Source organism: Electrona antarctica, assembly GCF_951216825.1.
Source record: "Electrona antarctica genome assembly, chromosome: 1".
Lineage (NCBI taxonomy): Eukaryota > Metazoa > Chordata > Actinopteri > Myctophiformes > Myctophidae > Electrona > Electrona antarctica.
In genome coordinates this window covers 7,014,881-7,085,818 of record NC_136806.1, presented here as the reverse complement: position 1 = coordinate 7,085,818, position 70,938 = coordinate 7,014,881, and the positions used below count along the sequence as shown (strand labels likewise).

Sequence of the window (70,938 nt, the reverse complement as noted above, 5' to 3'; positions counted from 1 at the left end):
TCAGGAGTAGGGATGTCATGATTAGAACATGCAAGTTGATGATAAATTGTCATAGAAATGATTGTGATTCAGAATTTAATTGTGTTTTTGGCATTGAACATTGGAATATATGAATACATTTTTATTAATGAATCGTACCTGGCTCTCCCACGTGGAAAGCGGTTCAAACCCCAGTCTTTGCCAAGTAGAGTGTACTGTATATCAATACAATGTCTACTTACCTATGCCGTTTATAAAGTTGTGACACTATAGCTCACAATCACAAAGTCATTCCTTGTACAGGAAAAAGCCTGGGAACGGGTGCTTCTGCCACCAGGATGGCCGAGTGGTTAAGGCGTTGCATTTAAGCTGCAATGGACGTAAGTCCTCGTGGGTTCAAACCCCACTCCTGGTATGATGTCTTTGTGTTTGTAAAGTGTATATCAATACAATATATACTTACCTATATCCAAGGTTTCACCCAGCTATGCCATTTGTTTGAAAGCAGTATGTTCTATATACAGTGGTTAAGGCATTGCACTCAAGATGCAATGGACAGATGTCCTCGTAGGTTCCAATCCCACTACTGTTATCAACATCTCACACTGCAGTCTCCCATAGCCAGACTCTCCACAGCTCCGTCTGCTCTCCACGGAGTGTAAGCGGAGCTGTGATCACCTTATTATTGGCCCTTCTCCAGGGCAGCAACTGCAGATCCCCAAAAATGTACAATAGCTTTCAGTCATACACCTGATTCGAGGCTTTCTGTTTAGATAGGAAAAAGCCTGGGAACAGGTGCTTCTGCCACCAGGATGGCCGAGTGGTTAAGGCGTTGCATTTAAGCTGCAATGGACGTAAGTCCTCGTGGGTTCAAACCCCACTCCTGGTATGAAGTCTTTGTGTTTGTAAAGTGTATATCAATACAATATACAATATATACTTACCTATTTCCAAGGTTTCACCCAGCAATGCCATTTGTTTGAAAGCAGTATGTTCTATATACAGTGGTTAAGGCGTTGCACTCAAGATGCAATGGACAGATGTCTTCGTGGGTTCAAATCCCACTCCGGGTATCAACATCTCACACTGCAGTCTCCCATAGCCAGACTCTCCACAGCTCCGTCTGCTCTCCACAGAGCCTAAGCGGAGCTGTGATCACCTTTTTCTTGGCCCTTCTCCAGGGCAGTAACTGCGGCTCCCAAGAAATGTACACTAGCTGTCAGTCATACACCTTATTCGAGGCTTTCTCCTTTCTATAGGAAAAAGCCTGGGAACAGGTTCATCTCCCACCAGGATGGCCGAGTGGTTAAGGCGTTGCATTTAAGCTGCAATGGACGGAAGTCCTCGTGGGTTCAAACCCCACTCCTGGTATGATGTCTTTGTGTTTGTAAAGTGTATATCAATACAATATACAATATATACTTACCTATTTCCAAGGTTTCACCCAGCAATGCCATTTGTTTGAAAGCAGTATGTTCTATATACAGTGGTTAAGGCGTTGCATTTAAGCTGCAATGGACGTAAGTCCTCGTGGGTTCAAACCCCACTCCTGGTATCAACGTCTCCCATAGCCAGACTCACCACAGCTCTGTCTGCTCTCCACGGAGCGTAAGCGGAGCTGTGATCACCTTATTCTTGGCCCTTCTCCAGGGCAGCAACTGCAGATCCCCATAGCCAGACTCACCACAGCTCTGTCTGCTCTCCACGGAGCGTAAGCGGAGCTGTCATCACCTTATTATTGGCCCTTCTCCAGGGCAGCAACTGCAGATCCCCAAAAATGTACAATAGCTTTCAGTCATACACCTGATTCGAGGCTTTCTGTTTAGATAGGAAAAAGCCTGGGAACAGGTGCTTCCGCCACCAGGATGGCCGAGTGGTTAAGGCGTTGCATTTAAGCTGCAATGGACGTAAGTCCTCGTGGGTTCAAACCCCACTCCTGGTATCAACATCTCACACTGCAGTCTCCCATAGCCAGACTCTCCACAGCTCTGTCTGCTCTTTACGGAGCATAAGCGGAGCTGTGATCACCTTATTCTTGGCCCTTCTCCAAGGCAGCAACTGCAGATCCCCAAAAATGTACAATAGCTTTCAGTCATACACCTGATTCGAGGCTTTCTGTTTAGATACGAAAAAGCCTGGGAACAGGTGCTTCTGCCACCAGGATGGCCGAGTGGTTAAGGCGTTGCATTTAAGCTGCAATGGACATAAGTCCTCGTGGGTTCAAACCCCACTCCTGGTATAAAGTCTTTGTGTTTGTAAAGTGTATATCAATACAATATATACTTACCTATTTCCAAGGTTTCACCCAGCAATGCCATTTGTTTGAAAGCAGTATGTTCTATATACAGTGGTTAAGGCGTTGCACTCAAGATGCGATGGACAGATGTCTTCGTGGGTTCAAATCCCACTCCGGCTATCAACATCTCACACTGCAGTCTCCCATAGCCAGACTCTCCACAGCTCCGTCTGCTCTCCACGGAGCGTAAGCGGAGCTGTGATCACCTTATTCTTGGCCCTTCTCCGAGGCAGCAACTGCAGCTCCAAACAAATGTACACTAGCTTTCACAGACATACACCTTATTCAAGGCTTTCTGTTTGGATAGGAAAAAGCCTGGGAACAGGTGCTTCTGCCACCTGGATGGCGGAGTGGTTAAGGCGTTGCATTTAAGCTGCAATGGACGTAAGTCCTCGTGGGTTCAAACCCCACTCCTGGTATGTTGTATTTGTGTTTGTAAAGTGTATATCAATACAATATACAATATATACTTACCTATTTCCAAGGTTTCACCCAGCAATGCTATTTGTTTGAAAGCAGTATGTTCTATATACAGTGGTTAAGGCGTTGCACTCAAGATGCGATGGACAGATGTCTTCGTGGGTTCAAATCCCACTCCGGGTATCAACATCTCACACTGCAGTCTCCCATAGCCAGACTCTCACCAGCCCTGTCTGCTCTCCACGGAGCGTAAGCGGAGCTGTGATCACCTTATTATTGGCCCTTCTCCAGGGCAGCAACTGCAGATCCCCAAAAATGTACAATAGCTTTCAGTCATACACCTGATTCGAGGCTTTCTGTTTCGATAGGAAAAAGCCTGGAAACAGGTGCTTCTGCCACCAGGATGGCCGAGTGGTTAAGGCGTTGCATTTAAGCTGCAATGGACGTAAGTCCTCGTGTGTTCAAACCCCACTCCTGGTATCAACATCTCACACTGCAGTCTCCCATAGCCAGACTCACCACAGCTCTGTCTGCTCTCCACGGAGCGTAAGCGGAGCTGTGATCACCTTATTCTTGGCCCTTCTCCAGGGCAGCAACTGCAGATCCCCAAAAATGTACAATAGCTTTCAGTCATACACCTGATTCGAGGCTTTCGGTTTAGATACGAAAAAGCCTGGGAACAGGTGCTTCTGCCACCAGGATGGCCGAGTGGTTAAGGCGTTGCATTTAAGCTGCAATGGACGTAAGTCCTCGTGGGTTCAAACCCCACTCCTGGTATCAACATCTCACACTGCAGTCTCCCATAGCCAGACTCTCCACAGCTCTGTCTGCTCTCCACAGAGCCTAAGCGGAGCTGTGATCACCTTTTTCTTGGCCCTTCTCCAGGGCAGTAACTGCGGCTCCCAAGAAATGTACACTAGCTGTCAGTCATACACCTTATTCGAGGCTTTCTCCTTTGTATAGGAAAAAGCCTGGGAACAGGTTCATCTCCCACCAGGATGGCCGAGTGGTTAAGGCGTTGCATTTAAGCTGCAATGGACGTAAGTCCTCGTGGGTTCAAACCCCACTCCTGGTATGATGTCTTTGTGTTTTTAAAGTGTATATCAATACAATATACAATATATACTTACCTATTTCCAAGGTTTCACCCAGCAATGCCATTTGTTTGAAAGCAGTATGTTCTATATACAGTGGTTAAGGCGTTGCACTCAAGATGCGATGGACACATGTCTTCGTGGGTTCAGATCCCACTCCTGGTATCAACATCTCACACTGCAGTCTCCCATAGCCAGACTCTCCACAGCCCTGTCTGCTCTCCACGGAGCGTAAGCGGAGCTGTGATCACCTTATTATTGGCCCTTCTCCAGGGCAGCAACTGCAGATCCCCAAAAATGTACAATAGCTTTCACAGTCATACACCTGATTCGAGGCTTTCTGTTTAGATACGAAAAAGCCTGGGAACAGGTTCTTCTGCCACCAGGATGGCCGAGTGGTTAAGGCGTTGCATTTAAGCTGCAATGGACGTAAGTCCTCGTGGGTTCAAACCCCACTCCTGGTATCAACATCTCACACTGCAGTCTCCCATAGCCAGACTCTCCACAGCTCTGTCTGCTCTCCACGGAGCGTAAGCGGAGCTGTGATCACCTTATTCTTGGCCCCTCTCCAGGGCAGCAACTGCAGATCCCCAAAAATGTACAATAGCTTTCAGTCATACACCTGATTCGAGGCTTTCTGTTTAGATACAAAAAAGCCTGGGAACAGGTGCTTCTGCCACCAGGATGGCCGAGTGGTTAAGGCGTTGCATTTAAGCTGCAATGGACGTGAATCCTCGTGGGTTCAAACCCCACTCCTGGTATCATGTCTTTGTGTTTGTAAAGTGTATATCAATACAATATACAATATATATTTACCTATTTCCAAGGTTTCACCCAGCTATGCCATTTGTTTGAAAGCAGTATGTTCTATATACAGTGGTTAAGGCGTTGCACTCAAGATGCGATGGACAGATGTCCTCGTGGGTTAAAATCCCACTCCTGGTATCAACATCTCACACTGCAGTCTCCCATAGCCAGACTCACCACAGCTCTGTCTGCTCTCCACGGAGCGTAAGCGGAGCTGTGATCACCTTATTATTGGCCCTTCTCCAGGGCAGCAACTGCAGATCCCCAAAAATGTACAATAGCTTTCAGTCATACACCTGATTCGAGGCTTTCTGTTTAGATAGGAAAAAGCCTGGGAACAGGTGCTTCTGCCACCAGGATGGCCGAGTGGTTAAGGCGTTGCATTTAAGCTGCAATGGACGTAAGTCCTCGTGGGTTCAAACCCCACTCCTGGTATGAAGTCTTTGTGTTTGTAAAGTGTATATCAATACAATATACAATATATACTTACCTATTTCCAAGGTTTCACCCAGCAATGCCATTTGTTTGAAAGCAGTATGTTCTATATACAGTGGTTAAGGCGTTGCACTCAAGATGCAATGGACAGATGTCTTCGTGGGTTCAAATCCCACTCCGGGTATCAACATCTCACACTGCAGTCTCCCATAGCCAGACTCTCCACAGCCCTGTCTGCTCTCCACGGAGCGTAAGCGGAGCTGTGATCACCTTATTATTGGCCCTTCTCCAGGGCAGCAACTGCAGATCCCCAAAAATGTACAATAGCTTTCAGTCATACACCTGATTCGAGGCTTTCTGTTTCGATAGGAAAAAGCCTGGAAACAGGTACTTCTGCCACCAGGATGGCCGAGTGGTTAAGGCGTTGCATTTAAGCTGCAATGGACGTAAGTCCTCGTGGGTTCAAACCCCACTCCTGGTATCAACATCTCACGCTGCAGTCTCCCATAGCCAGACTCTCCACAGCTCCGTCTGCTCTTCACAGAGCCTAAGCGGAGCTGTGATCACCTTTTTCTTGGCCCTTCTCCAGGGCAGTAACTGCGGCTCCCAAGAAATGTACACTAGCTGTCAGTCATACACCTTATTCGAGGCTTTCTCCTTTCTATAGGAAAAAGCCTGGGAACAGGTTCATCTCCCACCAGGATGGCCGAGTGGTTAAGGCGTTGCATTTAAGCTGCAATGGACGTAAGTCCTCGTGGGTTCAAACCCCACTCCTGGTATGATGTCTTTGTGTTTGTAAAGTGTATATCAATACAATATACAATATATACTTACCTATTTCCAAGGTTTCACCCAGCAATGCCATTTGTTTGAAAGCAGTATGTTCTATATACAGTGGTTAAGGCGTTGCATTTAAGCTGCAATGGACGTAAGTCCTCGTGGGTTCAAACCCCACTCCTGGTATCAACGTCTCCCATAGCCAGACTCACCACAGCTCTGTCTGCTCTCCACGGAGCGTAAGCGGAGCTGTGATCACCTTATTCTTGGCCCTTCTCCAGGGCAGCAACTGCAGATCCCCATAGCCAGACTCACCACAGCTCTGTCTGCTCTCCACGGAGCGTAAGCGGAGCTGTCATCACCTTATTATTGGCCCTTCTCCAGGGCAGCAACTGCAGATCCCCAAAAATGTACAATAGCTTTCAGTCATACACCTGATTCGAGGCTTTCTGTTTAGATAGGAAAAAGCCTGGGAACAGGTGCTTCCGCCACCAGGATGGCCGAGTGGTTAAGGCGTTGCATTTAAGCTGCAATGGACGTAAGTCCTCGTGGGTTCAAACCCCACTCCTGGTATCAACATCTCACACTGCAGTCTCCCATAGCCAGACTCTCCACAACTCTGTCTGCTCTTTACGGAGCATAAGCGGAGCTGTGATCACCTTATTCTTGGCCCTTCTCCAAGGCAGCAACTGCAGATCCCCAAAAATGTACAATAGCTTTCAGTCATACACCTGATTCGAGGCTTTCTGTTTAGATACGAAAAAGCCTGGGAACAGGTGCTTCTGCCACCAGGATGGCCGAGTGGTTAAGGCGTTGCATTTAAGCTGCAATGGACATAAGTCCTCGTGGGTTCAAACCCCACTCCTGGTATGAAGTCTTTGTGTTTGTAAAGTGTATATCAATACAATATATACTTACCTATTTCCAAGGTTTCACCCAGCAATGCCATTTGTTTGAAAGCAGTATGTTCTATATACAGTGGTTAAGGCGTTGCACTCAAGATGCGATGGACAGATGTCTTCGTGGGTTCAAATCCCACTCCGGCTATCAACATCTCACACTGCAGTCTCCCATAGCCAGACTCTCCACAGCTCCGTCTGCTCTCCACGGAGCGTAAGCGGAGCTGTGATCACCTTATTCTTGGCCCTTCTCCGAGGCAGCAACTGCAGCTCCAAACAAATGTACACTAGCTTTCACAGACATACACCTTATTCAAGGCTTTCTGTTTGGATAGGAAAAAGCCTGGGAACAGGTGCTTCTGCCACCTGGATGGCGGAGTGGTTAAGGCGTTGCATTTAAGCTGCAATGGACGTAAGTCCTCGTGGGTTCAAACCCCACTCCTGTTATGTTGTCTTTGTGTTTGTAAAGTGTATATCAATACAATATATACTTACCTATTTCCAAGGTTTCACCCAGCAATGCCATTTGTTTGAAAGCAGTATGTTCTATATACAGTGGTTAAGGCGTTGCACTCAAGATGCGATGGACAGATGTCTTCGTGGGTTCAAATCCCACTCCGGGTATCAACATCTCACACTGCAGTCTCCCATAGCCAGACACTCCACAGCCCTGTCTGCTCTCCACGGAGCGTAAGCGGAGCTGTGATCACCTTATTATTGGCCCTTCTCCAGGGCAGCAACTGCAGATCCCCAAAAATGTACAATAGCTTTCAGTCATACACCTGATTCGAGGCTTTCTGTTTCGATAGGAAAAAGCCTGGAAACAGGTGCTTCTGCCACCAGGATGGCCGAGTGGTTAAGGCGTTGCATTTAAGCTGCAATGGACGTAAGTCCTCGTGGGTTCAAACCCCACTCCTGGTATGAAGTCTTTGTGTTTGTGAAGTGTATATCAATACAATATACAATATATACTTACCTATTTCCAAGGTTTCACCCAGCAATGCCATTTGTTTGAAAGCAGTATGTTCTATATACAGTGGTTAAGGCGTTGCACTCAAGATGCGATGGACAGATGTCTTCGTGGGTTCAAATCCCACTCCGGCTATCAACATCTCACACTGCAGTCTCCCATAGCCAGACTCTCCACAGCTCCGTCTGCTCTCCACGGAGCGTAAGCGGAGCTGTGATCACCTTATTCTTGGCCCTTCTCCGAGGCAGCAACTGCAGCTCCAAACAAATGTACACTAGCTTTCACAGACATACACCTTATTCAAGGCTTTCTGTTTGGATAGGAAAAAGCCTGGGAACAGGTGCTTCTGCCACCTGGATGGCGGAGTGGTTAAGGCGTTGCATTTAAGCTGCAATGGACGTAAGTCCTCGTGGGTTCAAACCCCACTCCTGGTATGTTGTCTTTGTGTTTGTAAAGTGTATATCAATACAATATACAATATATACTTACCTATTTCCAAGGTTTCACCCAGCAATGCCATTTGTTTGAAAGCAGTATGTTCTATATACAGTGGTTAAGGCGTTGCACTCAAGATGCGATGGACAGATGTCTTCGTGGGTTCAAATCCCACTCCGGGTATCAACATCTCACACTGCAGTCTCCCATAGCCAGACTCTCCACAGCTCTGTCTGCTCTCCACGGAGCGTAAGCGGAGCTGTGATCACCTTATTCTTGGCCCTTCTCCAAGGCAGCAACTGCAGATCCCCAAAAATGTACAATAGCTTTCAGTCATACACCTGATTCGAGGCTTTCTGTTTAGATACGAAAAAGCCTGGGAACAGGTGGTTCTGCCACCAGGATGGCCGAGTGGTTAAGGCGTTGCATTTAAGCTGCAATGGACATAAGTCCTCGTGGGTTCAAACCCCACTCCTGGTATGAAGTCTTTGTGTTTGTAAAGTGTATATCAATACAATATACAATATATACTTACCTATTTCCAAGGTTTCACCCAGCAATGCCATTTGTTTGAAAGCAGTATGTTCTATATACAGTGGTTAAGGCGTTGCACTCAAGATGCGATGGACAGATGTCTTCGTGGGTTCAAATCCCACTCCGGGTATCAACATCTCACACTGCAGTCTCCCATAGCCAGACTCTCCACAGCCCTGTCTGCTCTCCACGGAGCGTAAGCGGAGCTGTGATCACCTTATTATTGGCCCTTCTCCAGGGCAGCAACTGCAGATCCCCAAAAATGTACAATAGCTTTCAGTCATACACCTGATTCGAGGCTTTCTGTTTGGATAGGAAAAAGACTGGGAACAGGTGCTTCTGCCACCAGGATGGCCGAGTGGTTAAGGCGTTGCATTTAAGCTGCAATGGACGTAAGTCCTCGTGGGTTCAAACCCCACTCCTGGTATCAACATCTCACACTGCAGTCTCCCATAGCCAGACTCTCCACAGCTCCGTCTGCTCTCCACAGAGCCTAAGCGGAGCTGTGATCACCTTTTTCTTGGCCCTTCTCCAGGGCAGTAACTGCGGCTCCCAAGAAATGTACACTAGCTGTCAGTCATACACCTTATTCGAGGCTTTCTCCTTTGTATAGGAAAAAGCCTGGGAACAGGTTCATCACCCACCAGGATGGCCGAGTGGTTAAGGCGTTGCATTTAAGCTGCAATGGACGTAAGTCCTCGTGGGTTCAAACCCCACTCCTGGTATGATGTCTTTGTGTTTGTAAAGTGTATATCAATACAATATACAATATATACTTACCTATTTCCAAGGTTTCACCCAGCAATGCCATTTGTTTGAAAGCAGTATGTTCTATATACAGTGGTTAAGGCGTTGCACTCAAGATGCGATGGACAGATGTCTTCGTGGGTTCAGATCCCACTCCGGGTATCAACATCTCACACTGCAGTCTCCCATAGCCAGACTCTCCACAGCCCTGTCTCCTCTCCACGGAGCGTAAGCGGAGCTGTGATCACCTTATTATTGGCCCTTCTCCAGGGCAGCAACTGCAGATCCCCAAAAATGTACAATAGCTTTCACAGTCATACACCTGATTCGAGGCTTTCTGTTTAGATAGGAAAAAGCCTGGGAACAGGTGCTTCTGCCACAAGCATGGCCGAGTGGTTAAGGCATTGCATTAAAGCTGCAATGGACGTAAGTCCTCGTGGGTTCAAACCCCACTCCTGCTATCAACATCTCACACTGCAGTCTCCCATAGCCAGACTCTCCACAGCCCTGTCTGCTCTCCACGGAGCGTAAGCGGAGCTGTGATCACCTTATTCTTGGCCCTTCTCCAAGGCAGCAACTGCAGATCCCCAAAAATGTACAATAGGTTTCAGTCATACACCTGATTCGAGGCTTTCTGTTTAGATACGAAAAAGCCTGGGAACAGGTGCTTCTGCCACCAGGATGGCCGAGTGGTTAAGGCGTTGCATTTAAGCTGCAATGGACATAAGTCCTCGTGGGTTTAAACCCCACTCCTGGTATGAAGTCTTTGTGTTTGTAGTGTATATCAATACAATATACAATATATACTTACCTATTTCCAAGGTTTCACCCAGCAATGCCATTTGTTTGAAAGCAGTATGTTCTATATACAGTGGTTAAGGCGTTGCACTCAAGATGCGATGGACAAATGTCTTTGTGGGTTCAAATCCCACTCCGGGTATCAACATCTCACACTGCAGTCTCCCATAGCCAGACTCTCCACAGCCCTGTCTGCTCTCCACGGAGCGTAAGCGGAGCTGTGATCACCTTATTATTGGCCCTTCTCCAGGGCAGCAACTGCAGATCCCCAAAAATGTACAATAGCTTTCAGTCACACCTGATTCGAGGCTTTCTGTTTGGATAGGAAAAAGCCTGGGAACAGGTGCTTCTGCCACCAGGATGGCCGAGTGTTTAAGGCGTTGCATTTAAGCTGCAATGGACGTAAGTCCTCGTGGGTTCAAACCCCACTCCTGGTATCAACATCTCACACTGCAGTCTCCCATAGCCAGACTCACCACAGCTCTGTCTGCTCTCCACGGAGCGTAAGCGGAGCTGTGATCACCTTATTCTTGGCCCTTCTCCAGGGCAGCAACTGCAGATCCCCAAAAATGTACAATAGCTTTCAGTCATACACCTGATTCGAGGCTTTCTGTTTAGATACGAAAAAGCCTGGGAACAGGTGCTTCTGCCACCAGGATGGCCGAGTGGTTAAGGCGTTGCATTTAATCTGCAATGGACGTAAGTCCTCGTGGGTTCAAACCCCACTCCTGGTATCAACATCTCACACTGCAGTCTCCCATAGCCAGACTCTCCACAGCTCTGTCTGCTCTCCACGGAGCGTAAGCGGAGCTGTGATCACCTTATTCTTGCCCCTTCTCTAGGGCAGCAACTGCAGATCCCCAAAAATGTACAATAGCTTTCAGTCATACACCTGATTCGAGGCTTTCTGTTTCGATACGAAAAAGCCTGGGAACAGGTGCTTCTGCCACCAGGATGGCCGAGTGGTTAAGGCGTTGCATTTAAGCTGTAATGGACGTAAGTCCTCGTGGGTTCAAACCCCACTCCTGCTATCAACATCTCACACTGCAGTCTCCCATAGCCAGACTCTCCACAGCTCTGTCTGCTCTCCACGGAGCGTAAGCGGAGCTGTGATCACCTTATTCTTGGCCCTTCTCCAAGGCAGCAACTGCAGATCCCCAAAAATGTACAATAGCTTTCAGTCATACGCCTGATTCGAGGCTTTCTGTTTAGATACGAAAAAGCCTGGGAACAGGTGGTTCTGCCACCAGGATGGCCGAGTGGTTAAGGCGTTGCATTTAAGCTGCAATGGACATAAGTCCTCGTGGGTTCAAACCCCACTCCTGGTATGAAGTCTTTGTGTTTGTAAAGTGTATATCAATACAATATACAATATATACTTACCTATTTCCAAGGTTTCACCCAGCAATACCATATGTTTGAAAGCAGTATGTTCTATATACAGTGGTTAAGGCGTTGCACTCAAGATGCGATGGACAGATGTCTTCGTGGGTTCAAATCCCACTCCGGGTATCAACATCTCACACTGCAGTCTCCCATAGCCAGACTCTCCACAGCCCTGTCTGCTCTCCACGGAGCGTAAGCGGAGCTGTGATCACCTTATTATTGGCCCTTCTCCAGGGCAGCAACTGCAGATCCCCAAAAATGTACAATAGCTTTCAGTCATACACCTGATTCGAGGCTTTCTGTTTGGATAGGAAAAAGACTGGGAACAGGTGCTTCTGCCACCAGGATGGCCGAGTGGTTAAGGCGTTGCATTTAAGCTGCAATGGACGTAAGTCCTCGTGGGTTCAAACCCCACTCCTGGTATCAACATCTCACACTGCAGTCTCCCATAGCCAGACTCTCCACAGCTCCGTCTGCTCTCCACAGAGCCTAAGCGGAGCTGTGATCACCTTTTTCTTGGCCCTTCTCCAGGGCAGTAACTGCGGCTCCCAAGAAATGTACACTAGCTGTCAGTCATACACCTTATTCGAGGCTTTCTCCTTTTTATAGGAAAAAGCCTGGGAACAGGTTCATCTCCCACCAGGATGGCCGAGTGGTTAATGCGTTGCATTTAAGCTGCAATGGACGTAAGTCCTCGTGGGTTCAAACCCCACTCCTGGTATAAAGTCTTTGTGTTAGTAGAGTGTATATAAATCTAATAATACTTACATATTTCCAAGGTTTCACCCAGCTATACCATTTGTTTGAAAGCACTATGTTCTATATACAGTGGTTAAGGCGTTGCACTCAAGATGCGATGGACAGATGTCCACGTGGGTTCAAACCCCACTCCTGTTATCAACATCTCACACTGCAGTCTCCCATAGCCAGACTCTCCACAGCTCCGTCTGCTCTCCACGGAGCGTAAGTGGAGCTGTGATCACCTTATCCTTGGCCCTTCTCCAAGGCAGCAACTGCAGCTCCCAACAAATGTACACTAGCTTTCAGTCATACACCTTATTCGAGGCTTTCTGTTTGGATTGGAAAAAGCCTGGGAACAGGTGCTTCTGCCACCAGGATGGCCGAGTGGTGAAGGCATTGCATTTAAGCTGCAATGGACGTAATTCCTCGTGGGTTCAAACCCCACTCCTGGTATCAAAATATCACACTGCAGTCTCCCATAGCCAGACTCTCCACAGCTCCGTCTGCTCTCCGCAGAGCTGTGATCACCTTTTTCTTGGCCCTTCTCCAGGGCAGCAACTGCGGATCCCAAGAAATGTACACTAGCTGTCAGTCATACACCTTATTCGAGGATTTCTCATTTCTTTACGAAAAAGCCTGGGAACAGGTGCTTCTGCCACCAGGATGGCCGAGTGGTTAAGGCGTTGCATTTAAGCTGCAATGGACGTAAGTCCTCGTGGGTTCAAACCCCACTCCTGGTATCAACATCTCACACTGCAGGCTCCCGTAGCCAGACTCTCCACAGCTCCGTCCACTCTCCACAGAGCCCAAGCGGAGCTGTGATCACCTTTTTCTTGGCCCTTCTCCAGGGCAGCAACTGCGGATCCCAAGAAATGTACACTAGCTGTCAGTCATACACCTTATTTGAGGCTTTCTCCTTTTTATAGGAAAAAGCCTGGGAACAGGTTCATCTCCCACCAGGATGGCCGAGTGGTTAATGCGTTGCATTTAAGCTGCAATGGACGTAAGTCCTCGTGGGTTCAAACCCCACTCCTGGTATAAAGTCTTTGTGTTTGTAGAGTGTATATAAATACAATAATACTTACATATTTCCAAGGTTTCACCCAGCTATACCATTTGTTTGAAAGCAGTATGTTCTATATACAGTGGTTAAGGCGTTGCACTCAAGATGCGATGGACAGATGTCCTCGTGGGTTCAAACCCCACTCCTGTTATCAACATCTCACACTGCAGTCTCCCATAGCCAGACTCTCCACAGCTCCGTCTGCTCTCCACGGAGCGTAAGTGGAGCTGTGATCACCTTATTCTTGGCCCTTCTCCAAGGCAGCAACTGCAGCTCCCAAGAAATGTACACTAGCTTTCAGTCATACACCTTATTCGAGGCTTTCTCCTTTGTATAGGAAAAAGCCTGGGAACAGGTTCATCCTTCACCAGGATGGCCGAGTGGTTAAGGCGTTGCATTTAAGCTGCAATGGACGTAAGTCATCGTGGGTTCAAACCCCACTCCTGGTATGATGTGTTTGTAAACTGTATATCAATACAATATACAATATATACTTACCTATTTCCAAGGTTTCACCCAGCAATGCCATTTGTTTGAAAGCAGTATGTTCTGTATACAGTGGTTAAGGCGTTGCACTCAAGATGCGATGGACATATGTGCTCGTTGGTTCAAATCCCACTCCGGGTATCAACATCTCACACTGCAGTCTCCCATAGCCAGACTCTCTACAACCCTGTCTCCTCTACACGGAGCGTAAGCGGAGCTGTGATCACCTTATTCTTGGCCCTTCTCCAAGGCAGCAACTGCAGCTCCCAACAAATGTACACTAGCTTTCACAAAGTCATACACCTTATTCGAGGCTTTCTGTTTGGATAGGAAAAAGCCTGGGAACAAGTGCTTCTGCCACCAGGATGGCCGAGTGGTTAAGGCCTTGCATTTAAGCTGCAATGGACGTAAGTCCTCATGGGTTCAAACCCCACTCCTGGTATCAACATCTCACACTGCAGTCTCCCATAGCCAGACTCTCCACAGCTCCGTCCACTCTCCACAGAGCCCAAGCGCAGCTGTGATCAACTTTTTCTTGGCCCTTCTCCAGGGCAGCAACTGCGGATCCCAAGAAATGTACACTAGCTGTCAGTCATACACCTTATTTGAGGCTTTCTCCTTTTTATAGGAAAAAGCCTGGGAACAGGTTCATCTACAACCAGGATGGCAGAGTGGTTAAGGCGTTGCATTTAAGCTGCAATGGACGTAAGTCCTCGTCCGTTCAAACCCCACTGCAGTCTCCCATAGCCAGACTCTCCACAGCTCCGTCTGCTCTCCACGGAGCGTAAGCGGAGCTGTGATCACCTTATTATTGGCCCTTCTCCAGGGCAGCAACTGCAGCTCCCAACAAATGTACACTAGCTTTCACAGTCATACACCTGATTCGAGGCTTTCTGTTTAGATAGGAAAAACCCTGGGAACAGGTGCTTCTGCCACCAGAATGGCCGAGTGGTTAAGGCGTTGCATTTAAGCTGCAATGGACGTAAGTCCTCGTGGGTTCAAACCCCACTCCTGGTATCAACATCTCACACTTCAGTCTCCCATAGCCAGACTCTCCACAGCTCCGTCCACTCTCCACAGAGCCCAAGCAGAGCTGTGATCACCTTTTTCTTGGCCCTTCTCCAGGGCAGCAACTGCGGATCCCAAGAAATGTACACTAGCTGTCAGTCATACACCTTATTTGAGGCTTTCTCCTTTTTATAGGAAAAAGCCTGGGAACAGGTTCATCTCCCACCAGGATGGCCGAGTGGTTAATGCGTTGCATTTAAGCTGCAATGGACGTAAGTCCTCGTGTGTTCAAACCCCACTCCTGGTATAAAGTCTTTGTGTTTGTAGAGTGTATATAAATACAATAATACTTACATATTTCCAAGGTTTCACCCAGCTATACCATTTGTTTGAAAGCAGTATGTTCTATATACAGTGGTTAAGGCGTTGCACTCAAGATGCGATGGACAGATGTCCTCGTGGGTTCAAACCCCACTCCTGTTATCAACATCTCACACTGCAGTCTCCCATAGCCAGACACTCCACAGCTCCGTCTGCTCTCCACGGAGCGTAAGTGGAGCTGTGATGACCTTATTCTTGGCCCTTCTCCAAGGCAGCAACTGCAGCTCCCAAGAAATGTACACTAGCTTTCAGTCATACACCTTATTCGAGGCTTTCTCCTTTGTAGGCTATAGGAAAAATCACATCCGGGTGTGAGGCTAAATAATACCTTACCTTATATAATACCTTAGACATTACGTCAGACCACAGCTGATCATGCTATATAAAACCTTACACCACTCAGTTCACACGGGTGTGATTTTTCCTGAAAGTTTTCCTGAAAAAATGACCATGGTTGCTACGGTCATCCAGTTCACCCGGGTGTGATTTGAACATAGCAACCATGCTCATTTTTTTCTGCACACAAAAGCCAGTTGTAGGAGTGGTTTACACCACTCAAAAAGCCTGGGAACAGGTTCATCTCCCACCAGGATGGCCGAGTGGTTAAGGCGTTGCATTTAAGCTGCAATGGACGTAAGTCATCGTGGGTTCAAACCCCACTCCTGGTATGATGACTTTGTGTTTGTAAACTGTATATCAATACAATATACAATATATACTTACCTATTTCCAAGGTTTCACCCAGCAATGCCATTTGTTTGAAAGCAGTATGTTCTGTATACAGTGGTTAAGGCGTTGCACTCAAGATGCGATGGACATATGTGCTCGTTGGTTCAAATCCCACTCCGGGTATCAACATCTCACACTGCAGTCTCCCATAGCCAGACTCTCTACAACCCTGTCTCCTCTACACGGAGCGTAAGCGGAGCTGTGATCACCTTATTCTTGGCCCTTCTCCAAGGCAGCAACTGCAGCTCCCAACAAATGTACACTAGCTTTCACAAAGTCATACACCTTATTCGAGGCTTTCTGTTTGGATAGGAAAAAGCCTGGGAACAAGTGCTTCTGCCACCAGGATGGCCGAATGGTTAAGGCCTTGCATTTAAGCTGCAATGGACGTAAGTCCTCATGGGTTCAAACCCCACCCCTGGTATCAACATCTCACACTGCAGTCTCCCATAGCCAGACTCTCCACAGCTCCGTCTGCTCTCCACGGAGCGTAATCGGAGCTGTGATCACCTTATTCTTGGCCCTTCTCCAGGGCAGCAACTGCAGCTCCCAACAAATGTACACTAGCTTTCAGTCATACCTTATTCGAGGCTTTCTGTTTGGATAGGAAAAAGCCTGGGAACAGGTGCTTCTGCCACCAGGATGGCCAAGTGGTTAAGGCGTTGCATTTAAGCTGCAATGGACGTAAGTCCTCGTGGGTTCAAACCCCACTCCTGGTATCAACATCTCACACTGCAGTCTCCCATGGCCAGACTCTCCACAGCTCCGTCCACTCTCCACAGAGCCCAAGCGCAGCTGTGATCAACTTTTTCTTGGCCCTTCTCCAGGGCAGCAACTGCGGATCCCAAGAAATGTACACTAGCTGTCAGTCATACACCTTATTTGAGGCTTTCTCCTTTTTATAGGAAAAAGCCTGGGAACAGGTTCATCTACAACCAGGATGGCAGAGTGGTTAAGGCGTTGCATTTAAGCTGCAATGGACGTAAGTCCTCGTCCGTTCAAACCCCACTCCTGTTATCAACATCTCACACTGCAGTCTCCCATAGCCAGACTCTCCACAGCTCCGTCTGCTCTCCACGGAGCGTAAGCGGAGCTGTGATCACCTTTTTCTTGGCCCTTCTCCAAGGCAGCAACTGCAGCTCCCAACAAATGTACACTAGCTTTCAGTCACACCTTATTCGAGGCTTTCTGTTTCTATAGGAAAAAGCCTGGGAACAGGTGGTTCTGCCACCAGGATGGCGCAGTGGTTAAGGCATTGCATTTAAGCTGCGATGGACGTAAGTCCTCGTGGGTTCAAACCCCACTCCTGGTATAAAGTATTTGTGTTTGTAGAGTGTATATAAATACAATATATTCTTACCTATTTCCAAGGTTTCACCCTGCTATGCCGTTTGTTTGAAAGCAGTATGTTCTATATACAGTGGTTAAGGCATTGCACTCAAGATGCAATGGACAGATGTCCTCGTGGGTTCAAATCCCACTCCTGGTATCAACATCTCACACTGCAGTCTCCCATAGCCAGACTCTCCACAGCTCCGTCTGCTCTACGCAGAGCGTTGTGATCACCATATTCTTGGCCCTTTTCCAAGGCAGCAACTGCAGCTCCCAACAAATGTAAACTAGCTTTCAGTCACACCTTATTCGAGGCTTTCTGTTTGGATAGGAAAAAGCCTGGGAACAGTTACTCCTGGTATGAAGTCTTTGTGTTTGTAGAGTGTATATCAATAAAATACAATATAAAGTCTTTGTGTTTGTAGAGTGAATATCAGTACAATAACTACTTACCTATTTCCAAGACCTATGCCATTTGTTTGAAAGCAGTATGTTCTACAGTATATACAGTGTAGTTTTGTTTTTCAGCTAAGGGAGGATAGCAATTGTATTTGGTTTTTCATTCAGGTGTACGTAAGAGTGATTGTTCAGTCCTCCACCTGTTCCTGAAGAGAATAAAATAAAAGATCGATAAAGTAAACTGTTTGGACGGCTCAGTTCCCCCTAGGCCGGGGCGTAACAATACGGGAAAAAGCCTGGGAACAGGTGCACCTTATGTCTTGAATGAAACTGATAGCCGCACACTCGTAGCTGCCAATGTCACACGTTTATTGAGGACACAGAGGAGAGGACCAACATTTCGGACAAGTATGCTGCATTCTTCAGGGCAGGGGCACGTCAAATACTGTGCAAATACGTAGATAATGTGTTAGTTTATTAATGATTGATCTCTCTTCCCTTCCCCATTCTTCTTCTTCCCTTTGTCTTTTTTATGGAAATAACAAAAACAATGGACCTTTTCTTACACCTGTAAACACGGGTGGCTTCGGCGGGTGGCTGGCATCTCCCTTAGAGATAGGGTGAGAAGTTCAGTCACACGAGAGAGTCTCGGATTAGAGTCGCTGCTTCTTCGCCTGGAGGAGCCAGCTTAGGTGGTTCGGGCATCTGGTTATAGGATGCCTCTCGGGCGTCTTCCTAGGGAGGTCCTCGAGGCACGTCCCACTGGGAGGAGACCCCGGGGCAGACCAAGGCACAGTTGGAGGAAACACATCGACTCACTGGCCTTGGAACGTCTCAGAATCCCCCAGGAGGAAGTCACCAATGTTGCTCTGGAGAGGGTCTGGAGTCTGGAGCACTCTGGTGGAGCTGTTGCCTCCGCGGCCCGACTACGGATAAGCAGTTGACGATGGATGGATGGATGTAAACCCGTGATGTGACAATAATGTTGATTCTGAGTGTAGAATTGCAACAACGATAGAAGCTCTAAATAAAGTGCACTTTGGTATTTACTGGGATGTACACCGCAGATGGATCAGCAATACGGTGTGTGGGATTTATTTCTTTCCCATCTATCTGGTTTGTCAACACAAGGTTGCTTGTAGTAGAATAAGTGGTGAAGGCCAGAGGAAGTCAAAACAACAGTGCATAAATCAGTGACAGAGCATGAACGTGCCGTACGGCCGTCTGTTTTCCCAACGCCCCATAGTGTCACCTTTTGTGTCGAGCATCTGGTGGAGGGGGGGGTTGATTTGCGTACAGTACTGTACAGTCACGTCTTCCTTGGAGAATAACAATAGGCTCATTTCACAATGTCCCGTGCGTGTGTGTTTCAGTAGTCGGAATGAACACACCATTGAGAAAGTTTAAGGGATTTATTGAACATAAATGAATGAATGGAATGGTGGGGGCATAGGTTCCGGGGGGGTCGCCGACCCTGGAGTGTTTGGGGAGGAAGTTGTGGGGTGATCGTCCTAGCCTGGCTAATAAGCCAGACTCAAATCACACTGTCGTGTGGTATTTGAGTCTGGAGATGCTGTGTATGGATCTTGTTTCCCGGGGGGGGCGGGTTCAAACATTTTCTCTTTGACGCAATTGTTCAGAGCTACTGTCAGTCAAAGGTCTCAAGCATTGAACGTCACTGTACCAAAGCCCGCCCATATTGCATACCGTGTGCCGATTGGCCACACCAGTTCTCTGGTGTAGGAAATGGGCGTACAATTGAGCCTCTCCAGACCGTAATCCGCCAGCAGGCAATTTTTTTTTTGTGCCAACGGTCGATTCGGTCTGGTTTATTACTATAGCCAGGCTATGATCGTCCTGCGGCACGCATATAGACTCATCCTCCTGCAGGAACCTGTCGGAGGAAGAGGGGAAAGCGAGAGGGAGAGAGCGAGGGAGAAAAGGGAATGGAGCGGGGGGAGTAGGGGATGCGGCTGAGGTGGTGACAGGGATAGAGGAGGGATACGAAAAGCATAGAGGATCCTGGGTGGTTTTGGGCGGGTACAAATAGGGTCAGGTAGATTTAGCGTGGAGGGCAGGGTCACGGTGTGTTCCTCCGCCTCCTGAACATCTGTTGTTCCAACTCCATTTAATTTGTTTACTATATCATCGTTAATGCAGCAAGGGGGGCTGGAAAGATATTAGTTTGCCCATCCTATACCTGGCTCCTATAGAGCGTCGCAGTCCCGCCCCCTACCATGGACCAGGAAATGAATCCCAATGCATTTTCCTCATAGACATTTCAGAAAGTATTTATTTAAAGACGTTTAAGCCGCGGACAAAGCCAACTCGAGTCGTGACAAATCATGACAACAAACACAATTTTTTGGGCCGAACAAATAATTAGAAAGAAGAAAAAAACGGAAGGTTACAACACTTTTTTTGTTGTTTTTCTTCTTTGTAATTATTTGTTTGGTCCAAAATATTGTTTGTGTTGTCATGAGTTGTCACGACTCGAGTTGGCTTTGTCCTCTGCTTTCAGAGTGGAGCGAGAATGAACGTGTCTGCCCTAATCAGCAGCCATGGAGGAGGCACCGGGTGCTGGGACTGGATTGGAGCTGCGGACGTCCACAAGTGATCCTCCCAACTGATGATGATGATGATGATGATGATGGGGTAAATCTTTGGGCCTGGGTAGGTCTCGCTGCATTGCCCTCTCTATAGGGGAACATTCCCTATACGACAATAAGAACATGGCGACATCATGTGTGATGTAATAAATATGCACTGTGAAGTTGGCCGAAATAGTAGGCCTATTTCTGTGCACATTTTGTTTTCTATAATGATAATGTTGTTCACTCAAATGGTGGAATAGCGACACCGTGTGGTCAGAGAAAGTTAACATTTTTATGTGGCTGGGTCTGTCTCTTCATTCTGCTTTGGGTTTGAAGAGAGACAAGTTTTGTTGTATTTGGATTATCTGGAGACCTACTGTGATGCCCCACACAGTCTGCTATGAGTGGTGAGTGAGTGCCTGCCTACCTGCGACTATGTCGACCCGCCCCCCTCCCCAGTTTATTTATGCATCAGTGGTTCTCAAACTTTGTAATTTCAAGGACCAGCATCAAATGGACCCGTAAGGGTAGTCTGTTTCGACCGATACGCAAGCTGTGGGAATCGGAGTTGGTATCGGGCAGAGAGAAAGGGTATCTGTGCATCTCTAGCTAACACAAATGTCTTCTTCAATATGCATGGCCAGCCATGAAAGCAGCATTATAGCAAATGTAAAAAACTAGAAATTGTCTTTCTTAATCCAGGCATTCCATCTTGATACATGAATCTAACATTGTTGGCAGGAGGGGGGTGTTTGGTTGCAGTGAAATGTTGTGACTATACTTGTACTATATATACGTGCGCGCGCGTGCATAGAAACACATTAGACAGAGCTGAATGAATGATCTGTGAAAGACACCAACAGGCTTGTTGTAGGGATGTCCCGATCACGTTTTTTTTGCTCCCGATCCGATTCCGATCATTTTGATTTTGAGACATACCGATCTTTCCCGATCCAATCTTTATATTTTTATATAACACATATGCCATATCACGATAGCAAATATCCTAATGTGTGTCACTCTAGTGTAGTCTGTTGTGTTTCAATTATTGAAAGGCAAAATGTGACTATACTTTTATTAGAATGACTGTCAGTGGGTTTCTTCTTGAAAGCATGGAATCATAGCAAAAATAATGATGTATTGGTTAATTAGAGTGAATACAGTTCTACAGCTTATAGAATTAAAACTCTTAAAGAGTATCTCTCTCATTCAGAGAGAGTACTACAGACACCTATGCCATCATACATAGTGGGGGTTGCATTTCCTTTGTTTTCATAATAGGTGTCTTTCACACCAACGAGCACCTGTTTACAGTTCACAACCGCACGTACCACGGCAGCACTTCTCTTCCTTCTATTCAACATTGGAATTATCTTAATTTGTATTAGAAACTAATAGACTTAAAGGTATATTCAGTGATTTGACTTAATTCAAATATCACTTATTTTTTCTTTTTTTCTGGATAATCCTCCCTACTATAGAGTGTGCTGACCATATAAGGAAATCCTCCCTGTCCCCAGTGAGCCCCTGGGGTCAAAAAACCCTAGTTTCAGTTTTGGTGGCGGGTGGCAAAACCTTCATCCAATCAGGATGAGAGGGGCCTTCCTCCAATCATGATCGAGTGGGGGGGGGGCCTTGGTGCACGTGCTGTTGGTTTGTTGTACTTCCCCCACTGTAGAGCGTGTACATGTGCACATCTTGTTACCGGGGCGGACCGTTTTTTTTCTAAATCACCCAAATCACTGAATGCTCCTTTAATGCAATACATTTCAAAACCTTGAGGTTGTATTTACCATCTTCTAGTCTCTGCAACTGTGATGTTTGTCTTTTGTTGACAGGCACCTCCAACAGAAGTAATTATTACAGGACGTGCATATCATCTTGTTGCAGCCGTCTATTTTATGTATATTTACCCTACAGTGTGGGCATGGTTTACAGTTCCCATCTAACCAGTCTGCGCTGAAGCACTCTTCTAGCATTTTCTGGAGGACCCTCTTCCCAAAGCGCTTCTTCATTAATTTCTTTCCCTCCTCACCTTTTGACAGATACTCATCCTTCATTTTACGCCACCGATCTGTGGTCGCCGAACTGCACATGGCCATGGAGTGGTACGCCAGCCTGCAGAGGACACAGAAAGTGTTGCAACAAGCGGAACAGACGCACAAATTACTTTCTGCCTCCATCCAGACCGCGGTGGCACAGGACTTTCGGGGGCAGTACACGACATCTTCCATTTGGTCCAGAGCGGACTGCAGCAGCAAGCGGTCGTATTGTGCAAAAAGCTTCTCGTCCACCAGCTGTTTAACCTGCAAAGGTGTAACAGCAGAGGGACATTTTGGCGTGGGACAGCCCAGGCTCTGTACGTTACCTTCCCGTATCTGGATTTGGAAATACTCGGTCATACAGGCCTTGCAGTAGACGTGCTGACACGCCTTGAAGCACAGGCAGTGAGAGCCCAGCTTCTCCGTGAAGCAGATGGTGCAGCAGAACAGTTTTCTGTGAAACGCTTTCCGCCGCTGTGCCTCGTCAAAGTCCAGCAGCTGAGGTTGGATGTTGCCGCGTGGGTTCGCGGTCTGCACGGCCCGTGGGTCCAGCTGAAGCGAGAGTAGTCGCTCTTCCTTTTCAGAAGACGTTCTGGAGCCCTGCACGGACACGTTGATAATCTCCAGAGGGGACTGGATGCCCAGGAAGTCCAGTGCCTCCTCCTTCAGAAATGTGAACCAGGTGAAGAGGACCACAGAGCCCCGGCTTTCCTCCCACAGCTCATCCAGGTGTCTGTACAGGGAGTTCAGCTGAGCTTTGCTCAGCCATTTGCTGGTGCCGAGTGTGAAACGTGGTGAGGAGGAAGATGGGTACTCTGGAGGAAGCTGGAAGTTCAGGATAAGTGGTAGGAAGGAAACATTGTACTCAGACTCTGTTCCTTTGACAACGATTTTGAAATCTGGAGGCAGTTCCAAGCAAATGTGCATCTCTCCTCCCTGGGCCGAACCGTCCCTGTGGAACTCATCATCATCATAGATACTTGCTAGAGCAAGCAGTTCGTGCTGTTGGGACTCTAGGTCCTCAGACATTGACATTCATCGCACCGCCTAACTGGCTGAAGACAGCCAAAGTGATGTGACGAATATGAATAGCTTCTCAGCTAATCACAATGTGACATTGTCGTAACTACCTGACATCATCTACTGATGTCACTTTATAATGTTTATTATTTTTATTTTTTGATGGGCAAAGCTGGATATAGGAGGGGCTAGCCCTCCTATATCCAGAAAAAGGTAAGGTATACCTAATTCTACAAATGTAATTCTATATATCGTGTCTTTTTTGTTGGTCTCGGTTTATAGGCTATATATAGTATATTCTTAGCAGTGGCATAAGGGAGGGGTAGAGGGATACGGTACAGGTCCCGGCAGGGAGAGGTCTTTCTTCTCTGTTCTGGTGATACGGTACAGGTCCCGGCAGGGAGAGGTCTTTCTTCTCTGTTCTGGTGATACGGTACAGGTCCCGGCAGGGAGAGGTCTTTCTTCTCTGTTCTGGTGATACGGTATAGAGCGTCGCAGTCCCGCCCCCTACCATGGACCAGGAAATGAATCCCAATGCATTTTTCCCATAGACATTTCACAAAGTATTTATTTAAAGACGGTTACGCCGCGGACAAAGCCAACTCGAGTCGTGACAACTCATGACAACACAAACAATATTTTGGACCAAACAAATAATTACAAAGAAGAAAAACAACAAAAAAAGTGTTGTAACCTGCCGTTTTTTTCTTCTTTCTAATTATGTGTTCGGCCCAAAAAATTGTGTTTGTTGTCATGATTTGTCACAACTCGAGTTGGCTTTGTCCGCGGCGTAAACGTCTTTAAATAAATACTTTTTGAAATGTCTATGAGGAAAATGAACGGAGAATCATTTCCTGGTCCATGGTAGGGGGCGGGACTGCGACGCTCTATAGGTCCTGGCCAAGGGGCCAGTGAGGCTATTCAACGTTGAAGGTCTGGGTCCTAGTGGTAGGAGGAGGGACTACAGGCGGACCCGTGGATTCATGACCGGGAAACCCCGTGCAGCTGGGCTTTAACATTGAGCGCTCGGTTGCATACGTCACCCCGGACCTCAAAGTTGAGGTCCGGAGGAGGGACTTCCGGCAGTCTTCCGGGTGCTTCAAAACGCCACTGAGCAACTTCCACTGACATGAATAGCGGAGGGGGTGGAGCTTCGCGCCAGATCAGTCTCTATCCTTTTATATACTCTATGGTCCTGGCAGGGAGAGGCCAGGCCAGGTGAGAGATAGTTTTCTCCCTGCAGGGACCAGCAGGCCGTGGAGGAGCAGCCATTATAGTCTGCTCAGGGCAGGCCATTCTCTTCTTCTTCTTAGTTCAAAGCTCTCCATTCAGATTGAGGAACAACACTTTTACAACATGACTCCATTCCTTTTTAGAGCAGCTCGGCTACTCTCTCTCTCTCTCTCTCTCTCTCTCTCTCTCTCTCTCTCTCTCTCTCTCGCTCTTCTTTTTCGGATCTAGTTGTCTGTCTGTGTGGTTTTTTTAAACGTTTAATATTGTTCAGATTTTAGCTATCTACGATTTAATTTGCTAAGTTGATAGCATCGTGATTCATAGCTATCCCTACTGAAAGGGTCACAACTGCACAAAGAGCATGTCTTTACTCAAACTGTCTAAATAATATAACTCAAGTGTCTTTTATACTTTTATTGTCGTTTAACAAACATACATTTAAACACATGAACTAGTTATTTAGGGTTGGTTTTAGGGTTAGTACCCAGTTTAGGTTAGACGTTTAGTTAGTTAGTTAGATAGGTTAGTTAGGTAAATAACCTGCATAAATGAGACAGAAATATACATAGCATTCGTCAATTACAGGCAGGTTACAACACATGGATAACACATTATTCATTGATTATTAATAGTTTGCATTATGTATCAATAATTACCACTGGTCTATGTGAGCTGTGTTGTTCATCGTACGTTGGCACGAGGTGTGGACTCTTGTCGATGTTACTAGAATCTGACTGCTAGAGTCGCCGAAGTGGCTTATTAAAACCTCTGTCTCTGACAGGGCCGCCCTCTGGGCGGTTCTTACTAGCTTACATTCAATTGGCTGCTGAGCTCCTTCCTGTGGTTGGTTTAAGACCAGGAAGTATTACAACTGACATGTGCTTTGGCCGGCTAGTAGAACTGGTTTACAGTGGCTCTGGTTACACAACTGCTGTTGCTGATTTCAGCTATTCACCGGCAGTGGGCAACATTACTACCCCCGCAGGGTGTCGGAATTCACACTCTTATCTCGTTCCTCCAGCAACTGCCAGGGGTCTGACAGGGGTCCTGTTGGGCAGTTTTGAGCTTAGGTGCATGTTACTGTTATTCCACAACATATTTATTAAACATTAACACATCCCAATATCCTGGATATTTCCACACCCCCCGCAAGAACCTATTCATAAACTTATTGAAGAGGTTCTTCAAACAATCATTCCGTTTATAAAGGGTTTGGTTTTCGACACATTGATTATCTGCCGAGGGGGGGGGGGGGGGGGGGTTTGATAAACACAAAACTATGATTAGCTTAACATGCCTTTGAACTGACTGGTTAAGGAATTATAATATTGTTCTTTGTTTTATCTTTTCAGAATTAGTTACTCATTTTAAGGTTCCTGTTTGTTTCCTTGCTTGTAATTCTGTTTAATTTTATTCCACTTTGTTCGAACAAATACATTGACTTGTGATATCTTCGTGGATCACTATTTAATTTGTTACATTATCTAACATCCCATACTGTTAAATAAAGTCAACCTGTTAAGATTATTACTTTTTAGAAGCAGGTTTTCCTGCCATTCATTACCCCTCATAAACATGCTTGGTTCTGTTCTGAGCAGATTGGAGATAAGTTTTCACAAGGGTTCTGGTTAACTTTTACTGTCTTTTTCGTAAAAGCCCTTGGATTTTGTGAGTTTAGTAACTAATGTGTAATTTAGCATGGCACTTTTATTTGGTCACCTTAAGGTTTTTTAGGCAATTATTTCAAACTGGCCTGTAACTTAACAAAGTCATCACATTTCAAATGTTACAATTACAATTCACACCTTCCACCCAGGCTTTTCCCTTGCTGGAAAGGAAGAGTTAACATTATTTTATACCACACATTAATTTACCATTTTACCCTAGTTATGAGTTACTTTTTACTTTCTGGTTTGTACTCGTCAAACGGGGAATGTTATGTATTCTGTAATGTTAACTTGTAATACAATTCACAATCACACAACTGTTTAAAACACAACACAGATTTTCCCATTGTCTCTTACTGACATTTTGCAATGGGTCCCACTGGAGGCCCCCCTCCCTGTGTTAGGGGGGGGGGATGTGTGTGTGTGTGTGTGTGTGTGTGTGTGTGTGTGTGTGTGTGTGTGTGTTTGCATCCGGACTTCCTGCCTTGCGTTTGGAGGGGGGGGTTTGCTCTGTGTGTGCGCGCTCCCCCAATCCTTGTGGTGGCCAACTCCCCTTCGTTGGGGGGCATGTGTGTGTGTGGTGTGTGTGTGTGTGTGTGTGCGCGCGTGCTCCCCCAATTGTCAACATTCTTCCTGGCGGCCATCTTTTTTGGGCCTGCTGGTGTTGGGGGGGGATTGGTGCGCGCGCATCCGTCATTCATTCATGACGTAATTGGCATTGACTGCATTTTTTCATTTTAACTTTCCCTCTGCCATCGGCAGGTTTTATTGTGACCTTACCGATGGCTGCAGGGCTTGTGATGGAGAGCGCTGCTTTGCAAAGCTTTCCCCAGCTTCCACGTGGTTTGGCTGTGGGCGGTCCCCCCAGCTCACCACCTTTACCCTCGCCGGACGGGAGGGGATTTGTTGTGGTGGCCGCTGTTGTGGGGTGGACTACTGCAGTGGTTGCTGGCGTGGGTAGACATAGCAGGGCCAGCATGGCAGATTCCGCCCTGGTGAAACTCAAGGGCTTATGCCTTGACAGGGTGGATTCTGTGGGGTCTGGTGTCAGGCCGCTGCTTGCACTGGTGGAGGACGGTTTCGTCTCACCTAGGTCTGCCGCTCTGATGTCATCTCGCCCTTCTGAGGCGAGGGATTGCTGTGGCGTGCGCCACTGCTCCGTGGCGGTCGGCGTCCTGTTGTCTCCCGCGACGGACACTGGGCCTGTCGCTTGCACGGCTGTTGAGGGCGCCCGGCCGATGTCCACTGTGTGGTCACCGCAGGCTTCCTGCTCCTCCGGTGCTGGTTCTGCTGACTTGGCGTCAGGTGCCGGCTCCGCTGGGCCTCGTGGCACCGTGTTGGGACGCACCTTGCTGTCGCAGGCCTCCGGTGCTGCGTTGGGAGGAGCCTGGTTGTCCTCCGCTGACGTAGTGGCGAGCCCCCCTGGGGCTCGCGAGGTGACGTCTGCTGTTGGGGTGAGAGGGCGGCCCGGTTCCTGCCGCCCCCCTGCCGTTCCTTCCCCAATCGAGGTGACGTCATCTGTTGGGGTGAGAGGGCGGCCAGGTTCCTGCCGCCCCCCTGCCGTTTCCTCCCCCGCTCGTCCGGAGGTGATGTCTCTCTGCTCCTCTGCTGGGACCTGGATCCTTTGTGTTAGTGAACCTATTTTTATTAGCCCTATCTGGCCTATTTCTGGTGCGGCCTGCAGTTTGAGCCTTTTCGTTGCTAGAACAAGCATTTTATAGTCAGAAAGCATTTGGATCGAACTTTTCGGACTTATGAAGGATTTATTGCCTTGTAATATTGAATTCAAAACATTGAGAGATTCCCCTAACTCTAATAATGCCATTGGCCCGGCACAAAGCAATTCGTACGCTCTGTCAATTAACTGGGTCCACTCTGGCTGTAACTTTGACCACATTGCAGTCGTCAGCGACCGTCTCATGTTGTGGAAAGTATTTGTGCAGACATTAAACGCATTGTCCGCTTCCAAAGCATATTGTGTTATTAAATTAGTTTCCTTTAACTCTTCACAATAGTCTGTATAAGTATCTGCTACTTTCCCGAAAGCTATTTTAAGTTTAATAAATGCGTCTGCTTTTGTGGTGTTAGGATTTTTTTGTGACATCAGGCTTATTTCACACTCAGTAGCTAATTTTTCGAATATTGATCGTGCCTCTTCGCTTATAACTTTTAACTCATTGATTAATATATTAGCCATCTTTGCCTCACCTATCAAATTTATTTGAATCTTTGGGATTTTAGCAAGTGCTAATTTATCACGGTTTTATAGTTTTATAGCATTGACACAGGGGATTTAGCCAGTTTAGCGTTTTACAGTATTTTTTGTTTCTGTTACGGTTCTGGTCTAATTTAATAGCTAGGTATTATAGTTAAAAGTGGTTTCACATTTCATTGCTATCTAAACCTGCCCCCCTTATTACTCAATTAGTTTTAGCCTTAGTGGTTAGTGCTGTCCTAGCTCCATTTATTCACAAGCCTATTGCATGTGCCTCTTGTGCTTAGCATTTGGGTTGTTTTTACGACCTCCCCCCACCCCTTGCTGATGAGCAGAAGTTAGAGTGGTGGAGCCCTGTTAACCAAACTCTACCCTTCCCCCGAAGTGTTTAGAGTGAGGAGGCAATAGTTGCCATTATTTGAGCCTTGTTGCTCTGCCTGGTTACTCTGCCCTTCCCCCGCTCATGTGCTGGGTTAGAAGTGTATCAGAGTAGAGGCAAGTTGCCATTTTGCCCTGTTGTTGCCTGCTTACCATCACTGCCCCTCCCCCGCTCATGTGGCTAGGTAGAAGTGTTTCAGGTTTCAGTAAGTTAGCTGGGGCATGGTGGCCATTTTTAAGATGCCTTTATGCCCTGTCTGCCTGTTTACTCTGCCCTTCCCCCGCTCATGGCTAGGTTTAGAAGTGTTTCAGAGTAGAAGGCACCAGACAATAGGCTAATGGTTTTAGCAAATTAGCTTTGCTCTGGCGGCCATTTTCCCCTGGTTGAAAGCCAGGAGGAAGATGGGAACAATAATGGCCCAGCTCTTAGTTTACAATAATCACTCCTGAATCAATGACATTCAGCTTGCTTGGAATCAGAGGCTGGAATAGACATTGACTTTGGAGTAGCTATTAAAACCCAGAACTTGGATCACATTGTCGCCTGTTATTAGGTTAGCAAACTTTTAGCTTTTGAGACTTTGTGTCTGAGCTGTGGCGTCTATTAACCGTGCTTTGAACTATTTAGTTACAAGGCTATTTTAGTTACAAGGCTAATGGTTTTACACCGTATGGTTTTTTACTGCGTTTGGAGTAAAAAGGAACCGCAATATAGTTTTATATTACACCGTATGGTTTTTTACTACGTTTGGAGTAAAAAGGAACCGTAATATAGTTTTATATTACACCGTATGGTTTAGGGATGTTGAAAAAAGTTGAAAATCGACTCGATTTTCAACTCATGCCTTCCGCGACTCAAAAACGTATGAGTCGAAAAATCGTTTTTATTTTATTTTTTATTTTTTTGGCTGCAGTTAGGGCGCCATCGTCCAAGGGTGTGGGGTGAAGGGGAAGGGTATCTTAGCAACACTGAATGCTCTGTCCCATTGGTCGTGTGCTCGTATCATGAGCCAATGGCTGCAGCTCTGAGCCTCCCAGACCCCAGGTTCGCTCATGCTCAAAGACAGTGTTCCACAGGTCCGCTCTGTTCTGAGCTGTGAGCGCTCTTCTCTTCTCGTGAAGAAAGCAGGACAGCGTTGTCAAATAAATCCCGCCGTCATTCATACTGTATTTATTCCCCGACCCGACATTAAAATACGGAACAACGTGCGTCCCGTGTCAGTTCATTACGGGACTTGTGACAGGCTGCTGCAGACACTTTAGTTGGGACTAGCTGATAGCATAGCAGCCGATAGCGCCGCTGCTCCTTCAGTGTCGTTGTTTACAAAATAAAGTTTATTTTTTATTATTGGGCTTTGATCATTGATGCAAATTCTAAACATATGGATGCAGCTGCAGAAGTTGTGTTGCTTAAAGGAATGCATAGTTGCGTTCTCCTCAACTGCTGCGCAGCAACAACAAAAAAAAAAAAAAATGGAAAAAAAAAAAAGGGAAAAAAGTCGATCGACTCGTCGATTTGCGGCCTCGATTTATCGATTTGCCAAATATGAGTCGTTTGACATCCCTAGTATGGTTATTTACTGTTCAGATTTTAGCTATCTACGATTTAATTTGCTAAGTTGATAGCATCGTGGTTCATAGCTATCCCTACTGAAAGGGTCACAACTGCACAAAGAGCATGTCTTTACTCAAACTGTCTAAATAATATAACTCAAGTGTCTTTTATACTTTTATTGTCGTTTAACAAACATACATTTAAACACATGAACTAGTTATTTAGGGTTGGTTTTAGGGTTAGTGTTAACCCAATTTAGGTTAGACGTTTAGTTAGTTAGCATAAATGAGACAGAAATATACATAGCATTCGTCAATTACAGGCAGGTTACAACACATGGATAACACATTATTCATTGATTATTAATAGTTTGCATTATGTATCAATAATTACCATTGGTCTATGTGAGCTGTGTTGTTCATCGTACGTTGGCACGAGGTGTGGACTCTTGTCGATGTTACTAGAATCTGACTGCTAGAGTCGCCGAAGTGGCTTATTAAAACCTCTGTCTCTGACAGGGCCGCCCTCTGGGCGGTTCTTACTAGCTTACATTCAATTGGCTGCTGAGCTCCTTCCTGTGGTTGGTTTAAGACCAGGAAGTATTACAACTGACATGTGCTTTGGCCGGCTAGTAGAACTGGTTTACAGTGGCTCTGGTTACACAACTGCTGTTGCTGATTTCAGCTATTCACCGGCAGTGGGCAACATTACTACCCCCGCAGGGTGTCGGAATTCACACTCATATCTCGTTCCTCCAGCAACTGCCAGGGGTCTGACAGGGGTCCTGTTGGGCGGTTTTGAGTTTAGGTGCATGTTACTGTTATTCCACAACATATTTATTAAACATTAACACATCCCAATATCCTGGATATTTCCACAAATATGAAGGGCAATTTGCATCTGAATATGTAAATATACTAGCTACACTGAATGCTGACAATGCACTTAATTGTTCGTGGCTGATTTAATAGAAATATGGGATTTGAAATGTAAAACGGGGGAATGATTATAGGCTAAGTTAATTTTAAATTTTAAAACGTTGCATGTGTGCTATATATGCCTTTCCTGTGTTTATTTCTGCAAACTGTTAATATAGTCAGGGAATATTATCAGAATAATGTCAAACCTGGGAATACATTTCTCACCAATAATTTTCTTCACCAATGTGTTTGTAAAGGTGTCTACTAACATATCCCATTGGTTTCTATTCAACCATTAATATCCCCTGCCTGGCCTGACTATTAGTCAAAACCTTCCCATCCAAACAATGACAGACAGGTGTCATTAGTGCTGATAATGAACAGCTGTGGGATGAGCAGCAAGCCTTAAAACCTCCGCTGAGGGCCAGCCAGCCCTCACTTCTTCCTCAGCACTTTAAAGTAACTCACGTATATGCAGCGATGGGAAGCAGCCATCTTGTTCTTGTTGCAGTGAGTCTTTGGTTTGCCCAAGAAGGTAAAAGCTTTTCGCTTTGTTTCCAGTGTGCATTACATTGTAGGTCTGTTGCAGATTCATAGGAAGACTAAACAATAATGTTCAGCTCTGAAATGTTATAATTTTGTCATGATAGTTTTAGGGAGAATTCATTCTATGACGTCACCTTTACAGCTCCAGAGAATTCGTGCTAAGCTTTTCCAGTCCGTCTATGATGACTCTGGATGAGTTTATGATGTCAACTTTAGTGTTTCTCTATCCTCAAATGGCCCCTTAAACCCATTCTGGGCGGGAACCCCTTTTGGTGTTAGCATTATGTTATGCTTTAGCTATTGAAAAATAGCAGATCTACAAGCTCATAGCGCGCCACCGAGTGGCGCGTTACGAGCTTGTAGGTCTGCTATTTTTGAAAAATTGAAGAACCACTGACATAGAAACATAGCTTTTTCAGAAAACTCAGGATGTAGGAGGCATTTTTAGAATCTGATCTCAGGTCAAAATGGGTTAAAAAAAAAACATTAAGTTAAATTAATCATTACCCCCTCTCTCGTGTTTGTGTAGGTGGTGGAGGATACGGTGGCGACAGGAGCTACGGTGGTGGCGGCGGTGACAGGAGCTACGGTGGCGGCGGAGGATACAGGAGTGGAAGCGGCAGCTACTCATCCGGCGGTGGTGGCGGCTACAGGGACAATAAGTAAGTGGAAAGCCTTAAATGTAGCAAATTTGAGTGAATTGAGGTTTTAACAAAAAAATTGGAATGGAGTTTTAATTGTGTCTTTTACTGTTAGGGGTTATGGAGGTCGTTCTTCGGGAGGATCCTACAGGGACGGATATGAAGATTAATGTAAGTATACGTACATGTGTGTTTAGTAGTGTTTATACTTGCTGCTTTATAGCAGCAGATCTATAAGTTCACAGCATGTCAAAGCAGCTCCCTCTTGTGAACGTGTAGTCGACAGCTAAAATGGGGCTTAAATGGTGTGCTTTAGCTATTGAAAAATAGAAGATCTACAAGCTCATAGCGCGCCACCGAGTGGCGCGCTACGAGCTTGTACGTCTGCTATTTTTGAAAAATCGAAGAACGACTGACATAGAAACATAGCTTTTTCAGAAAACTGTCAGGATGTAGAAGACATTTTTAGAATCTGATCTCAGGTCAAAATGGGTTAAGGGTTTGTAACTCTTGAGAGTACAAATGGAACCATAAAGGTAATTTTGGTTGCCTTTGTTTAAATTAAAAATCACACTTGTGTGAAGTGAGGGGCGGTAGATGTATATTGGCCATAATGAATTAAAGTCCATAGACTTGGCTGGCAAACCATTTATATCAAGTGCTCTAAACAAACAGACTTCTGCCATGTGATGTAATCTTCAAAAGCCATGCAAGTCTGAGAAACATTGTGCTACACTAAATGGAATAGAGGCTTAAGGGTTTCATATTTTGAAAATTGGCCCAGTGGCATTTTGGTTCATTTTCAACATTAGAAAGAAATGAATACTGCTTCAGACATTTATTTTAATTTTAATTTTGCCAAACTATTCACATTGTTTTATCAATTGGTAAATCACCAACATGTATGATATACTACATTTTAGACCTGGGTAAATTTGCTTTGTTAAAACAGTCATTTTACCTGATTTGTACAAATCTGACTTTGACCGACCGAGGGGGAAAAAAGTATTTTGTAAAATGTTTTCTACTACTTTAAGGTTGCATGAAAACAGTTTTCTAGATAAAGGAGGTGCTTCAACTAACCTTGTTCTCCCCTATATATATATTTTTAGATTACTCACCCCATGGAGACTTGCATTTATGGATATTTTTAGTTTTTGTTCATCATTAATTTTGACCAGCATGTGCTTCCTTGTGTCTCCATAAGGAACCACTGCTGGTCATGGTGCTGCTTTCGTTAAGGAGGACTAAGAGGCCAAATTTCTTTCCACTGTGGCTGCTGTGCATTTATGTAAGCCTACAGTATACTTGACACTTAAGTGGACATCGACGTTCATCATCCCCACTGTTTGCTCCCCACAGTTTGATTGCAGTCTTGCATCTCTAGTGGTTAATTTGGGTCAGAGAGTTGTCAACAAATGTGGATCTAACTTAATTTGTCTATTCCTCAAGTCATTACAACTGTATTAAAACTCAGAGGGCAGTATTATGCGTGTCTTAAGTACAAGGTCTTATTACTTAACTTAAGACCTGGAGGCGTGATCAATGCCATTTGGCTATTCTGAGTGGCCAAACAGCATTGACCACGCCTCCAGGTCTTTAGTTAAGTCATAAGACCTGGTACTTAAGACACACATAATACTGCCCAGAATGTCTTGCGTCGTCTCCAGGATACTCTTTCTCCCTCGCCAACCTGAGCTCGCCTGACGACGCCCCCGTGTTGACCTCCCCCATGTCCAGCGTGTCCGCCAACGGCAGCACAATGATGACTGATGATAGCAGTGGTGCGGCCAACGTGACTTGGCCCGACGGCAGAAGAACGAGGGCATTCAAAACTAGGGCATTCTCAAATTCCGGGATCATACCCATAATAAGAACACATAATAATATTAAGACTGAAGCTGCAGAAGAAAAGCCCATGAGGCGGGAGACGGGCATAAACATACAGTTCGATGACACAGCTTTGTCCAAGAATAACTGAAACGCGATGATGGTGAAAGAAGGAATGACATGAGTGCCGGGCCGCCCGACATGACACTCTGCAGAGGGAGGGATTCTGCAGGAATGATGTTTAACAATGAGATGGCAGCAACGATGTCAACTTCGTCAGGATGTTGTCAATTCTAGCTGTTGTCTTCATTAAAGTTGTTTTTTAAAAACCTCCTTCTTTCCCCTGTTAACTAAACTTGAGACAATTTACCAAATGTCGGTTCAACCTGTAACGTTTGAATATTTGAGGTTGAGTGATATGAATCCCATCCTTTTTCTTTTCTAAATATTTTTGATCCCACGATTTTGTAACCCATTTTTCACCCCTGTGTCAATTATCTAATGTGATCCTGTAGTGTCTCAGTAAACTATAGGATCATAGAATGCAGAGAGACAGTGTAGTGTCTCAGTAAACTATAGGATCATAGAATGCAGAGAGACAGTGTAGTGTCTCAGTACACTATAGGATCATAGAATGCAGAGAGACAGTGTAGTGTCTCAGTAAACTATAGGATCATAGAATGCAGAGAGACAGTGTAGTGTCTCAGTAAACTATAGGATCATAGAATGCAGAGAGACAGTGTAGCGTCTCAGTAAACTATAGGATCATAGAATGCAGAGAGACAGTGTAGTGTCTCAGTAAACTAGGATCACCGGTCAAACAAGAAACTAGCAACATTCTAAACAATTATATGCTATCTAAATCACGTCATGTTTTACAACCACTTGTTGCCAGGTTGGCATCGTGGTGTGTGTGAACTAACGTGATCCTGGGCTCTACACACCCTCCGCCAACCTGGGGAGAGCAACGGACTTGAACTCATGCTTCCTTCATGCCTGAGTATCCAAGTTGCTCCTTTACACCTGACAGGGGGGAGTTTCCCTGGTTGGACGTAGCGCGTGGAAGGAACACGTTATTCCAACCAGTTCCTTTCCCCTCCATCAGGCGCCCCGGCTGGCCAGGGGGAGGCAGTTTAGAGACCAGGATTACTGCATGTTTTTTGTGAGGGTACCTACCCTAGTGGACACGGGGAGAACATGCAAACTCCATGAATCCCATCTTAAAACACACACACAGTTCAACTCAACTCAATACGTAGTAGGCTAAATTGGTTAGTTTATTTGCACATGTGTACATTAAAAAACAAACAAAGGAGAATTCAAATGGGATGAAATACGTTTGTATGAAAATAAGTAAAATATAAAAATCAGAAAAACAAGTGCCAGAAGGACCAAAAAAAAAACAGGGGCTTATCGAGTGGCCTTCCTAAAAGCTGCCAAGTGAGCTTAAACTAATTATAATAAAAAAACATATAATGAAATGATACTAGTAGTAATATTAATAAAGAGCAGGGTGACTAGGACGTGTTGCCCAAGCTTGATGACTGCAGTAATTTGTCTCTTGACGGAACTAAGGCTAGTGCAGTCTCTGATATGAGGGGGTAATTGGAGAGAGTATGTTTTGCACTCTGTCCGTGTGTGTGTGTGTGTGTCCTTCCGTCCGTCCGTTATCAGCTAATCTCCTGCACCGTTGGCCCGATCCATGCCAAACTTTGCACACACACTCCCTGGATGCCAACGACGAACCTCTGCCCCAAATAGTCCTCAACGGCCTGTTATAGCGCCACCATGAGGCCGATTTAGGAAAAACACATTTCTGTAGATAACTCGTACACATTTTATCCATACATCACACAATTCGGTATACACTATCTCCATAGTCATGTGATCAACACAGATCTGCACAATTTCCCATCTTCCATCCTGATTGGCTAAGATTGGCTTCCAAAACTCACATTATTGCTCCGTTTCGAACAAAATGCCACAAATCACAAACACAGTGTCCAATTTCCATGAAATTATACACGCACATTTCCACTAGGCAGAGGACGACATGCCACAATTTCTTCCCCAAATCAGCCTCACGGTGGCGCTATAACAGGCCAATTCCTGTTTATACCTATAACTGTATCGACAACTTATTTATGTGCACTCCCTAGAGGCCATGGAAAAACATTTTCCCTGCATCCCTCCACATCTGCCGGTTATAGCGCCACCATGAGGCCGATTTCTGTAAAACACATTGTTTGTTAGTCGCACAGATTTCATCCAAATCTCACGCAAATCGGTACACATGATCTCTGTAGTCATGTGATCAAGACGAGCCTGTTGGATTTCTCAGATTCTACACTGATTAGCTAAGATTGCCTTCCGAAGTTTTCAGGAGTAGCCCGTTTTGTACAAAATGCTGCACATGTCCTGCTCATCCAGAATTCTATCTTCAGAGATGCTATGAGTGATCTGGCTCTGCATTTCCTCAACAAAATGAAGAAAAGTGTTGCAAAAAAACATGTTTATATTACTCCTAAACATTTTGCCAAACATCACACACACTCCTATCCTCCTGGTGGAGACCTGTCCCCAGAAGGGCACTTTTTCTAGTTTATATTCTTCTGATGGTGAATTGGGCAGATGTTGTCCTGAAGAAAGCGGAATGAAGATCATTTGCTGATCTGGTGAAATGATTGTAGATTTCATTGTTAAACTGGAAAACTTTTTGAAAACAAGCTGGGAGTATACTTTGGTTAGAAAGTTAGAACTTAGCACTGTACTTTGTGTTTTCCCCTCTCTATGCCAGAGGAGTGTGCATCAATGCTTCTGTCATTGAGTGAGGTCATGGGGAAGTCTTATTTAACCCTAGAATACTAAACACGGGTGATTTTCACCCGGACGATTATATATTTGTATTACACTAGAATTTCGCGGGCCTTCGGCCCGCTCATCCTAGCGCCATGCGATACGCAAATGGGAAGAAGGCAATGGCAAGCCATGATGTTTTCATTTATGCATTTGCTTGGAAAGCGCAAAGTTGGCAAGCTGGCTGAGTGGCCTTGTTTGTTTTTGTGTATTTGCGTATGAAAGCGAGCATGGCAAGGCGCAGGACAGTGTTGTGTTCTTATTTTTTATTATTATTATTATTACATGGATTAATATTCTGATGTACTGTACTGTACTGTTGATATTATAGTTGTTATTAGTGTTGTGTTCTTAATTTTTATTATTATTATTACATGGATTAATATTCTGATGTACTGTACTCTGTACTGTTGATATTATAGTTGTTATTAGTGTTGTGTTGTTATTTATTATTATTATGATTATTATTATTACATGGATTAATATTCTGATGTACTGTACTCTGTACTGTTGATATTATAGTGGTTATTAGTGTTGTGTTCTTATTTTGTATTATTAATATTAGCGTTGTGTGGCGTGTGTGTGCGTGCCATTTCAGCTGCATCGCGAGGCGATCCAAAATGCCCCTACAGCGCACGCACACACACCCACACACACACCCACCCACCCACACACACACACACACACACACACACACGTGCGTTGTACGCAGCTGTTTTGTGTTGCAGTGCGCTGTTGGCGCGCGAGCGCATGTGTGTGTGTTGTTGTTCTTATCCATATATGCGCCTCGGTTCGTCCCGTTTGTACCACGGCAGGTGTCGACGCGGTCGTTCGCGCAATTGTCGTGTTTGCATTATTTGAACTGTGTATGTAATCGCGGCGCTCTCCATCCAAGTTAGAATCAGTGTGTGCGGTGTGTTGTTGTTCTTCTTCTTCTACTTTTGGTTTGCGGCAGGCTGTACACTGTGTGTGTGTGTGTGTGTGTGTGTGTGTGTGTGTGTGTGTGTGTGTGTGTGTGTGTGTGTGTGTGTGTGTGTGTGTGTGTGTGTGTGTGTGTGTGTGTGTGTGTGTGTGTGTGTGTGTGTGTGTGGCTGGCAAGCGTTCGTCTTGTTCATATTGTAATGTGTGTGTAGTGTGTAACGTCCGGTGGTGCAAGCGGAAGTAAGAAAGGTATCATACTCTCGTGGGTCACGTGGTGGGCTTTGAGCAAATGGGAGAGGGAATGTAGTGTTGCCAGGTCCTTTGGCAGGTCCGTGTATTGTAAGCGAGTGGTAGTGTGTGTAAGTAGCGTGTTGAATGGCATTTTTTCTGTGCTTGTTTTCATAGACGTGGCAACAAATTAGCAACAGTAGCCAATGGGAAAAAAGGATGCAGTGTTGCCAGGTCCGCGAGTTTTAAGCGTGTTGTAGTGTGTGTGAGGAGCGTGTTGTTTTCTGGGCTTGTTTGCATAGACCTGGCAACAGTGTTCCGTGGCCCTTGTGTGAGTGTGTGCGTGCGGGGGTGTCGGTGCTTGTGGCGTGTTTGTGTTTATTATTGATATTGATATTGTTTGTGAGTCTGGACGGGAGCCGGCTTTAGTGGCAGTGCAATGACAATGTTTACGCGGGTGGTGTTGAGTGTGGGCGTGGGGCGCGACATGAGGAGATAGCCGTGGATCGACACGGAGGGTAAGTCTGTGACGTCTTAGTGTGTTGTTGCAGTGTGTGTTGCAGCGTGTGAGTGACGTAGTAGCTGGTGACTTTGGGTCCCTTTTCCTGGGTTGGGTACACCTTTTCAATAATAGATGTATAATAGATGGCTTGGTTGAATGCTTGATTCTGATTGGTCAATCGTTGAATTCAGTGGTGTGTTATTTCTTGATAACAGACCGCTGCCTAATCAAACCCTCTGAGCACCTGCTGGGCCCCGCTGATTTACTGCTGTTTCCAACATGACAGCCATGTAAACGCACGCACGCACGCACGCACGCACGCACGCACGCACGCACGCACGCACGCACGCACACACACACACACACACACACACACACACACACACACACACACACACACACACAGTGTCTGTGACATTGACACGTAATTTACAGCTAAACAAAATGTTTTTGAAAACACTCAAATAAAGAAGGAAATAGACAAAGCAGTAGGCTACCCGAAAATGGATTCTATTTGATCAACTCACTTCCTTGTTTTCCGACAGTGCTCCAGCCCTGCAGCTGGGCAGACGCAGCCAGCGCACTGAGCACATATGGAATACTTGTATTGTCTCCACCAGGCCGAAGGCATGGGGAGAGAAGGCATGGGGAGAGAGTATGTTTTGCACTCCGTCCATGTGTGTGTGTGTGTGTGTGTGTGTCCGTCCGTCCGTCCTTCCGTTCGTCCGTTACCAGCTAATCTCCGGCACCGTTAACCCGGTCGATGCCAAACTTTGCACACACACTCCCTGGATGCCAACGATGAACCTCTGCCCCATATTTTCCAGAACGGCCTGTTATAGCGCCACCATGAGGCAGCTTTTCACATTTTTTACCTAAAACTGCACCGATCTGCGTGAAACGTTGCATGCACACTCCCTAGAGGCCAAGGACAAACCGTTGACCTGCATTTTCCGCATCTGCCTTTTATAGCGCCACCAGGAGGCCGACTTTTGTAAAACAAATTTTTTGATATTACTACTCCAGATTCTGTCCAAAAATCGTTACACAGTATCTCTATGGTCATGTGCTCAAGTCGGATCTGTCCGATATTTCATATTCCATCCTAATTGGCTATAATTGGCTTTCACAGTTTGCAAGATTGCCCCGTTTTGAACAAAAGCCTCAAATCATGAACGCAGCATGCAATTTACGTGAAATCTTTCACACATTTTCTTACTAGGCTGAGGAATATATCCCACCCTTTTCACATTGGCCTGTTATAGCGCCACCAACAGGTTGATTTTTGCAAAACACATTTTTGGAACAAAATGCCTCAAAAACATGTTTATATTAATCCTAAACATTTTGCCAAACATCTCACACAGTCCTATCCTCCTGGTGGAGACCTGTGCCCAGAAGGGCACTTTTTCTAGTTTGTTGTGTTTTGCAATAAGTGGGATAATATCTGGCTAGTGGTCATTGTCAGGATATAATTCACCTTCAGGGTGATTAACCTCCAGGTTGTCGGTGAATTATCTCCCGACAATGACCACCTAGCCATTATCCCTTACGTCATTTGCATAATGTTGCTGATGTCTGAGTGCATGGGTGGGTCTTTCAGTACCTTCATGATGCTCAGTGACATCACAGAAGGTAGGTTTGTTTCCCTGCCCACATCCCTGGTTTTTTCTAAAGGCAGGTGTTTGGGTGAATTTCACCCGTATTTAGTGATAGTGTGATAGAGAAAAAAATCCCATACACCCACATATATTTTTAATTTTTTCCTTCACAGGAACATTCTCACATGTCCTATAGGAAGGGGTGGACCATAGGAGAAGTTCCCAATTTTCTTTTTTGAAATATTTAGAGTAGCTCAAGTTGTATTGCTGTAGGCCTACAATATATGTTTTGATGAATATTTTCTATGGAATATGTTACATTGGGTAAAATATAGCCTACCTGTGTTTAGTGATGTAACAAAATATGTTTAGTGTTCTAGGGTAAGGTGTGTGCATCAATGCTTCTGTCATTGAGTGAGGTGGTCTTATTGAAGCTGATTATCCTCACAAGCTGTGTGTCCCTATCTGCAAGCAATATAATGCTTGCTATAATATGAATTTGAGCTATTATTATTATTATTATTATTATAATGGCAATGGTTTCAACGTTCATGCATGTAGGAGAGACAGATCAGTAGGCCTAGGATAGCTGAAAGGGACACAGTGTAGGACAGCTGAGAGGGAGATGGCTCTGTTTGGCTAAGGTAAAAGCTTTTCGCTTTGTTTCCAATGTGCATTCGTTAAGTTGTAGGTCGAAGAAATGTTATAATTCTGTCCTGATAGTTTGGGGAGCAATGAGCATTCATTCTATGATGTCACCTGAACATACAGCTCCAGATAATTCATGTTAATCCTTCAAAGGTCTTGTCACATGCTACTTAAAGTAGGTTATAATGAAATGTATAACATGTTGCCATACCGTATATTGGTTGTTGATGGTTAGGCTACCCCAACTTTCAGCAGCTGTCAAAGATTCCCCTTGGGTGGTTGAATAGAAACCAATGTGGGATATGTTAGTATAGACACCCTTACAAACACATTGGTGAAGAAAATTCTTGGTAAGAAATGTATTCCCAGATTGTATTAATATCCCCTGCCTGGCCTGACTATTAGTCAAAACCTTCCCATCCAAACAATGACAGACAGGTGTCATTAGTGCTGATCATGAACAGCTGTGGGATGAGCAGCAAGCCTTAAAACCTCCGCTGAGGGCCAGCCAGCCCTCACTTCTTCCTCAGCACTTTAAACTAACTCACGTATAGGCAGCGATGGGAAGCAGCCATCTTGTTCTTGTTCTTGTTGCAGTGAGTCTTTGGTTTGCCCAAGAAGGTAAAAGCTTTTCGCTTTGTTTCCAGTGTGCATTAAATTGTAGGTCTGTTGCAGATTCATAGGAAGACTAAACAATAATGTTCAGCTCTGAAATGTTATAATTTTGTCATGATAGTTTTAGGGAGAATTCATTCTATGACGTCACCTTTACAGCTCCAGAGAATTCGTGCTAAGCTTTTCCAGTCCGTCTATGATGACTCTGGATGAGTTTATGATGTCAACTTTAGTGTTTCTCTATCCTCAAATGGCCCCTTAAACCCATTCTGGGCGGGAACCCCTTTTGGTGTTAGCATTATGTTATGCTTTAGCTATTGAAAAATAGCAGATCTACAAGCTCATAGCGCGCCACCGAGTGGCGCGTTACGAGCTTGTAGGTCTGCTATTTTTGAAAAATCGAAGAAACATAGCTTTTTCAGAAAACTGTCAGGATGTAGAAGACATTTTTAGAATCTGATCTCAGGTCAAAATGGGTTAAGGGTTTGTAACTCTTGAGAGTACAAATGGAACCATAAAGGTAATTTTGGTTGCCTTTGTTTAAATTAAAAATCACACTTGTGTGAAGTGAGGGGCGGTAGATGTATATTGGCCATAATGAATTAAAGTCCATAGACTTGGCTGGCAAACCATTTATATCAAGTGCTCTAAACAAACAGTAGAAATCCCACAGACTTTGCTGCCATGTGATGTAATCTTCAAAAGCCATGCAAGTCACATGTGCTACACTAAATGGAATAGAGGCTTAAGGGTGATTCATATTTTGAAAATTGGCTGAATTTACCCCAGTGGCATTTTGGTTCATTTTCAACATTAGAAAGAAATGAATACTGCTTCAGACATTTATTTTATTTTTAATTTTGCCAAACTATTCACATTGTTTTATCAATTGGTAAATCACCAACATGTATGTAAATTTGCTTTGTTAAAACGGTCATTTTACCTGATTTGTACAAATCTGACTTTGACCGACCGAGGGGGAAAAAGTATTTTGTAAAATGTGTTCTATTTGACCCATAATGTGCCCCAACTTCACAGCCAGGTGTAAATGGCCCATAATGTGCCTCCCAACTTCACAGCCAGGTGTAAATGACCCATAATGTGCCTCCCAACTTCACAGCCAGGTGTAAATGATGTATTCCATAATGTGCCTCCCAACTTCACAGCCAGGTGTAAATGATGTACCTATAATGTGCCTCCCAACTTCACAGCCAGGTGTAAATGATGTACCCATAATGTGCCTCCCAACTTCACAGCCAGGTGTAAATGATGTATTCGCTAGATTTAAGGTTGCATGGAAACAGTTTTCTAGATAAAGGAGGTGCTTCAACTAACCTTGTTCTCCCCTATATATATGTTTAGATTACTCACCCCATGGAGACTTGCATTTATGGATATTTTTAGTTCATTCATTTTGACCAGCAGTGCTTCCTTGTGTCTCCATAAGGAACCACTGCTGGTCATGGTGCTGCTTTCGTTAAGGAGGACTTACGGCCGGGCTCCACCGGGCGCGTCAGCGTCGCGTCTCCGTCACCGTCAGGGAATGTTCCCTTTTTAATCAATGAAGGGTGGCTCCACTGCCCGCGTTGACGGAGACGCAACGCGTCCGGTGGAGCCCTGGCGTAACGCCAGGGCTCCACCGGACGCGTTGCGTCTCCGTCGCGTCGCGTCAAAAAACGCACCGGTTCAATTTTAATGCACGCGTCGCGTCTCCGTCAACGCGGGCAGTGGAGCCACCCTTCATTGATTAAAAAGGGATCATTCCCTGACGGTGACGGAGACTCGACGCTGACGCGCCCGGTGGAGCCCGGCCGTAACGCCAGGGCTCCACCGGACGCGTTGCGTCTCCGTCGCGTGCGTCAAAAAACGCACCGGTTCAATTTGAATGCACGCGTCGCGTCTCCCGCAACGCAACGCGGGCAGTGGAGCCACCCTTCATTGATTTAAAAAGGGAACATTCCCTGACGGTGACGGAGACGCGACACTGACGCGACGCTGACGCGCCCGGTGGAGCACGGCCGTAAGCCTACAGTATACTTGACACTTAAGTGGACATCGACGTTCATCATCCCCACTGTTTGCTCCCCACAGTTTGATTGCAGTCTTGCATCTCTAGTAGTTAATTTCGGTCAGAGAGTTGTCAACAAATGTGGATCTAACTTAATTTGTCTATTCCTCAAGTCATTACAACTGTATTGAAACTCAGAATGTCTTGCGTCGTCTCCAGGATACTCTTTCTCCCTCGCCAACCTGAGGTCGCCTGACGCCGCCAACCTGAGCTCGCCTGACGACGCCCCCGTGTTGACCTCCCCCATGTCCAGCGTGTCCGCCAACGGCAGCACAATGATGGCTGATGATACCAGTGGTGCGGCTTATTTAACCCTAGAATACTAAACTCGGGTGACCCGGACGATTATTTGTATTACATGGCTTGGTTGAATGCTTGATTCTGATTGGTCAATCGTTGAATTCAGTGGTGTGTTATTTCTTGATAACAGAACGCTGCCTAATCAAACCCTCTGAGCACCTGCTGGGCCCCGCTGATTTACTGCTGTTTCCAATATGACAGCCATGTAAACACACACACACACACACACACTGTCTGTGACACTAACACTGACACGTCATTTACAGCTAAACATTGCTCTCAAATGTTTTTGAAAACATTTGAGCGAGAAATAGACAAAGCAGTAGGCTACCCGAAAATGGATTCTATTTGATCAACTCACTTCCTTGGTTTTCCGCTAGGACAAATAAAGAGGATGGTGCACAGAGGTGCGGCCCACTCTCCTGCGGGAGGTTTGCACATGCTCAGTGTAAACAGGAACTGCGATGATGGAGTGTTCCAGCAGAGGTGCTAGAGGTGCATGAGAGTTGCTGACCCTGAACTGAAATAATAAAAAGGATAGGCCTATCACAAAAAGAGAATAGTACAAAGTAGATTTTGTTTTTATTTTAAAATAACTGTGGAAAAAATGTTGTGTATAACAGACTGAAAGATAAAGGACAAGTACATTTACTAAATGTTAATGTTTTTGTATATTTTCTTTTGTGGATTTTCCATGTTCTTTAATTAGTACATGTGTCAAACTTTTATTTTTGTGAAATGACAAAGAAACATGGATACTGTTCATTCAAGTGCTGTGGATGATATAAAACATTTGAAAAGGGAAGGAAAAGGGAATTGTCAGCAACGCCACTATGAGGCCCCGACAGGGAAAGGCCTTTCTTCTGTGGTAATAGCGTGTGAAAACGTGTACGTCACCAAGAGGGGGGGCGGCGTCTGAAATCTAGGGACGGCCCTCTCGTGGGCATTAAATTCTAGCCCACATCACTCAGAATAGAGTGACGGTGGTATGTTTTTGTAAATATTGAGCTCGTTCTTGGCGACAACATAGTGAACCAACACTAGGATGGATAGAAAGAACGTCGGGCCCAAATACATTACAAGGACAAGGAAAATGTTGTGAACAAACACGGCTGTGCTTAGATACTTTGTTGAACGTTATGTCTCTGCGCCCGTGCGCCGTACAGCCGAGATCAAAGCCATTCTACGTAAACTCGTCAATCTGGGTTCCTTGATGCTGTCTCCATGCTGGAAAGCTGAACATCTAATTCCGTTTTCTGGCTCAATTCCTCGACGCGACCTGCTGTGGCACTTATTCACTGAGCAAGTCTGCACCATTGTGAGGTCAGTTTAAAAAAAAGAACGTATACAAGCACACGGATAGTCGCTCAATGTAAACAAACCAGACAAGCCAGCAAGTATGGCGGCCGCTACCACGTGACACATATGTTGACGCCCCCTCCAGGAGTTTTGGTACACCCTATAGGTCCCGCCAGGAAAAGGTCTTTCTTCTCTGGTCTGGTGATACGGTACAGGTCCCGGCAGGAAAAGGTCTTTCTTCTCTGGTCTGGTGATACGGTACAGGTCCCGGCAGGGAGAGGTCTTTCTTCTCTGTTCTGGTGATACGGTACAGGTCCTGGCAGGGAGAGGTCTTTCTTCTCTGTTCTGGTGATACGGTACAGGTCCTGGCAGGGAGAGGTCTTTCTTCTCTGGTCTGGTGATACGGTACAGGTCCTGGCAGGGAGAGGTCTTTCTTCTCTGTTCTGGTGATACGGTACAGGTCCCGGCAGGGAGAGGTCTTTCTTCTCTGTTCTGGTGATACGGTACAGGTCCCGGCAGGGAGAGGTCTTTCTTCTCTGTTCTGGTGATACGGTACAGGTCCCGGCAGGGAGAGGTCTTTCTTCTCTGTTCTGGGGATACGGTACAGGTCCCGGCAGGGAGAGGTCTTCTCTGTTCTGGTGATACGGTACAGGTCCTGGCAGGGAAAGGCCTTTCGTCTCTGTTCTGGTGATACGGTATAGAGCGTCGCAGTCCCGCCCCCTACCATGGACCAGGAAATTAATCCTAATGCATTTTTCCCATAGACATTTCACAAAGAATTTATTTAAAGACGGTTTAAAGACGGTTACGGTTATTTAAAGACGGTTACGCCGCGGACAAAGCCAACTCGAGTCGTGACAACTCATGACAACACAAACAATATTTTGGACCAAACAAATAATTACAAAGAAGAAAAACAACAAAAAGTGTTGTAACCTGCCGTTTTTTTCTTCTTTCTAATTATGTGTTCGGCCCAAAAAATTGTGTTTGTTGTCATGATTTGTCACGACTCGAGTTGGCTTTGTCCGCGGCTTAAACGTCTTTAAATAAATACTTTCTGAAATGTCTATGAGGAAAATGAACGGAGAATAATTTCCTGGTCCATGGTAGGGGGCGGGACTGCGACGCTCTATAGGTCCTGGCAGGGAGAGGCCAGGCCAGGTGAGAGATTCTCCCTGCAGGGACCAGCAGGCCGTGGAGGAGCAGCCATTATAGTCTGCTCAGGGCAGGCCATTCTCTTCTTCTTCTTAGTTCAAAGCTCTCCATTCAGATTGAGGAACAACACTTTTACAACATGACTCCATTCCTTTTTAGAGCAGCTCGGCTATTCTCTCTCTCTCTCTCTCTCTCTCTCTCTCTCTCTCTCTCTCTCTCTCTCTCTCTCTCTCTCTCTCTCTCTCTCTCTCTTCTTTTTCGGATCTAGTTGTCTGTCTGTGTGGTTTTTTTAAACGTTTAATATGAAGGGCAACTTGCATCTGAATATGTACATATAGTAATAGTGTAGCTACACTGAATGCTGACAATGCACTTAATTGTTCGTGGCTGATTTAATAGAAATATGGGATTTGAAATGTAAAACGGGGGAATGATTATAGGCTAAGTTAATTTTAAATTTTAAAACGTTGCATGTGTGCTATATATGCCTTTCCTGTGTTTATTTCTGCAAACTGTTAATATAGTCAGGGAATATTATCAGAATAATGTCAAACCTGGGAATACATTTCTCACCAATAATTTTCTTCACCAATGTGTTTGTAAAGGTGTCTACTAACATATCCCATTGGTTTCTATTCAACCACCCTAGGGGAATTGTTGACAGCTGCTGAAAGTTGGGGTACAACCAATATAAGGCAAAATGTTCTAATTTCATTATGCTTTAAGTAGCATGTGATGATTCTGAATCCATTCCATGAAGCATTAGTTTTGCACGAAAAACACTCCTTGGGCTGAAAACGGCCATAGCAGCCATTACAAATGTGATGAGGTCAGCACATTTGGGCACATTTGGGCAAGTGGCTATGGCCGAATTTAGCCCAAGGAGTGTTTTTCGTGCAAAACTAATGCTTGGAATTGGTTCAGAATTAACCCCCTAGTTTGACACGTCACATGCTACTTAAAGTAGGTTATAATGAAATGTATAACATGTTGCCATATATTGGTTGTTGATGGTTAGGCTACCCCAACTTTCAGCAGCTGTCAAAGATTCCCCTAGGGTGGTTGAATAGAAACCAATGTGGGATATGTTAGTATAGACACCCTTACAAACACATTGGTGAAGAAAATTCTTGGTAAGAAATGTATTCCCAGATTGTATTAATATCCCCTGCCTGGCCTGACTATTAGTCAAAACCTTCCCATCCAAACAATGACACTTTGTATAGTGTCATTATATAGATATGTTCTAGTCACGGTCTTAGCTTACGCATGTTTCGCGATAAATGCATTTTTTTTACATATGTGATGTATTCCCATGCTTTTTGTTCTTGCCTATTGTAAATCGCTCTGGATTAAGAGCGTCTGCTAAATGCCTAAATTGTAAATTGTAAATTGTAGACAGGTGTCATTAGTGCTGATCATGAACAGCTGTGGGATGAGCAGCAAGCCTTAAAACCTCCGCTGAGGGCCAGCCAGCCCTCACTTCTTCCTCAGCACTTTAAAGTAACTCACGTATAGGCAGCGATGGGAAGCAGCCATCTTGTTCTTGTTCTTGTTGCAGTGAGTCTTTGGTTTGCCCAAGAAGGTAAAAGCTTTTCGCTTTGTTTCCAGTGTGCATTAAATTGTAGGTCTGTTGCAGATTCATAGGAAGACTAAACAATAATGTTCAGCTCTGAAATGTTATAATTTTGTCATGATAGTTTTAGGGAGAATTCATTCTATGACGTCACCTTTACAGCTCCAGAGAATTCGTGCTAAGCTTTTCCAGTCCGTCTATGATGACTCTGGATGAGTTTATGATGTCAACTTTAGTGTTTCTCTATCCTCAAATGGCCCCTTAAACCCATTCTGGGCGGGAACCCCTTTTGGTGTTAGCATTATGTTATGCTTTAGCTATTGAAAAATAGCAGATCTACAAGCTCATAGCGTTCCACCGAGTGAAGCGTTACGAGCTTGTAGGTCAGCAATTTTTGAAAAATTGAAGAACCACTGACATAGAAACATAGCTTTTTCAGAAAACTCAGGATGTAGGAGGCATTTTTGAATCTGATCTCAGGTCAAAATGGGTTAAAAAAAACCATTAAGTTAAATTAATCATTACCCCCTCTCTCGTGTTTGTGTAGGTGGTGGAGGATACGGTGGCGACAGGAGCTACGGTGGTGGCGGCGGTGACAGGAGCTACGGTGGCGGCGGAGGATACAGGAGTGGTGGTGGAAGCGGGGGCTACTCATCCGGCGGTGGTGGCGGCTACAGGGACAATAAGTAAGTGGAAAGCCTTAAATGTAGCAAATTTGAGTGAATTGAGGTTTTAACAAAAAAATTGGAATGGAGTTTTAATTGTGTCTTTTACTGTTAGGGGTTATGGAGGTCGTTCTTCGGGAGGATCCTACAGGGACGGATATGAAGATTAATGTAAGTATACGTACATGTGTGTTTAGTAGTGTTTATACTTGCTGCTTTATAGCAGCAGATCTATAAGTTCACAGCATGTCAAAGCAGCTCCCTCTTGTGAACGTGTAGTCGACAGCTAAAATGGGGCTTAAATGGTGTGCTTTAGCTATTGAAAAATAGAAGATCTACAAGCTCATAGCGCGCCACTCGGTGGCGCGCTATGAGCTTGTACGTCTGCTATTTTTGAAAAATCGAAGAACGACTGACATAGAAACATAGCTTTTTCAGAAAACTGTCAGGATGTAGAAGACCTTTTTAGAATCTGATCTCAGGTCAAAATGGGTTATAGTTGGGGGCCCCGGGGGAAAAAAAGGACCGTTTGGTTCAGATTCTCGCAAATTCGCCAAATTTGGCACAGATGTTGTCCATACCGTACTTAATCATTTTAAGATGGGTGCCAAGATTGGCACTGCCATATTGCGCAATCCAATATGGCTGCCACCCGAAAAAAACAAAAAGGCCTAGAATCATTAAAGATACAACTTTTTAGGGGTTTTCTGGGCCGTAAAATCTGATTCTGGTGTTATTTAAATGATTTGAGGTCAAGATTACCCCTCAAGGTCAAGTTTACTCATCAAAGTTAGTATATAAAGGTAATATCGGGGTAAAATTCAGTATTTCTGGTGCAACATGCCAGATTCTACCCCCATTTTCTTTTCTCATTATAAGCTATACTTGTATGTATCAATGTTTCACAATTCAAAACAATCAGATTCTGGTTTCATCTCAATGATATGAGGTCAAGTTTACCCCTCTAAGTTAACATAAAGGTCATTTTGTCTCATAAAAAAATAAAATGGTATCATTATTTATCGGAAATAATGTTTTGCCATTTGCCATTTGGCCAAGGACCAAGCACATGAGCAGTCCAACAAAAGCCTCCAGGCGCATGGCGGAGCCGTTGGACTCTATGAGAATCCTGAAGCCCTTACATTATTTATGCTGGCTGGACCTGATTGCACACGGATAGTTGAGGAGTTTGAGGCCATCAATGACCCACCAACGTCATCCACTGCTCATCATGAGGAAGGACATAACTTGCAAGTAAAGTTTCGCAAGGATGTACTCTCGTTCATCGATGTGGTACAGCAGCTAGGCAACCCCTTCCTTGCTACAAGCCAGGAGCTTATTGCACTCGATACACAGAATGTCATGGAGCCGGCAGTTGTTGCTTCTTTATCTCAAATCCATGAAGCCGGCCAGACCCTTCACGCAGCATATGTCAAGGAAAGATTGGAAATGGCTTCAGTACCAGTATCTGATACCGTCAAGCGGAAAAACATGCTAACATTCGCCAACCGAACTGGCCACAAGAAAAAAGGTACAAAGGACAGTGGCATACAGAAGCAGAACATGGTTTTAATCACACAACTGTTCCTTTCACTCCAGTCACGTCCCAATGCTGACATGACAGACTTCTTTCAATTCGAAAATCAGAGAGAGCCACCGAGCCTGGCGGACAGAGGGTCTCTGCGATCTGGGACAAAGTCTGAAATTCTTCAATGCCTCAATGCTAGCACAGGTCATGCAGCTTCTGCCAAACAAGCTACCGTTGTGGTGTTGGATATGGCAGCAGTCATCCACATGGTGCGCCCCACAACAGCAAAGACATTCAGCGAGTATGTCTTGCTCAACATTACACCATTTCTGGAGGCCCAAATGACAACTAGTCTAGTACCCAACGCATTGATGCTGTATGGGACAACTACCCAGAGGAAAATAACCTAAAATATCTTACACAGAAACGGCGTGGGAATGGTTCACGGACAAAAGTCGGTGATGGTAGCACTCCAATCCCTAAGCATGAATGGAGTGGCTTCCTAAAAAACGAGGACAACAAAAAGGAGCTCTTCTCATTCATCAGCACACAGATCTCAAAGAATGACATGCGTGGAAAGCTCCTTCTGACTACCCGCTTTGAGACTGTGCTCTCCAACATGCCTTGTGATGTCACAAAACTACAGAAGTGCAACCATTCTGAGGCAGACACCAGGATCCTCCTGCATCTGGCACATGCAGCAGAGCAGGGTCATACAACAGCCTTTGTTCGCACCGTAGACAGCGATGTTGTCATTTTGGCAATCCGGTTTTTCGAGACCCTTGGCCTAACCGAGCTCTGGGTGGGTTTCGGTACTGGTCGAAAATATCGTGACATACCAGTCCATACCATCTACTCTGATCTCGGTCCATCAAAGTCATTGGCACTACCCCTCTTCCACAGCTTAACAGGGTGTGACACAACTTCCCAGTTTCTTGGATGTGGCAAGAAGACAGCTTGGGCAGCCTGGAGAAGCATACCAGACCTCACCAACACACTAGTTGCTCTCACAAACACCCCTGACCTCTTCAGTCTTGAGTCTGTGCATATGCAGAACATTGAACGATTTGTCGTGCTCATGTACAGCAAGGGGTGTGGTGCAGCTGGTGTCAATGAGGCCAGACATTGCCTCTTCACCACTGGAAGTAGATCACTGGAAAACCTCCCACCTACCCAAGCTGCACTGTTCCAGCATGTCAAACGAGCGCTACTGCAGGCAAGTTTCTACTGGAATCAGGCAACCTCGGTCCAGCAGGAAATTCCTGACTTCAGTGAGTGGGGCTGGCACAAAGATGGCACTGGCACATGGCAACCACTGTGGACCACTCTTAGTGATGCATCAGCAGCATGTGACCTTCTTGTGCGCTGTGGCTGCCTCAAGGGATGCATGGGAAGGTGCAAATGCCACCGTATCGGTGTCCGATGCACAATCCTCTGCAAATGCGAAGGTGGGTGCCTTAATAATGAAGATGACAGCCAGTAACTCCACACCTTGCAAGGGATGGAGACACAAAGAATGTGAAAGACAACATTGTGATCTAACTTTTTGATTTTAGCAAGTTTTACGGAGTAACTATTTTGATTACATTGTCCCCTACTGTTGTTTACTGTTGTTGAAGTTGGACTTGTATTAGTTTGTTGTTTATAATAAACAATCTACTGTTTTGAGTTGTGAAACATTGATACATATACAACTACAACTTATAATGGAAAATAAAATACTTTTTGGGGGTAGCATCTGGCATGGCGCACCAGAAATATTGGATTTTACCCCAATATTACCTTTATATACTAACTTTGATGAGTAAACTTGACCTTGAGGGGTAATCTTGACCTCAAATCATTAAAACAACACCAGAATCAGATTCTACGACCCAGAAACCCCCTAAAAAGTGGTATCATTTATGATTCTATGACTTTCCGTTTTTTTCGGGTGGCAGCCATATTGGATTGCGCAATATGGCAGTACCACCCATCTTAAAATGATTAAGTACGGTGTGGACAACATCTGTGCCAAATTTGGCGAATTTGCGAGAATCTGAACCAAAAAATCCCCGGGCCCCCGACTATTAAGGGTTTGTAACTCTTGAGAGTACAAATGGAACCATAAAGGTAATTTTGGTTGCCTTTGTTTAAATTAAAAATCACACTTGTGTGAAGTGAGGGGCGGTAGATGTATATTGGCCATAATGAATTAAAGTCCATAGACTTGGCTGGCAAACCATTTATATCAAGTGCTCTAAACAAACAGTAGAAATCCCACAGACTTTGCTGCCATGTGATGTAATCTTCAAAAGCCATGCAAGTCACATGTGCTACACTAAATGGAATAGAGGCTTAAGGGTGATTCATATTTTGAAAATTGGCTGAATTTACCCCAGTGGCATTTTGGTTCATTTTCAACATTAGAAAGAAATGAATACTGCTTCAGACATTTATTTTAATTTGAATTTTGCCAAACTATTCACATTGTTTTATCAATTGGTAAATCACCAACATGTATGTAAATTTGCTTTGTTAAAACGGTCATTTTACCTGATTTGTACAAATCTGACTTTGACCGACCGAGGGGGAAAAAGTATTTTGTAAAATGTGTTCTATTTGACCCATAATGTGCCTCCCAACTTCACAGCCAGGTGTAAATGATGTATTCCATAATGTGCCTCCCAACTTCACAGCCAGGTGTAAATGATGTACCTATAATGTGCCTCTCAACTTCACAGCCAGGTGTAAATGATGTACCCATAATGTGCCTCCCAACTTCACAGCCAGGTGTAAATGATGTATTCGCTAGATTTAAGGTTGCATGGAAACAGTTTTCTAGATAAAGGAGGTGCTTCAACTAACCTTGTTCTCCACTATATATATGTTTAGATTACTCACCCCATGGAGACTTGCATTTATGGATATTTTTAGTTCATTAATTTTGACCAGCAGTGCTTCCTTGTGTCTCCATAAGGAACCACTGCTGGTCATGGTGCTGCTTTCGTTAAGGAGGACTAACGCCAGGGCTCCACCGGACGCGTTGCGTCTCCGTCGCGTGCGTCAAAAAACGCACCGGTTCAATTTTAATGCACGCGTCGCGTCTCCGTCAACGCAACGCAACGCGGGCAGTGGAGCCACCCTTCATTGATTAAAAAGGGAACATTCCCTGACGGTGACGAAGACGCGACACTGACGCGACGCTGACACGCCCGGTGGAGCACGGCCGTAAGCCTACAGTATACTTGACACTTAAGTGGACATCGACGTTCATCATCCCCACTGTTTGCTCCCCACAGTTTGATTGCAGTCTTGCATCTCTAGTAGTTAATTTCGGTCAGAGAGTTGTCAACAAATGTGGATCTAACTTAATTTGTCTATTCCTCAAGTCATTACAACTGTATTGAAACTCAGAATGTCTTGCGTCGTCTCCAGGATACTCTTTCTCCCTCGCCAACCTGAGGTCGCCTGACGCCGCCAACCTGAGCTCGCCTGACGACGCCCCCGTGTTGACCTCCCCCATGTCCAGCGTGTCCACCAACGGCAGCACAATGATGGCTGATGATACCAGTGGTGCGGCCAACGTGGCCTGGCCCGACGGCAGAAGAATGAGGGCATACAGAAATTGGAGAACACATAATAATATTAAGACTGAAGCTGCATGGTAGCTGGTAGTAAATGGAAGAACAGCCCATCTGAAGAGCCCATCTGTTGTCTTCATTAAAGTTTTTTTTTTTTTTAAACTCCTTCTTTCCCCTGTTAACTAAACTTGAGACAATTTACCAAATGTGGGTTCAACCTGTAACGTTTGAATATTTGAGGTTGAGTGATATGAATCCCATCTTTTTTTTTTTCTAAATATTTTTTATCCCACGATTTAAAATGCATCAATGCTTCTGTCATTGAGTGAGGTCATGGAAGTCTTATTTAACCATAGAATACTAAACACGGGTGATTTTCACCCGGACGATTATATATTTGTATTACATGGCTTGGTTGAATGCTTGATTCTGATTGGTCAATCGTTGAATTCAGCGGTGTGTTATTTCTTGATAACAGACCGCTGCCTAATCAAACCCTCTGAGCACCTGCTGGGCCCCGCTGATTGTCTCCACCAGGCCGAAGGCATGGGGAGAGAGTATGTTTTGCACTCCGTGTGTGTGTGTGTGCGTCCGTCCGTCCGTCCGTCCGTCCGTCCGTCCGTCCTTCCGTCCGTCCGTTACCAGCTAATCTCCTGCACCGTTAACCCGGTCGATGCCAAACTTTGCACACACACTCCCTGGATGCCAACGATGAACCTCTGCCCCACATTTTCCAGAACGGCCTGTTATAGCGCCACCATGAGGCAGCTTTTCAATTTTTTTACCTAAAACTGCACCGATCTGCGTAAAACGTTGCATGCACACTCCCTAGAGGCCAAGGACAAACCGTTGACCTGCATTTTCCGCATCTGCCTTTTATAGCGTCACCAGGAGGCCGACTTTTGTAAAACACATATTTTTGATATTTTTTGATATTACTACTCCAGATTCTGTCTAAAAATCGTTACACAGTATCTCTATGGTCATGTGCTCAAGTCGGATCTGTCCGATATTTCATATTCCATCCTAATTGGCTATAATTGGCTTTCACATTTTGCAAGATTGCCCCGTTTTGAACAAAAGCCTCAAATCATGAACGCAGCATGCAATTTACGTGAAATCTTTCACACATTTTCTTACTAGGCTGAGGAATATATCCCACCCTTTTCACATTGGCCTGTTATAGCGCCACCAACAGGTTGATTTTTGCAAAACACATTTTTGGAACAAAATGCCTCAAAAACATGTTTATATTAATCCTAAACATTTTGCCAAACATCTCACACAGTCCTAGCCTCCTGGTGGAGACCTGTGCCCAGAAGGGCACTTTTTCTAGTTTGTTGTGTTTTGCAATAAGTGGGATAATATCTGGCTAGTGGTCATTGTCAGGATATAATTCACCTTCAGGGTGATTAACCTCCAGGTTGTCGGTGAATTATCTCCCGACAATGACCACCTAGCCATTATCCCTTACGTCATTTTCATAATGTTGCTGATGTCTGAGTGCATGGGTGGGTCTTTCAGTACCTTCATGATGCTCAGTGACATCACAGAAGGTAGGTTTGTTTCCCTGCCCACATCCCTCGTTTTTTCTAAAGGCAGGTGTTTGGGTGAATTTCACCCGTATTTAGTGATAGTGTGATAGAGAAAAATCCCATATACCCACATATATATATATTTTTTCTTCCTTCACAGGAACATTCTCACATGTCCTATAGGAAGGGGTGGACCATAGGAGAAGTTCCCAATTTTCTTTTTTGAAATATTTAGAGTAGCTCAAGTTGTATTGCTGTAGGCCTACTTAAATATGTTTTGATAAATATTTTTTATGGAATATGTTGCATTGGGTAAAATATAGCCTACCTGTGTTTAGTGATGTAACAAAATATGTTTAGTGTTCTAGGGTAAGGTGTGTGCATCAATGCTTCTGTCATTGAGTGAGGTGGTCTTATTGAAGCTGATTATCCTCACAAGCTGTGTGTCCCTATCTGCAAGCAATATAATGCTTGCTATAATATGAATTTGAGCTATTATTATTATTATTATTATTATTATAATGGCAATGGTTTCAACGTTCATGCATGTAGGAGAGACAGATCAGTAGGCCTAGGATAGCTGAAAGGGACACAGTGTAGGACAGCTGAGAGGGAGATGGCTCTGTTTGGCTAAGGTAAAAGCTTTTCGCTTTGTTTCCAATGTGCATTCGTTAAGTTGTAGGTCGAAGAAATGTTATAATTCTGTCCTGATAGTTTGGGGAGCAATGAGCATTCATTCTATGATGTCACCTGAACATACAGCTCCAGATAATTCATGTTAATCCTTCAAAGGTCTTAACACATGCTACTTAAAGTAGGTTATAATGAAATGTATAACATGTTGCCATATATTGGTTGTTGATGGTTAGGCTACCCCAACTTTCAGCAGCTGTCAAAGATTCCCCTAGGGTGGTTGAATAGAAACCAATGTGGGATATGTTAGTATAGACACACTTACAAACACATTGGTGAAGAAAATTCTTGGTAAGAAATGTATTCCCAGATTGTATTAATATCCCCTGCCTGGCCTGACTATTAGTCAAAACCTTCCCATCCAAACAATGACAGACAGGTGTCATTAGTGCTGATCATGAACAGCTGTGGGATGAGCAGCAAGCCTTAAAACCTCCGCTGAGGGCCAGCCAGCCCTCACTTCTTCCTCAGCACTTTAAACTAACTCACGTATAGGCAGCGATGGGAAGCAGCCATCTTGTTCTTGTTCTTGTTGCAGTGAGTCTTTGGTTTGCCCAAGAAGGTAAAAGCTTTTCGCTTTGTTTCCAGTGTGCATTAAATTGTAGGTCTGTTGCAGATTCATAGGAAGACTAAACAATAATGTTCAGCTCTGAAATGTTATAATTTTGTCATGATAGTTTTAGGGAGAATTCATTCTATGACGTCACCTTTACAGCTCCAGAGAATTCGTGCTAAGCTTTTCCAGTCCGTCTATGATGACTCTGGATGAGTTTATGATGTCAACTTTAGTGTTTCTCTATCCTCAAATGGCCCCTTAAACCCATTCTGGGCGGGAACCCCTTTTGGTGTTAGCATTATGTTATGCTTTAGCTATTGAAAAATAGCAGATCTACAAGCTCATAGCGCGCCACCGAGTGGCGCGCTACGAGCTTGTAGGTCTGCTATTTTTGAAAAATCGAAGAACGACTGACATAGAAACATAGCTTTTTCAGAAAACTGTCAGGATGTAGAAGACATTTTTAGAATCTGATCTCAGGTCAAAATGGGTTAAGGGTTTGTAACTCTTGAGAGTACAAATGGAACCATAAAGGTAATTTTGGTTGCCTTTGTTTAAATTAAAAATCACACTTGTGTGAAGTGAGGGGCGGTAGATGTATATTGGCCATATGATGACTTGCGTCGTTATTTACTGCCCTAAACAAACATTAAAGTCCATTGACTTGGCTGGCAAACCATTTATATCAAGTGCTCTAAACAAACAGTAGAAATCCCACAGACTTTGCTGCCATGTGATGTAATCTTCAAAAGCCATGCAAGTCTGAGAAACATTGTGCTACACTAAATGGAATAGAGGCTTAAGGGTGATTCATATTTTGAAAATTGGCTGAATTTACCCCAGTGGCATTTTGGTTCATTTTCAACATTCGAAATAAATGAATACTGCTTCAGACATTTATTTTAATTTTGCCAAACTATTCACATTGTTTTATCATTATTGGTAAATCACCAACATGTATGATATACTACATTTTAGACCTGGGTAAATTTGCTTTGTTAAAACGGTCATTTTACCTGATTTGTACAAATCTGACTTTGACCGACCGAGGGGGAAAAAAGTATTTTGTAAAATGTTTTCTATTTGACCCATAATGTGCCTCCCAACTTCACAGCCAGGTGTAAATGACCCATAATGTGCCTCCCAACTTCACAGCCAGGTGTAAATGATGTATTCATAATGTGCCTCCCAACTTCACAGCCAGGTGTAAATGATGTATTCATAATGTGCCTCCCAACTTCACAGCCAGGTGTAAATGATGTATTCATAATGTGCCTCCCAACTTCACAGCCAGGTGTAAATGACCCATAATGTGCCTCCCAACTCCACAGCCAGGTGTAAATGACCCATAATGACCCATAATGTGCCCCAACTTCACAGCCAGGTGTAAATGACCCATAATGTGCCCCAACTTCACAGCCAGGTGTAAATGATGTATTCGCTAGATTTAAGGTTGCATGGAAACAGTTTTCTAGATAAAGGAGGTGCTTCAACTAACCTTGTTCTCCCCTATATATATGTTTAGATTACTCAGCCCATGGAGACTTGCATTTATGGATATTTTAGTTCATTAATTTTGACCAGCAGTGCTTCCTTGTGTCTCCATAAGGAACCACTGCTGGTCATGGTGCTGCTTTCGTTAAGGAGGACTAACGCCAGGGCTCCACCGGACGCGTTGCGTCTCCGTCGCGTGCGTCAAAAAACGCACCGGTTCAATTTTAATGCACGCGTCGCGTCTCCCGCAACGCAACGCGGGCAGTGGAGCCACCCTTCATTGATTTAAAAAGGGAACATTCCCTGACGGTGACGGAGACGCGACACTGACGCGACGCTGACGCGCCCGGTGGAGCACGGCCGTAAGCCTACAGTATACTTGACACTTAAGTGGACATCGACGTTCATCATCCCCACTGTTTGCTCCCCACAGTTTGATTGCAGTCTTGCATCTCTAGTAGTTAATTTCGGTCAGAGAGTTGTCAACAAATGTGGATCTAACTTAATTTGTCTATTCCTCAAGTCATTACAACTGTATTGAAACTCAGAATGTCTTGCGTCGTCTCCAGGATACTCTTTCTCCCTCGCCAACCTGAGGTCGCCTGACGCCGCCAACCTGAGCTCGCCTGACGACGCCCCCGTGTTGACCTCCCCCATGTCCAGCGTGTCCGCCAACGGCAGCACAATGATGGCTGATGATACCAGTGGTGCGGCTTATTTAACCCTAGAATACTAAACACGGGTGACCCGGACGATTATTTGTATTACATGGCTTGGTTGAATGCTTGATTCTGATTGGTCAATCGTTGAATTCAGCGGTGTGTTATTTCTTGATAACAGAACGCTGCCTAATCAAACCCTCTGAGCACCTGCTGGGCCCCGCTGATTTACTGCTGTTTCCAATATGACAGCCATGTAAACACACACACACACACTGTCTGTGACACTAACACTGACACGTCATTTACAGCTAAACATTGCTCTCAAATGTTTTTGAAAACATTTGAGCGAGAAATAGACAAAGCAGTAGGCTACCCGAAAATGGATTCTATTTGATCAACTCACTTCCTTGGTTTTCCGCTAGGACAAATAAAGAGGATGGTGCACAGAGGTGCGGCCCACTCTCCTGCGGGAGGTTTGCACATGCTCAGTGTAAACAGGAACTGCGATGATGGAGTGTTCCAGCAGAGGTGCTAGAGGTGCATGAGAGTTGCTGACCCTGAACTGAAATAATAAAAAGGATAGGCCTATCACAAAAAGAGAATAGTACAAAGTAGATTTTGTTTTTATTTTAAAATAACTGTGGAAAGAATGTTGTGTATAACAGACTGAAAGATAAAGGACAAGTACATTTACTAAATGTTAATGTTTTTGTATATTTTCTTTTGTGGATTTTCCATGTTCTTTAATTAGTACATGTGTCAAACTTTTATTTTTGTGAAATGACAAAGAAACATGGATACTGTTCATTCAAGTGCTGTGGATGATATAAAACATTTGAAAAGGGAAGGAAAAGGGAATTGTCAGCAACGCCACTATGAGGCCCCGACAGGGAAAGGCCTTTCTTCTGTGGTAATAGCGTGTGAAAATGTGTACGTCACCAAGAGGGGGGCGGCGTCTGAAATCTAGGGACGGCCCTCTCGTGGGCATTACATTCTAGCCCACATCACTCAGAATAGAGTGACGGTGGTATGTTTTTGTAAATATTGAGCTCGTTCTTGGCGACAACATAGTGAACCAACACTAGGATGGATAGAAAGAACGTCGGGCCCAAATACATTACAAGGACAAGGAAAATGTTGTGAACAAACACGGCTGTGCTTAGATACTTTGTTGAACGTTATGTCTCTGCGCCCGTGCGCCGTACAGCCGAGATCAAAGCCATTCTACGTAAACTCATCAATCTGGGTTCCTTGATGCTGTCTCCATGCTGGAAAGCTGAACATCTAATTCCGTTTTCTGGCTCATTTCCTCGACGCGACCTGCTGTGGCACTTATTTACTGAGCAAGTCTGCACCATTGTGAGGTCAGTTTAAAAAAAAGAACGTATACAAGCACACGGATAGTCGCTCAATGTAAACAAACCAGACAAGCCAGCAAGTATGGCGGCCGCTACCACGTGACACATATGTTGACGCCCCCTCCAGGAGTTTTGGTACACCCTATAGGTCCCGCCAGGAAAAGGTCTTTCTTCTCTGGTCTGGTGATACGGTACAGGTCCCGGCAGGAAAAGGTCTTTCGTCTCTGTTCTGGGGATACGGTACAGGTCCCGGCAGGGAGAGGTCTTTCTTCTCTGGTCTGGTGATATGGTACAGGTCCCGGCAGGGAGAGGTCTTTCTTCTCTGTTCTGGTGATACGGTACAGGTCCCGGCAGGGAGAGGTCTTCTCTGTTCTGGTGATACGGTACAGGTCCCGACAGGGAGAGGTCTTTCTTCTCTGTTCTGGTGATACGGTACAGGTCCTGGCAGGGAGAGGTCTTTCTTCTCTGGTCTGGTGATATGGTACAGGTCCCGGCAGGGAGAGGTCTTTCTTCTCTGTTCTGGTGATACGGTACAGGTCCCGGCAGGGAGAGGTCTTTCGTCTCTGTTCTGGTGATACGGTACAGGTCCCGGCAGGGAGAGGTCTTTCTTCTCTGTTCTGGTGATACGGTACAGGTCCTGGCAGGGAGAGGTCTTTCTTCTCTGTTCTGGTGATACGGTACAGGTCCTGGCAGGGAGAGGTCTTTCTTCTCTGTTCTGGGGATACGGTACAGGTCCCGACAGGGAGAGGTCTTTCTTCTCTGTTCTGGTGATACGGTACAGGTCCCGGCAGGGAGAGGTCTTTCTTCTCTGTTCTGGTGATACGGTACAGGTCCCGACAGGGAGAGGTCTTTCTTCTCTGTTCTGGTGATACGGTACAGGTCCCGACAGGGAGAGGTCTTTCTTCTCTGTTCTGGTGATACGGTACAGGTCCCGGCAGGGAGAGGTCTTTCTTCTCTGTTCTGGTGATACGGTACAGGTCCCGGCAGGGAGAGGTCTTCTCTGTTCTGGTGATACGGTACAGGTCCCGACAGGGAGAGGTCTTTCTTCTCTGTTCTGGTGATACGGTACAGGTCCCGACAGGGAGAGGTCTTTCTTCTCTGTTCTGGTGATACGGTACAGGTCCCGGCAGGGAGAGGTCTTTCTTCTCTGTTCTGGTGATACGGTACAGGTCCCGGCAGGGAGAGGTCTTCTCTGTTCTGGTGATACGGTACAGGTCCCGACAGGGAGAGGTCTTTCTTCTCTGTTCTGGTGATATGGTACAGGTCCCGGCAGGGAGAGGTCTTTCTTCTCTGTTCTGGTGATACGGTACAGGTCCCGGCAGGGAGAGGTCTTTCTTCTCTGTTCTGGTGATACGGTACAGGTCCCGGCAGGGAGAGGTCTTCTCTGTTCTGGTGATACGGTACAGGTCCCGACAGGGAGAGGTCTTTCTTCTCTGTTCTGGTGATACGGTACAGGTCCCGACAGGGAGAGGTCTTTCTTCTCTGTTCTGGGGATACGGTACAGGTCCCAGCAGGGAGAGGTCTTTTGTCTCTGTTCTGGTGATACGGTACAGGTCCCGGCAGGGAGAGGTCTTTCTTCTCTGTTCTGGGGATACGGTACAGGTCCTGGCAGGGAGAGGTCTTTCTTCTCTGTTCTGGTGATACGGTACAGGTCCCAGCAGGGAGAGGTCTTTCGTCTCTGTTCTGGGGATACGGTACAGGTCCTGGCAGGGAGAGGTCTTTCTTCTCTGGTCTGGTGATACGGTACAGGTCCTGGCAGGGAGAGGTCTTTCTTCTCTGTTCTGGTGATACGGTATAGAGCGTCGCAGTCCCGCCCCCTACCATGGACCAGGAAATGAATCCCAATGCATTTTTCCCATAGACATTTCACAAAGTATTTATTTAACCCATTTAGACCTGAGGACGCATCTGTGTCATATTATAGCTTTTAAAGACGGTTTAAAGACGGTTATGGTTATTTAAAGACGGTTACGCCGCGGACAAAGCCAACTGGAGTCGTGACAACTCATGACAACACAAACAATATTTTGGACCAAACAAATAATTACAAAGAAGAAAAACAACAAAAAAAGTGTTGTAACCTGCCGTTTTTTTCTTCTTTCTAATTATGTGTTCGGCCCAACAAATTGTGTTTGTTGTCATGATTTGTCACGACTCGAGTTGGCTTTGTCCGCGGTTTAAACGTCTTTAAATAAATACTTTCTGAAATGTCTGAGGAAAATGAACGGAGAATAATTTCCTGGTCCATGGTAGGGGGCGGGACTGCGACGCTCTATAGGTCCTGGCAGGGAGAGGCCAGGCCAGGTGAGAGATTCTCCCTGCAGGGACCAGCAGGCCGTGGAGGAGCAGCCATTATAGTCTGCTCAGGGCAGGCCATTCTCTTCTTCTTCTTAGTTCAAAGCTCTCCATTCAGATTGAGGAGCAACACTTTTACAACATGACTCCATTCCTTTTTAGAGCAGCTCGGCTATTCTCTCTCTCTCTCTCTCTCTCTCTCTCTCTCTCTCTCTCTCTCTCTCTCTCTCTCTCTCTCTCTCTCTCTCTCTCTTCTTTTTCGGATCTAGTTTGTCTGTGTGGTTTTTTTTAAACGTTTAATATGAAGGGCAACTTGCATCTGAATATGTACATATAGTAATAGTGTAGCTACACTGAATGCTGACAATGCACTTAATTGTTCGTGGCTGATTTAATAGAAATATGGGATTTGAAATGTAAAACGGGGGAATGATTATAGGCTAAGTTAATTTTAAATTTTAAAACGTTGCATGTGTGCTATATATGCCTTTCCTGTGTTTATTTCTGCAAACTGTTAATATAGTCAGGGAATATTATCAGAATAATGTCAAACCTGGGAATACATTTCTCACCAATAATTTTCTTCACCAATGTGTTTGTAAAGGTGTCTACTAACATATCCCATTGGTTTCTATTCAACCACCCTAGGGGAATTGTTGACAGCTGCTGAAAGTTGGGGTACAACCAATATAAGGCAAAATGTTCTAAATTTCATTATGCTTTAAGTAGCATGTGATGATTCTGAATCCATTCCATGAAGCATTAGTTTTGCACGAAAAACACTCCTTGGGCTGAAAACGGCCATAGCAGCCATTACAAATGTGATGAGGTCAGCACATTTGGGCACATTTGGGCAAGTGGCTATGGCTGAATTTAGCCCAAGGAGTGTTTTTCGTGCAAAACTAATGCTTGGAATTGGTTCAGAATTAACCCCCTAGTTTGACACGTCACATGCTACTTAAAGTAGGTTATAATGAAATGTATAACATGTTGCCATATATTGGTTGTTGATGGTTAGGCTACCCCAACTTTCAGCAGCTGTCAAAGATTCCCCTAGGGTGGTTGAATAGAAACCAATGTGGGATATGTTAGTATAGACACCCTTACAAACACATTGGTGAAGAAAATTCTTGGTAAGAAATGTATTCCCAGATTGTATTAATATCCCCTGCCTGGCCTGACTATTAGTCAAAACCCATCCAAACAATGACAGACAGGTGTCATTAGTGCTGATCATGAACAGCTGTGGGATGAGCAGCAAGCCTTAAAACCTCCGCTGAGGGCCAGCCAGCCCTCACTTCTTCCTCAGCACTTTAAACTAACTCACGTATAGGCAGCGATGGGAAGCAGCCATCTTGTTCTTGTTCTTGTTGCAGTGAGTCTTTGGTTTGCCCAAGAAGGTAAAAGCTTTTCGCTTTGTTTCCAGTGTGCATTAAATTGTAGGTCTGTTGCAGATTCATAGGAAGACTAAACAATAATGTTCAGCTCTGAAATGTTATAATTTTGTCACGATAGTTTTAGGGAGAATTCATTCTATGACGTCACCTTTACAGCTCCAGAGAATTCGTGCTAAGCTTTTCCAGTCCGTCTATGATGACTCTGGATGAGTTTATGATGTCAACTTTAGTGTTTCTCTATCCTCAAATGGCCCCTTAAACCCATTCTGGGCGGGAACCCCTTTTGGTGTTAGCATTATGTTATGCTTTAGCTATTGAAAAATAGCAGATCTACAAGCTCATAGCGTTCCACCGAGTGGCGCGTTACGAGCTTGTAGGTCTGCTATTTTTGAAAAATTGAAGAACCACTGACATAGAAACATAGCTTTTTCAGAAAACTCAGGATGTAGGAGGCATTTTTAGAATCTGATCTCAGGTCAAAATGGGTTAAAAAAAAACCATTAAGTTAAATTAATCATTACCCCCTCTCTCGTGTTTGTGTAGGTGGTGGAGGATACGGCGGCGACAGGAGCTACGGTGGTGGCGGCGGCGACAGGAGCTACGGTGGCGGCGGAGGATACAGGAGTGGTGGTGGAAGCGGCAGCTACTCATCCGGCGGTGGTGGCGGCTACAGGGACAATAAGTTAGTGGAAAGCCTTAAATGTAGCAAATTTGAGTGAATTGAGGTTTTAACAAAAAAATTGGAATGGAGTTTTAATTGTGTCTTTTACTGTTAGGGGTTATGGAGGTCGTTCTTCGGGAGGATCCTACAGGGACGGATATGAAGATTAATGTAAGTATACGTACATGTGTGTTTAGTAGTGTTTATACTTGCTGCTTTATAGCAGCAGATCTATAAGTTCACAGCATGTCAAAGCAGCTCCCTCTTGTGAACGTGTAGTCGACAGCTAAAATGGGGCTTAAATGGTGTGCTTTAGCTATTGAAAAATAGAAGATCTACAAGCTCATAGCGCGCCACTCGGTGGCGCGCCACGAGCTTGTACGTCTGCTATTTTTGAAAAATCGAAGAACGACTGACATAGAAACATAGCTTTTTCAGAAAACTGTCAGGATGTAGAAGACATTTTTAGAATCTGATCTCAGGTCAAAATGGGTTAAGGGTTTGTAACTCTTGAGAGTACAAATGGAACCATAAAGGTAATTTTGGTTGCCTTTGTTTAAATTAAAAATCACACTTGTGTGAAGTGAGGGGCGGTAGATGTATATTGGCCATAATGAATTAAAGTCCATAGACTTGGCTGGCAAACCATTTATATCAAGTGCTCTAAACAAACAGTAGAAATCCCACAGACTTTGCTGCCATGTGATGTAATCTTAAAAAGCCATGCAAGTCACATGTGCTACACTAAATGGAATAGAGGCTTAAGGGTGATTCATATTTTGAAAATTGGCTGAATTTACCCCAGTGGCATTTTGGTTCATTTTCAACATTAGAAAGAAATGAATACTGCTTCAGACATTTATTTTAATTTTAATTTTGCCAAACTATTCACATTGTTTTATCAATTGGTGAATCACCAACATGTATGATATACTACATTTTAGACCTGGGTAAATTTGCTTTGTTAAAACGGTAATTTTACCTGATTTGTACAAATCTGACTTTGACCGACCGAGGGGAAAAAAGTATTTTGTAAAATGTTTTCTATTTGACCCATAATGTGCCTCCCAACTTCACAGCCAGGTGTAAATGACCCATAATGTGCCTCCCAACTTCACAGCCAGGTGTAAATGACCCATAATGTGCCTCCCAACTTCACAGCCAGGTGTAAATGATGTATTCATAATGTGCCTCCCAACTTCACAGCCAGGTGTAAATGACCCATAATGTGCCTCCCAACTTCACAGCCAGGTGTAAATGATCTCCCAACTTCACAGCCAGGTGTAAATGATGTATTCGCTAGATTTAAGGTTGCATGAAAACAGTTTTCTAGATAAAGGAGGTGCTTCAACTAACCTTGTTCTCCCCTATATATATTTTTAGATTACTCACCCCATGGAGACTTGCATTTATGGATATTTTTAGTTCATTAATTTTGACCAGCAGTGCTTCCTTGTGTCTCCATAAGGAACCACTGCTGGTCATGGTGCTGCTTTCGTTAAGGAGGACTAAGAGGCCCAATTTCTTTCCACTGTGGCTGCTGTGCATTTATGTAAGCCTACAGTATACTTGACACTTAAGTGGACATTGACGTTCATCATCCCCACTGTTTGCTCCCCACAGTTTGATTGCAGTCTTGCATCTCTAGTAGTTAATTTCGGTCAGAGAGTTGTCAACAAATGTGGATCTAACTTAATTTGTCTATTCCTCAAGTCATTACAACTGTATTGAAACTCAGAATGTCTTGCGTTGTCTCCAGGATACTCTTTCTCCCTCGCCAACCTGAGGTCGCCTGACGCCGCCAACATGAGCTCGCCTGACGACGCCCCCGTGTTGACCTCCCCCATGTCCAGCGTGTCCACCAACGGCAGCACAATGATGGCTGATGATACCAGTGGTGCGGCCAACGTGACTTGGCCCGACGGCAGAACGAGGGCATTCAGAAATTGGAGAACACATTCTTCTGCCCGACGGCAGAAGAATGAGGGCAAATTGGAGAACACATAATAATATTAGGACTGAAGCTGCAGAAGAACCGCCCATCTGAAGAGCCCATCTGTTGTCTTCATTAAAGTTTTTTTTTTTTTTTTTAAACTCCTTCTTTCCCCTGTTAACTAAACTTGAGACAATTTACCAAATGTGGGTTCAACCTGTAACGTTTGAATATTTGAGGTTGAGTGATATGAATCCCATCTTTTTTTTTTCTAAATATTTTTTATCCCACGATTTTGTAACCCATTTTTCACCCCTGTGTCAATTATCTAATGTGATCCTGGGCTCTATACACACCCTCCGCCAACCTGGGGAGAGCAACGGACTTGAACTCATGCTTCCTTCATGCCTGAGTGTCCAAGTTGCTCCTTTACACCTGACAGGGGGGAGTTTCCCTGGTTGGACGTAGCGCGTGGAAGGAACACGTTATTCCAACCAGTTCCTTTCCCCTCCATCAGGTGCCCCGTCTGGCCAGGGGGAGGCAGTTTAGAGACCAGGATTACTGCATGTTTTTTGTGAGGGTACCTACCCTAGTGGACACGGGGAGAACATGCAAACTCCATGAATCCCATTTTAAAACACTCACACAGTTCAACTCAATACTTAGTAGGCTAAATTGGTTAGTTTATTTGCACATGTGTACATTAAAAAACAAAAAGGATAATTCAAATGGGATGAAATACGTTTATGAAAATAAGAAATATAAAAATCAGAACAAGTGCCAGAAGGACAAAAAATAAACAGGGGCTTATCGAGTGGCCTTCCTAAAAGCTGCCAAGTGAGCTTAAACTAATTATAATAAAAAAACAGTAACCTTAATAAAGAGCAGGGTGACTAGGACGTGTTGCCCAAGCTTGATGACTGCAGTAATTTGTCTCTTGAAGGAACTAAGGCTAGTGCAGTCTCTGATATGAGGGGGTAATTTATATTCTTCTGATGGTGAATTGGGCAGATGTTGTCCTGAAGAAAGCGGAATGAAGATAATTTGCTGATCTGGTGAAATGATTGTAGATTTCATTGTTAAACTGAAACTTTTTGAAAACAAGCTAGGAGTATACTTTGGTTAGATAGTTAGAACTTAGCACTGTACTTTGTGTTTTCCCCTCTCTATGCCAGAGGAGTGTGCATCAATGCTTCTGTCATTGAGTGAGGTCATGGAAGTCTTATTTAACCCTAGAATACTAAACACGGGTGATTTTCACCCGGACGATTATATATTTGTATTACATTAGTCTAGTGGGAAGCGGGGGGGTATCATGTGCTGAAAATGATGAGCTATGATAAAAAGTTGTCAAAATGTCCCACCTACCTCAAAACCCCCTTTTTGGTATATGGCTCTGGCGAAATTGTGTAAAGGCAAATATTAATTCACTAAAATTACATAAATAGACATGGAAGTCTGAAATTTGTAATGGAGTATCCTGACACATAGGGGTAAGTAGAAGAATAGGATTTGGGGGGTTGCTACCATTATATTTTTAAATATGACCTACATTATCCCCAGAAAAACAAAAAAAGATGCTGTCCGCTTGACTAATAACTACAAAGATGGTTATTTTCCAACACATTATGGTGAAAATCACTGCCTCACTTGTATATAGAAAACTTCCCATATCACTAAGCTTCATTTTGAGCCCAATATAACCTTTCTATCTTGAAAATTACTCTTTCTGTAGCCAAAACTCTGAACTATACCTCAAATCGGTGAAAATTGTATATTCAGTCAGTATCAGCTATACATTTGGAATGAATGAATGAATAACTGAGTTTGAACTGATTCCACATTATGGAATATTTCTTACTTGAATAAGCTATGTTAAAAAGTTGGCAAAGTGTCCAATCTACCATTTTTATGCAAATGAGTGTCACCATTATCAAAACAATTGATGTTTACTATATCTCAGCCAATATTGCACTTAAATGAACAAATACGTTGTCTAGACCTTTGTTTTGAGGGTCAAGGATCTCAGTGAAACTATTCCTAATGTGCCCGTGGCATGCTAGTGTGCAAATCAGTGCTGCCATTACAATAAAGTCACATTTATACCAAGTAAGAGATACCAATATTGCATATCTATTATACATTTGAAAAGGTGTGCCCAAAAGGTGTGCCCAAGGAAGGGACCCAAAGTCACCAGCTACTACGTCACTGACACGCTGGGTGCCGAAGCCGAAGCAGGAGCAACACACACTGCAACAACACACTAACACGTCACAGACTTACCCTCCGCGTCGTTCGTCCGCTATCTCCTCATGTCGCGCCGCACGCCCACACTCAACAACACCCGCCTAAAAATTGTCATTGCACTGCCACTAAAGCCGCCTCCCGTCCAGACTCGCACACAATATCAATATCAAATATAGCTGCAAGCAGCGATAAAGCGGGACCAAGATAGAAGAAGAACAATGCGCAATAAGAACAACACGCACAAATGAGACCGACGAGCTGAGTTGTCGGTACCGGGATTTGAACTCACAACCTTGTGGACCGAAGGCGGGAGCTCTACTGACTGACCTACACAGAGACAATCAGTGAATACATTGTAAACTGTAAAACCATTTACTGATTTGGTAACAAGAAGGTGTGTCCTCATTTTGGGCATGTCTTTATCCATTACTACAGTGTGTTTTCACGCACAGTTAAAGTGTGTGTGTGTGTGTGTGCGTGCGTGCGTGCCTGCCTGCCTGCCTGCCTGCCTGCCTGCCTGCCTGGCAGCCTGCCTGCCTGCGTGCGTGCGTGCGTGCGTGCGTGCGTGCGTGCGTGCGTGCGTGCGTACAAACTTCTCTTTGTGTGTGTGTGTGCGCGTGCGTGCGTGCGTGCGTGCGTGCGTGCGTGCGTGCAAACTTCTCTTTGTGTGTGTGTGTGTGTGTGTGCGTGCGTGCGTGCGTGCGTGCGTGCGTGGCTGCGTGCGTGTGTGTGTTAGGCAGACAATCGTTCATAACCATGGATTTGGATTGAAGATCATCTCTTTAGTTTTTGTGGTGTTTAACATAAGGTGGCTATTATCACACCAGTCTTTAAAGTCATTGATCTCACTGATATAGCCCACAGGGCGTTCAACAATATGTACAAATAAGACTGACAAGCTGAGTTGTCAGTAGCTGGATTTGAACACACAACCTTGTGGTCCAAGGGTGAGATCTCTACTGACTGAGCTAGACAGAGACAATCTTTTACTCCATTGTTAACAGGAAAATCATTCAGTGTTAGTTCAGCATAAGTACTCAAACTTTGGTGTGTGTGTGTGTGTGTGTGTGTGTGTGTGTGTGTGCGTGCGCGCGCAATTTTCATTGGCTCATAAAAACTTCATTTTTTCACTTAGAAAAAATGTGCTACGATTATTTGTCCGTATATGTCCAAAGTTCACGTGTAGAAGTTTTCGTGCATTTTGAGCAAAGATTCTGGGAGACGTTACATTTTAACTGTTTTTCATATAATTCAAAATGGCGGGTGATCTAAAGGTCAGAGGTCAAAAGTCAGAACACGAAAGTTGTTGGGCATGAGGAGACACATATGTGTATCAAAGTGTCATTGCCAACGGTCAAACGGTTCATGAGATATGCACGTTCAAAGTTTGCAAGTTTGCAAGTTTTGCATCAATTGAGTGCTATAGCGCCACCATTTGGCCAATCGTGATGGGCTTCGCATAGTAAAGTGACATAAGCATGTGTGTGTATTAGAGGCAGAAGAATAATTTTCACAAAACAGCAATTTTCATTGGCTCATAAAAACTTCATTTTTTCACTTAACAAAAATGTGCTACGATTATTTGTCCGTATAGGTCCAAAGTTCACGTGTAGAAGTTTTCGTGCATTTTGAGCAAAGATTCTGGGAGGAGTTACATTTGAACTGTTTTTCAAATAATTCAAAATGGCGGGTGATCTAAAGGTCAGAGGTCAAAAGTCAGAACTCGGAAGTCGTTCGGCATGAGGAGACACATATGTGTATCAAAGTGTCATTGCCAACGGTCAAACGGTTCATGAGATATGCACGTTCAAAGTTTGCAAGTTTTGCAAGTTTTGCATCAATTGAGTGCTATAGCGCCACCATTTGGCCAATCATGATGGGCTTCACATAGTCACCGTTTGGCATGGTCCTCTATCATGTTGACAAGTTTTGCGCAAACCGACTGCACGGTTCAGTCAGAACAGCTATTTTTGGCAGAAGGAGAATAAAATAAAGTACTGATCATATAATTCAAAATGGCGGGTGATCTAAAGGTCAGAGGTCAAAAGTCAGAACACGAAAGTTGTTCAGCACGAGGAGACGCATATGGGTATCAAAGTGTCATTGCCAACGGTCAAACGGTTCATGAGCTATGCACGTTCAAAGTTAGCATTTTAAATTGAGCGCTATAGCGCCACCATTTGGCCAATCGTCTTGGGCTTCGCATATTCACCGTTTGGCATGGC

The 70,938-nt window shown here is 44.8% G+C and overlaps 4 protein-coding genes across 9 annotated transcripts; 3 read left to right on the top strand and 1 right to left on the bottom strand.

Moving 5' to 3' along the window:
• Positions 1-22,109: 22,109 nt before the first annotated feature.
• LOC306927567 (E3 ubiquitin-protein ligase RNF14-like) lies at positions 22,110-23,381 on the bottom strand (the record flags this gene model as incomplete). Its single annotated transcript, XM_079507353.1, has 1 exon — positions 22,110-23,381. The coding sequence occupies one exon, from the start codon at positions 23,379-23,381 to the stop codon at positions 22,110-22,112; it is 1,272 nt and encodes a 423-aa protein (XP_079363479.1).
• An 8,412-nt stretch (positions 23,382-31,793) lies between these two features.
• Positions 31,794-34,680, top strand: LOC306921894 (uncharacterized protein). Its single transcript, XM_079499198.1, has 4 exons — positions 31,794-31,875; positions 32,416-32,548; positions 32,643-32,698; positions 34,198-34,680. The coding sequence occupies exons 1-3, from the start codon at positions 31,821-31,823 to the stop codon at positions 32,695-32,697; spliced, it is 243 nt and encodes an 80-aa protein (XP_079355324.1). The 5' UTR covers positions 31,794-31,820; the 3' UTR covers position 32,698; positions 34,198-34,680.
• Positions 34,681-41,575: 6,895 nt separating this feature from the next.
• Positions 41,576-54,160, top strand: LOC306921751 (uncharacterized protein). Of its 4 annotated transcripts, none has more exons than XR_013789823.1 (5): positions 41,576-41,734; positions 43,956-44,093; positions 48,674-48,816; positions 48,907-48,962; positions 53,737-54,160. XR_013789823.1 is itself a non-coding variant. In XM_079499035.1 (5 exons), exons 1-4 carry the CDS (start codon positions 41,674-41,676, stop codon positions 48,959-48,961), a joined length of 390 nt encoding a protein of 129 aa, XP_079355161.1. In that variant the 5' UTR covers positions 41,583-41,673; the 3' UTR covers position 48,962; positions 53,737-54,160. The 4 variants fall into 4 exon arrangements, 2 of the variants coding, with proteins under 2 accessions (XP_079355161.1, XP_079355160.1); XR_013789824.1 differs by having other exon boundaries at positions 41,579-41,734; positions 48,674-48,812; positions 48,903-48,962; XM_079499035.1 differs by having other exon boundaries at positions 41,583-41,734; positions 43,956-44,090; positions 48,674-48,812.
• A 2,373-nt stretch (positions 54,161-56,533) lies between these two features.
• LOC306921396 (uncharacterized protein) lies at positions 56,534-66,759 on the top strand. 3 transcript variants are annotated; one of them, XR_013789749.1, is made up of 5 exons: positions 56,534-56,672; positions 58,730-58,867; positions 64,416-64,554; positions 64,645-64,704; positions 66,293-66,759. XR_013789749.1 is itself a non-coding variant. In XM_079498514.1 (5 exons), the coding sequence occupies exons 1-4, from the start codon at positions 56,612-56,614 to the stop codon at positions 64,701-64,703; spliced, it is 390 nt and encodes a 129-aa protein (XP_079354640.1). In that variant the 5' UTR covers positions 56,534-56,611; the 3' UTR covers position 64,704; positions 66,293-66,759. The 3 variants fall into 3 exon arrangements, 2 of the variants coding, with proteins under 2 accessions (XP_079354640.1, XP_079354639.1); XM_079498514.1 differs by having other exon boundaries at positions 58,730-58,864; positions 64,649-64,704; XM_079498513.1 differs by having other exon boundaries at positions 64,649-64,704.
• Positions 66,760-70,938: the final 4,179 nt, after the last annotated feature.

Excerpts from the sequence above, each read along its gene's own strand:
- LOC306921751 (XM_079499034.1), top strand. The coding sequence starts at position 41,674 with ATGGGAAGCAGCCATCTTGTTCTTGTTCTTGTTGCAGTGAGTCTTTGG. Across the intron at positions 41,735-43,955 it reads TCTTTGGTTTGCCCAAGAAG|GATACTCTTTCTCCCTCGCC; the intron begins GTAAAAGCTTTT and ends CGTCGTCTCCAG. Across the intron at positions 44,094-48,673 it reads GATGGCTGATGATACCAGTG|GTGGTGGAGGATACGGTGGC; the intron begins GTGCGGCTTATT and ends GTGTTTGTGTAG.
- LOC306921894 (XM_079499198.1), top strand. The coding sequence starts at position 31,821 with ATGGGAAGCAGCCATCTTGTTCTTGTTGCAGTGAGTCTTTGGTTTGCC. Across the intron at positions 31,876-32,415 it reads TCTTTGGTTTGCCCAAGAAG|GTGGTGGAGGATACGGTGGC; the intron begins GTAAAAGCTTTT and ends GTGTTTGTGTAG. Across the intron at positions 32,549-32,642 it reads GGCGGCTACAGGGACAATAA|GGGTTATGGAGGTCGTTCTT; the intron begins GTAAGTGGAAAG and ends TTTTACTGTTAG.
- LOC306921396 (XM_079498513.1), top strand. The coding sequence starts at position 56,612 with ATGGGAAGCAGCCATCTTGTTCTTGTTCTTGTTGCAGTGAGTCTTTGG. Across the intron at positions 56,673-58,729 it reads TCTTTGGTTTGCCCAAGAAG|GATACTCTTTCTCCCTCGCC; the intron begins GTAAAAGCTTTT and ends CGTCGTCTCCAG. Across the intron at positions 58,868-64,415 it reads GATGGCTGATGATACCAGTG|GTGGTGGAGGATACGGCGGC; the intron begins GTGCGGCTTATT and ends GTGTTTGTGTAG.